Source organism: Elaeis guineensis, chromosome 5 (assembly GCF_000442705.2).
Source record: "Elaeis guineensis isolate ETL-2024a chromosome 5, EG11, whole genome shotgun sequence".
Taxonomy (NCBI): Eukaryota; Viridiplantae; Streptophyta; class Magnoliopsida; order Arecales; family Arecaceae; genus Elaeis; species Elaeis guineensis.
In genome coordinates, this window is record NC_025997.2 from 47,029,846 (window position 1) to 47,101,934 (window position 72,089).

Consider the following 72,089-nt stretch of genomic DNA (forward strand, 5'->3'; position numbering starts at 1 on the left):
AGTTATAGTATAGTCAAACTATAACACACTTAAGATAAACTGTCGATGTACCTCGGGTCAAAGAACTAGACACACAGCTGTAGCATCGAGCTAGTCATCGATGAGAAGGTAGACTTCCTTATGACTGCTCAAGGTGGTCATGCTCGATACTCTCATTCTCAATGAATACCTATACTCTTGCTCTAATATCTCCACACCATAGACTCAGGACTCATCTACCCTAAGAAAGTGATCGTACACCAATCTTCCGGATCGATGACCATCCTCATGATGATCCTATGGTCAGGAGTTGTTTATGAGTTAGTTATGTAAATTCATATCTTAAATTTTCAACTCTTGAAAATATGAATTAACATTCTTACTAACTCAAAGGATGTATCACAGACATAATGTACACAATGTGATAGTAGAATAATCTTTTTATTCATTTATAGTCAAAATTACAAATTTGCCCTTATATTTGTGCAGGAATGTGTCAGCCAATCTAGCATCTAGGGCACACATCTAACAATTAATACATACTTAGATTATTTTTTAGATTAGATCTAATTTATAATCTGATTGTTAAATCTAAAATTAAAATTTTTAGATCAATCACGAACTGTAGGTTGTCCTACTGTAAGATTTATCCCTTACAGTGCAAAGGTTGTCCTAGTTCGTGTAGATCTATCTTTAATCATAAATTTATTAGATGTAATCTAGATTAAATTTATAATTTATTAGATTTAAAAGATATTTAAATCTAAAATAAAATCTCTTTGTTAATCATTTTCGTGCAAAGAACCATCATATATTTGTCTGAAAAATTTATGCAGTTTAAAGTTGAAATTATTTCAATTACATAAACCTGTTTAGATTAGATCTAAAGTAGTTTCATGCTTTTCTTTTACTTGCATTTTGATTATGAATCAAACATACAACTTGGTTTGTAGAACTATGTTATAAAAATATTTTACAAATATGAAAATTATTTTCGAAAAGTCGAACCCTAACCCTTAGTCCAAAACTTAATTGAGAATTAAGAAGTTGTTTGATTAGGTTCTAAGATTTTGAATTGAAGAACCTAAGACACAGATCATAACACATTGGGTTAATGGGTTAGTGGAAATTAGGTCCATTAATTGGGTTAGACCTAAGGTTAGGTTAAAGATGGACTTAATTAGAGAATTGACTAAATCTAATCAATTATTGTCTTAGATTAGGTCAAAGATTCTCTAGATCAATTACAATAGTTGTAGTTGGTCAAGCCCATGTCTTTAACGAGAACCAAATGGACTTGATTCTTGGCTAAGCAGTCCAGCATGATCTGTTAGATTGATCTAATCAAAACTAATTAAACCAGTTGGTGTCTAAGATAAATCAGACCGATGGTTTTTAATTGGGAGCCCACTTACCTGGTCATTTCTGATGGTGTCTAAGGCAAGCTTTGGCGGACCCTCTCCCCAATCGAACTTACCTGGCCTCTTGGTGAAATTATATTTTGATCAGATTACTTGACTATTCGAGCTGACCCATGTCAGCTAGGTAAATTAGTGTGACTGATTTAGGTGCTCCTAAACCATCCCTTTTAAAGGACTCTCTTAAGCTGACTTGGTGAAGCCAGTGAGAGGATCATGATAAGCTGGTTCATCTGACCTCATCCTCTAAATTAATTAAATCTTTTAAAATTATTAGATCCTTAAAATAAAATAGTTATGATGATAACTAGATCATAGCCTCCCATTAAGTAGATGATAATGGGTCCATCAGTTGGATAATCATTGGAGGCCCAAAGGCCTGGTGCTTATCGACTGATGGAATTGTCATTCATAATATGATTTCTTGACTGCATCTTTCTAAATGGTGGTTAGGTTAGCCAACCAAAGTTGGACCCAATCATTCATTGGCTAGATGGGCCAAGTATGGTCATGTTAATGGTTGGACCTAACCAAACCTTTTCAGTGGAGGCCAAAGCCTACTGATTAGGGACTGAGGCAAAAATAAAATTACTAAAAATTGTTTAGAGAAATAATTGGTTATAAACCTATCTTTAGATGTACATGGATTGGCCAACCAAAGTTGGGCTTGTGTGCAGTCTAAGTGAATTCTAGTACCCACTAAAGAATTAGGATAATTCTTCAAATTGGAGGTAGAGGCTACCAATTCGAATAAAATAGTGGGAAAAACTTTTTGATTAAAGTCTAAATCTTTAGGTTTAATGAATCAATTACTAATTAGGTCATGATTTTTCTTTATGCAGATATGGCCACTTCCCTATCGCTTTGATCATTGTTGGACAATGACAATTTGGTGGGACCCAACTTCGGTAGCTGGTACCAAAAGTTGAAGATAGTCCTGAAGCATGAACAGATCCTATATGTGATAATGGATCCTGCACCTGAGGAGTCAGCTGTCAATGCACGTAGAACAGTCAGAGACACTTACCAGAAGTAACTCAGTGACTGGACCATGGTGTGCTGCATCATGCTCGCTGCCATGAGCGACGAGTTCAATTACAGATTTGAGATGACTCAGCCAAAGGACATACTTCAAATGTTGGAGGATACCTTTGGCACACCCGATGGCGTAGACAGGCACAAGACTAGTTGTGCCATCTTCAACGCCAAAATACGGGATGGTGCCTTTGTCACTAATCACGTATTGTACATGATCGAGCTGATGGAGCATTTGAGCAAGCTCGCTTTTCTCTTGCATGAGCAGCTGGGGAAAGATGCAATACTGAACTCACTGTCCAAGTCTTATCTCCCATTCCTCACTCATTATAGAATGATAGAGCCTGAAGTAAACTACCACGGGTTACTGGAGTTGCTTCAGAACTTTGAGAAGGATCACCAACTCCACAAGGAGTCGGTGAACTTAGTGGGAGGTTCCTCTTCTGATTCTCGACCCTTTAAGAAAGGGAAGAAAAACAAGAAGAAGAAAGTGAAGAAGGTGCAAGTTCAAATTGGGACATCTGTGCAGGGCCAGACCAGAAAGATCAAGCTCGATAAGAGTCTATTCTACTGGCAAGCACCCTAGATTAGATAGTGTATCTGATATATATTTATGGCACTGTAGACTAGGTCATATAAATAAGAACAGAATAAATAGGTTGACTCAAGAGAAAATCCTCAAAGTCAGTGATTGTGAATCACTTTCAACCTGTGAGTCCTGTCTTCTTGGTAAAATGATCAAGTCACCTTTTACTGAAAAATATGAGAGAGCTACTAAGCTCTTGGGCCTAGTACATACTGATGTATGCGGGCCCATGAGCATAAGTGCTAGAGGTGGATATTTCTACTTCATCACTTCACAGATGAGCTATCCAGATTTGGATATATCTATCTGATGAAACATAAGTCAGATTCATTTGAAATATTCAAATGATTCTGAAATGAAGTAGAAAAATAAACTAGGAAGAGTATTAAAATTCTTCGATTTGATCGAGGAGGAGAATACCTTTCTGGTGAGTTTTTGACATATTTAGGAGAGAATAGGATTCTCTCCCAATGGACTCCTCCAGGAACACCACAGCATAATGGTGTGTCTGAAAGAAAAAATCAGACTCTGTTAGACATTGTCCGATCCATGATGGGTTTTGCCAGCTTACCGATATCCTTCTAGGGATATGCACTGGAATCGACCTTGTTGGTGCAAAAATCCGCCTGCGCCGGAGAAGCTGGAGTTGAGGAGGCCGCGGTCACCGCCGGGACCTGCAAGGGAAGTCTAAACCGGAGGTGGGGTTGCTCCGGCAAGACCCTCCGACGCTCAAGTCAGTTCTCTGCCTCAACAAGAATGGAGTGCTCGAACGGAGAATTTAGCAGAGTTTTGAGATAAGAGAAATGAGCTTAAAAAATAACGTATCTGAGTCCCCCCTTTTATAGGCGGGGGAGGCAACGGACTGATGGCGACGTGCGTAACTGCCTGGTAGTGGGCCGCCCATGGTCAGGGGAATTGATTGCGAAAGATAGTGGAGCGGACACGCGGGTATCACCTCGACTTGCCACGTGGAATCTGTTATGAAGGGTGGAGCAGCGTCCGTCGTCAGGGGAACCGCATGGTATCCGTCGCAGGAGGTGGAGCAGGTTCGTGGCCTGCCAGGGGGATAATGGAGCTGTGCGGAGTCCGCCACAGGAGGTGGAGTAGGTTCGTGGCCGTTACTGCGGCCTGCCAGGGGGATAATGGAGCTGTACGGAGTCCGCTACAGGAGGTGGAGCAGGGTCGCGGCCGTTTTGAGGGCCTGTCAGGGGGCGTGGATCTGTCGACTGAAGCTCGACAACGGTCGGAGCCGTCGAGAGCAGAGCCCGGCTCCCGTAGGAGTCCGGGCGGAGCTGTTCTGATGTCGGCGGTGGAGCCCGGCTCCCATAGGAGTCCGGGCGGAGCAGCGCTTGCTGACGTCGTCGGAGCCCGGCTCTCGTAGGAGTCCGGGCGGAGCTGCACTTGCTGATGCCGTCGGTGGAGCCCGGCTCCCGTAGGAGTCCGGGCGGAGCTGCACTTGCCGATGTCGTCGGAGCCCGGCTCCCGTAGGAGTCCGGGCGGAGCTGCGCTGCAAACAAAGTCAAGGGTGAAGTCCGGCTCTCGTAAGAGTCCGGACTGAGCTTACCAGCAATTGATATTGAGAGCAGAGCCCGGCTCCCGTAGGAGTCCGGGCGGAGCTGTTTTGATGTCGGCGGTGGAGCCCGGCTCCCGTAGGAGTCCGGGCGGAGCAGCGTTTGCTGACGTCGGTGGAGCCCGGCTCCCGTAGGAGTCCGGGCGGAGCAGCGCTTGCTGATGGCGGTGGAGCCCGGCTCCCGTAGGAGTCTGGGCGGAGCTGCACTTGCTGATGTCGTCGAAGCCCGGCTCCCGTAGGAGTCCGGGCGGAGCTGCGCTGCAAACAAAGTCAAGGGTGAAGTCCGGCTCTCGTAAGAGTCCGGACTGAGCTTACCAGCAATTGATATTGAGAGCGGAGCCCGGCTCCCGTAGGAGTCCGGGCGGAGCTGTTTTGATGTCGGCGACGGAGCCCAGCTCCTGTAGGAGTCCGGGTGGAGCAGCGTTTGCTGACGTCGGTGGAGCCCGGCTCCCGTAGGAGTCCGGGCGGAGCAGCGCTTGCTGATGGCGGTGGAGCCCGGCTCCCGTAGGAGTCCGGGCGGAGCTGCACTTGCTGATGTCGTCGGAGCCCGGCTCCCGTAGGAGTCCGGGCGGAGCTGCGCTGCAAACAAAGTCAAGGGTGAAGTCCGGCTCTCGTAAGAGTCCGGACTGAGCTTACCAGCAATTGATATTGAGAGCGGAGCCCGGCTCCCGTAGGAGTCCGGGCGGAGCTGTTTTGATGTCGGCGGCGGAGCCCGGCTCCCGTAGGAGTCCGGGCGGAGCAGCGTTTGCTGACGTCGGTGGAGCCCGGCTCCCGTAGGAGTTCGGGCGGAGCAGCGCTTGCTGATGGCGGTGGAGCCCGGCTCCCGTAGAAGTCCGGGCGGAGCTGTACTTGCTGATGTCGTCGGAGCCCGGCTCCCGTAGGAGTCCGGGCGGAGCTGCGCTGCAAACAAAGTCTAGGGTGAAGTCCGGCTCTCGTAAGAGTCCGGACTGAGCTTACCAGCAATTGATATTGAGAGCGGAGCCCGACTCCCGTAGGAGTCCGGGCGGAGCTGTTTTGATGTCGGCGGTGGAGCCCGGCTCCAGTAGGAGTCCGGGCGGAGCAGCGCTTGCTGACGTCGTCGGAGCCCGGCTCCCGTAGGAGTCCGGGCGGAGCTGCACTTGCTGATGCCGTCGGTGGAGCCCGGCTCCCGTAGGAGTCCGGGCGGAGCTGCACTTGCTGATGCCGTCGGTGGAGCCCGACTCCCGTAGGAGTCCGGGCGGAGCTGCACTTGCTGATGCCGGTTCCGCCGTGGGTTCCGGCTGTGGGTATTTTATACCCAACACCAGTCCCCCTACATCCAAGTTTTGAATTTCAAACGAAGGAAGTATACAGAAGTACAGCCGGAACCATCCCTTCGAATCCCGCGCCCTGCCGCTCCCAGATATTTTGGCATTAAATGAGCGCGTGCCAGAGTCTTTTCGAATTGGGGTGGAACGAGGGGACGCTTCGAAGACCCCGCAAGTATGCTGGCCTAGGTACGGTGCAATCATGGCCCTACCAACCGCCAGCCGCCTTCAGCCGTCTGCCATGGGGAGTGGGACACGTGTCGAGCGCGGACTGGCCCGGGGGGATTCGAGATCATTATGGTGCCGGATCCCAGGGTCTATTTAAACCCGTCCTCCCCCCTTCAGGCGTCCTACTCCATTTTTGATTTTCGCTGGCGTCCGTCATCTCCCCGAGAGTCTGCTCTTGCGAACGTCCTTTCGAGCCGTAGGTGCCTTCTGTCTCTCGCCCCCCGGGTCCTCAGAGCAAGATAGGTTAGTGCCCACCTTCTTTTCACCGCCTAGGGCTCTTTCGTCTTTTCATTCTCTTCGTGTCTTCCTCCGGGTTGACCTTTGGCGCTTCGTTCCCCTCTCAATTTGCCTTTCTAGGGCCCTTTAGGTTCTTCCCCGAGAAAAAATGTCTTCTGAATCTTCTGTCCCCGTAAGTTCTGGGAGTTCTTCTGCTTCGAACCCCCAGGCCCCCGTTTCTGCGGATGAACCCGCGCTCGGGGCAGGGTCTCGCCCGGTTTTCGCGCCGGGCGCCACTTCGTGTTCGTCGACTCCGGACGAACTTCTCCTGATAAGGGCTCGATACGGGGTCCCTGTGGAGTACGACCTGGAGCTTCCTGGCCCCTCTGATAGGGCCAGCGCCCCCACCCCCAGCCGCTTTTGTCTGTATCAGGAGGCCTTTCGCGCCGGGCTTCGGCTTCCGCTCCCAAACTTCGTCGCCGCCTTCTTTCATTTTTTAGATATTTCACTTGCTTCTGTTGCCCCGAATTCCTTTAGGTTTTTAATAGGGTTTCTCTCTCTCTGCCACATAGCCGAGGTCCAGCCATCCCTCTCCTTATTCAGACATTTCTACACCTTCAAACGCCATCCTTCAGCGAAGGACTGGTGGTACTTCTCCCCTCAGTTCGGCAAGAAGGGGTTGCTGAAGGGTGCCCCTTCTTCGATTCACAACTGGAAGGGAAAATTCCTCTTTGTTTACTGCCCGACCCTGGAATTGGGCCTACCCCCTTGGGGGTCTCTGAGGGATTCCGTCCGCCGGGCTCCTGGCCTAGGAGAGGGCGACCTTCAGGCCGCCCAGAAGCTCCTGAGCTATCCCGCTCCTTCCCTTCCAAACCTGCTGAGGGAGCCGCTTCTCTTCAACATCGGCCTGAGCCCTCAAGATCCAGCAAGTATACATCTTTCCTTTTCTTGTCTTCTTCTTCCCTCTCTTCCTTTCTCTCTCCTTTTTCCTCTTTCTTCTTTTCTTTTCTCTTTTTTTCCTTTTTTTTTTTTTTTTTGGACTGACTGGTGCTGCTTTTTCCTTCTTCTTTTCTTCTTCTTTCTTTCTTTTTTTTTTTTTTTTTTTTTTTTTTTAAGCAATGGACGCCGAAGCCACACGGATGCTTGCCAAGGCCATGAGAGCCCAGAAAAGGAAGGGCGCGACGACTTTCGGCTCGGCGAAGAGGGCCAGGGTGGAGGAGACGAGCCTGGCCGCGCCCGTCCAGGCGACCCCGGCGATCGACATTCCTTCGGATGCCGAGCCAGCGGCCCCCCGGGCTCCCCCAGGGAGCCCACCGACTGGGGTCCCAATTCCGGAGGTTCGCCCTGCAGAGGCACCTGCCGCGGGGAGGAGGAGAAAATCGGTGGCCCGCAGGCCGAGCAGCCACCGAGCCGCTGCAGACGAGTCCGTCTGCTCCGAGGGGGGATCGGAGAATCCCTTCAATGACAAGGCTCTAATCCGTCGGCTGCTCGATGGTTGCATCCTGTCCGATGTCGTGGAGAGGATCGACCGCGCCGATCCCGAGCAGCGGGCTTGGGACACCTTGGGGTCCTTCCTTGAGGTAAGCGGATTTTTATTTGCACAGTTGCCTCGGTCTTTGTTGTAATTCTCTATCTGTCTTTGCAGATCGGGCACCAGCTCTTCGCCTATGTCGAGGCATCGGGCCGCATGAGAAGGGATCTCCTCCGGGCGGAGGAGCGCTGCCAAGACGAGGTCGTTCGTCTTCAAGCGAAGACGGCCGAGGTGGCCGCCCTCCGGGAGGCCCTGGAGAGAGAGAGACAGGACCGGGAAGAGGAAAGACAAGCCCGGGAGGAGGAGAGACAAGCCCGGGAGGCGGAGAGACGGAGCCTGGAGGAGTCGGTGAGGAAGGCGGAGGCCGAGGTCGCCCAGTTGGCCGAGCAAACCCCGGTTCTGGTCTCGGAGGCCAGGACCCTTACGGTGGAGGAGTTCAAGGCCTCCGCGGAGATGAGGGAGCTGAACGTCCAGTTCGGCCTGGAGGCATTTACCAAAGGGTTTGAGCTTTGCCGGGAGAAGGTGGCCAGCAGATATCCCGATCTTGGCCTCGAATTCTTGGAGGAGTCCGACAATGAGGCCGGCCCTTCGCCCGCCGCCACAGCGGTTGCACCCCCCGCGCCGAACTCTCCACCCCCCGCTCCCGAGGTCTGAGACCTCCGACCTTGTATCTTTCTTTTGTTATCATGCTTCCTTTTCATTTGTCTTCAAGATCAATCAATAAAGCCGAATTCCTTTTTGTGGATGATTTTTTCCTCCCTCTGCTCCTTCTTTCCGGCCTTTCTTCTTGTAACGAATCGGTCTTTGACGCTTGCCTCTTCCAATGGCAGCGCCCCGCCGAAGCACTCCCCCTGCCCCTGGGGGTCCCGCTGAAGTCGACTATCCAGCGGCTCAAAAAGGAGGTCCTCCACTTGACGAAGAAGTTGAAAAAGTCAGAGGGCGAGCTCCGCCAGGCGAAAAAATGCTACTCCGAGGCCGCTGCCGAGGCCGCCCACTTCAGGAGTATCCAAGTGAGGGCGATCATGGACTACAGTCGGCGGAAGGCGAGCTTCACAAAAGAGCTTGAGGAATGTAAGAAGAGCGCCAGTGACCGAACTTGGGCTCAAGAGGCCCGGATCAGCGCCCTTAAAGTGGAGCTGTCGGCTGCCAAGAGGAGGATCGGCCAGCTGGAAGGGAACTCACCCCGACTCACAGTGCGGGATGAGTAGATATGGTCACAAAAAGTTTCCGACCTCCAGAAGCAGCTTCAAGATGCTGAGATGAGCCACGATGTGCAGCGGGCCAGCTGGCGCCGACAGGTAGAGGAGTACAAGGGGAGATTCCATCGAGCGGCGGACGAGGTAGTCCATCTCCAGAGGCAGTTGGTTACTAGGGCGCAGCTTGCTAACGCCCAAGATAACGAAGAGCTCCAAGCCCTGAGAGGCTCTGTCGAAGGGATTTCTGTCTCCCTTGGGGAGAAGACAGCTGAGCTACAACAAGTAAAAATTCAACTGGGGCTTGAGCGGAAGGCCATCGCGGACGCAGAGGCGGAGTCTGAAGTGTTGCGGAAGTGGCATCGGGAAGCGGAGGCTGAGGTCCGGCGACTTCGTCAGGCGCTCCAGGACGTGCTGCGAAAGAAGGAAGAACTAGAAGAAACGGTGGAGAGCCTGAGGCCATCCTGGTTGAGGGATGCAGGTGGTGACTCAAGGTCGGAGGAGGCAGGGCCCCCTTAGAGCCCCTTTGTCTTTATGTAGCTATTTTCTTTTTGTCGTTTTGTTTTTCTTTTTCTGGCCGCTCTGGCTTTGTAGTGTATATATTGAAAATGAAAAAAGGAGTGCTTTGTGTTACCTTGTTCGCGTGTAGTACTGATAATGTCGATTGTTGGGCCTTTCTTGTCGTTTGGCTTGTTTGATGTAGATGTCGCCGTGGGGGGGGGGAGCTCCTTCCTTCCATCCGATATTGTTGCGCGGCCGAGTCTTGCTACCATCATTGACCCCTATTGTGGAAGTGGCAATGAGAGTCCGGCTCCCGTGGGAGTCCGGGCTAAGTCTTACCGGGCGACGGAACCCGGCTCCCGTAGGAGTCCGGGTGAAGTCTGGCTTGGCGGCGGAACCCGGCTCCCGTAGGAGTCCGGGTGAAGTCTTGCTTGGCGGTGGAACCCGGCTCCCGTAGGAGTCCGGGTGAAGTCTTGCTTGGCGGCGGAACCCGGCTCCCGTAGGAGTCCGGGTGGAGCCTACCTTTGCGGCGGAACCCGGCTCCCATAGGAGTCCGGGTCTTCCATTTTGCTTGGGCCGGTGGCGAGGTTCTCGTCATCAGCCTGGCTTGTGGGGGCGCGTTAGGGCGCTGTAAGGCCTCTCCCCCCTCCGGTCTAAAAGAACCGGGCCTTCGACACTGCTCAAGTTAGGGCGAGGTTTTCCTCCTGTCCCTAACAGGGCTGTGGGGGCACATTAGGGCGTTGTAAGGCCTCTCCCCCATCCGGTCTAAAAGAACCGGGCCTTCGACATTGCTCAAGTTAGGGCGAGGTTTTCCTCCTGTCCCTAACAGGGCTGTGGGGGCACATTAGGGCATTGTAAGGCCTCTCCCCCCATCCGGTCTAAAAGAATCGGGCCTTTGACTTTGCTCAAGTTAGGGCGAGGTTTTCCTCCTGTCCCTAACAGGGCTGTGGGGGCACATTAGGGCGTTGTAAGGCCTCTCCCCCCATCCGGTCTAAAAGAACCGGGCCTTTGACTTTGCTCATGTCAGGACGAGGTTCTCCTCCTGTTCCTGACATGGCCGTTGTTTTTTGGAGAGGTCACATCCAGTCATAATACATCCGCGTTAAGCAGGAGGGGTGCGTTAGCTAGAAAGAAAAGTAGATTCAAAACGAAACAGTAAGCAATACATTTACAGTTCTCCCGCTCCTCCTTGAGGCCCTCCGACGATGGAGTCGATGGTCCCGATAGGAGGCCGGTCTCCGGGCTGCTCCTCCCTCTTCTGTGGTTCGGGCGGTGGGAGGGCTCTTGGCCGGTCTCCTCTACCCTCGGGCCTGCGGCGGATGAATCTGTCGAGCCGACCTCGTCGGATGAGCTCCTCGATCTCGTCCTGGAGCTGGATGCACTCTTCGATGTCGTGGCCGTGGTCGCGGTGGTAGAGGCAGAACTTGTTGGGGTTGCGCTTCTCGAGGTACGTGCGCATCCTCTCCGGCCTAGGGATCAGCTCCCTGACCTCCATTAGTACCTGGGCCTTCGAGGCGTTGAGGGGGGCGTAGCTGCGGAACTTCCCTGGAGGGGAACCCCGCCGAAACCTGTTGTCCGGGCTTCTCTGCCTGCGTGCCCGGGGTGGAGTATGGGCGCGCTTGTGCCCAGGAGGGGATCGGGAGCGAGGCCGGGCTTCCCTTGGCCTCTTCTCAACTGCGGGCTTGCCAGAATCTCCCGCCTGGCGCTCCCTCGCAGTCTCTTCATCCTTCATTTTGAAGGCCTCTTCCGCTCGGGCGTATCCTTCAGCCCGAGCCAGCAGATCAGCAAAATCCCTGGGGTACTTCTTCTCCAGAGAGTACAAGAGGTCATTCTTCTGAAGGCCGCCTTTCAGGGCGGCCATGGCAACCGACTGGTCCAAGTTCCGGACCTCCAACGCCGCGATGTTGAAGCGGTTGATGTAGGCCCGTATGGACTCCCCTTCCCTCTGCTTGATGTTGATGAGGGACTCCGAACCTTTCTGGGGACGTCGGCTGCTGACAAAATGGGCCACGAATTGGTGGCTCATTTGGTCGAAGGAGAAGATGGTACCCGGCTTCAGTGCCGAGTATCAGTTTCTTGCCGCTCCCTTCAAAGTAGACGGGAAAGCCCGGCATAAGATGGCGTCGAGGGCACCATGAAGCAGCATCATTGTCCGGAAGGCCTCCAGGTGGTCCACCGGGTCCGACGTCCCGTCGTAGCTTTCAAACTGGGGGAGCTTGAAATTCGGCGGGACCGGTTCCTGCATAATCATTTGGGAGAAGGGAGGGTCAGTGCAGATATCCTCACCGTAAGCGGGAGGCGCATGGCGGAGTTCTTCGATCCGCCGGTTCATCTCCTGGAGCCTCCGGTCCAGAAAATCCTCTCGACTTCGAGTCTCGAGGGTCCTTTGGCAGAACGGGGGCAGGGATCTCCCAGGGGTGGAGTCGTGGTCCGACTGAGGGCTCTCCACCCTTGGATTCGCCTTCTCGGGGAGGACGGGGCGGCTAGCCCAGGTGGCCCGCCCCACCACCGGGTTCTGGCATTTCGGAGATGCCCCTTCCGGATGCGCCGACGCCTGCGGCGGCTGCTGCTGCATCGCCTGTATGGCCTCGACGAGGCCCTTGACCTGCTGTGCCAGCAAGTCAAACTGCTCCGCGCCGACCGCCGTCGCCGGAGGGGGAGGAGGAGCTGGCTGAGAAACGGGAGGGGAGGCCGGAGCCTGAGATCTTGCCGCGGAGGCCGTGGACCGCCGGGTGGATGCCCTGCACGGAGGCATCGGGTGCCGGTCTCGCGGGGGAGGATTAGGGGTAAATGATGGAGAGATGGCCGGAGGTGGCTCCGTTGAGCGCTCCTTCAAGAACAAGGGTGCTGCGAAGATACAATGCCCTTCCTCTAGCGCCAATCCTGTTGGTGCAAAAATCCGTCTGCGCCGGAGAAGCTGGAGCTGAGGAGGCCGCGGTCACCGTCGGGACCTGCAAGGGAAGTCTAAACCGGAGGTGGGGTTGCTCCGGCAAGACCCTCCGACGCTCAAGTCAGTTCTCTGCCTCAACAAGAATGGAGTGCTCGAATGAAGAATTTAGCAGAGTTTTGAGATAAGAGAAATGAGCTTAAAAAATAACGTATCTGAGTCCCCCCTTTTATAGGCGGGGGAGGCAACGGACTGATGGCGACGTGCGTAACTGCCTGGTAGTGGGCCGCCCATGGTCAGGGGAATTGATTGCGAAAGATAGTGGAGCGGACACGCGGGTATCACCTCGACTTGCCACGTGGAATCTGTTATGAAGGGTGGAGCAACATCCGTCGTCAGGGGAACCGCATGGTATCCGTCGCAGGAGGTGGAGCAGGTTCGTGGCCTGCCAGGGGGATAATGGAGCTGTGCGGAGTCTGCCACAGGAGGTGGAGCAGGTTCGTGGCCGTTACTGCGGCCTGCCAGGGGGATAATGGAGCTGTACGGAGTCCGCTACAGGAGGTGGAGCAGGGTCGCGGCCGTTTTGAGGGCCTGTCAGGGGGCGTGGATCTGTCGACTGAAGCTCGGCAACGGTCAGAGCCGTCGTGAGCGGAGCCCGGCTCCCGTAGGAGTCCGGGCGGAGCTGTTCTGATGTCGGCGGCGGAGCCCGGCTCCCATAGGAGTCCGGGCGGAGCAGCGCTTGCTGACGTCATCGGAGCCCAGCTCCCGTAAAAGTCCGGGCGGAGCTGCACTTGCTGATGCCGTCGGTGGAGCCCGGCTCCCGTAGGAGTCCGGGCGGAGCTGCACTTGCCGATGTCGTCGGAGCCCGGCTCCCGTAGGAGTCCGGGCGGAGCTGCGCTGCAAACAAAGTCAAGGGTGAAGTCCGGCTCTCGTAAGAGTCCGGACTGAGCTTACCAGCAATTGATATTGAGAGCAGAGCCCGGCTCCCGTAGGAGTCTGGGCGGAGCTGTTTTGATGTCGGCGGTGGAGCCCGGCTCCCGTAGGAGTCCGGGCGGAGCAGCGTTTGCTGACGTCGGTGGAGCTCGGCTCCCGTAGGAGTCCGGGCGGAGCAGCGCTTGCTGATGGCGGTGGAGCCCGGCTCCCGTAGGAGTCCGGGCGGAGCTGCACTTGCTGATGTCGTCGGAGCCCGGCTCCCGTAGGAGTCCGGGCGGAGCTGCGCTACAAACAAAGTCAAGGGTGAAGTCCGGCTCTCGTAAGAGTCCGGACTGAGCTTACCAGCAATTGATATTGAGAGCGGAGCCCGGCTCCCGTAGGAGTCCGGGCGGAGCTGTTTTGATGTCGGCGGCGGAGCCCGGCTCCCATAGGAGTCCGGGCGGAGCAGCGTTTGCTGACGTCGGTGGAGCCCGGCTCCCGTAGGAGTCCGGGCGGAGCAGCGCTTGCTGATGGCGGTGGAGCCCGGCTCCCGTAGGAGTCCGGGCGGAGCTGCACTTGCTGATGTCGTCGGAGCCCGGCTCCCGTAGGAGTCCGGGCAGAGCTGCGCTGCAAACAAAGTCAAGGGTGAAGTCCGGCTCTCGTAAGAGTCCGGACTGAGCTTACCAGCAATTGATATTGAGAGCGGAGCCCGGCTCCCGTAGGAGTCCGGGCGGAGCTGTTTTGATGTCGGCGGCGGAGCCCGGCTCCCGTAGGAGTCCGGGTGGAGCAGCGTTTGCTGACGTCGGTGGAGCCCGGCTCCCGTAGGAGTCCGGGCGGAGCAGCGCTTGCTGATGGCGATGGAGCCCGGCTCCCGTAGGAGTCCGGGCGGAGCTGCACTTGCTGATGTCGTCGGAGCCCGACTCCCGTAGGAGTCCGGGCGGAGCTGCGCTGCAAACAAAGTCAAGGGTGAAGTCTGGCTCTCGTAAGAGTCCGGACTGAGCTTACCAGCAATTGATATTGAGAGCGGAGCCCGGCTCCCATAGGAGTCCGGGCGGAGCTGTTTTGATGTCGGCGGCAGAGCCCGGCTCCCGTAGGAGTCCGGGCAGAGCAGCGTTTGCTGACGTCGGTGGAGCCCGGCTCCCGTAGGAGTCCGGGCGGAGCAGCGCTTGCTGATGGCGGTGGAGCCCGGCTCCCGTAGGAGTCCGGGCGGAGCTGTACTTGCTGATGTCGTCGGAGTCCGGCTCCCGTAGGAGTCCGGGCGGAGCTGCACTGCAAACAAAGTCAAGGGTGAAGTCCGGCTCTCGTAAGAGTCCGGACTGAGCTTACCAGCAATTGATATTGAGAGCGGAGCCCGGCTCCCGTAGGAGTCCGGGCGGAGCTGTTTTGATGTCGGCGGCGGAGCCCGGCTCCCGTAGGAGTCCGGGCGGAGCAGCGTTTGCTGACGTCGGTGGAGCCCGGCTCCCGTAGGAGTCCGGGCGGAGCTGCACTTGCTGATGCCGTCGGTGGAGCCCGGCTCCCGTAGGAGTCCGGGCGGAGCTGCACTTGCTGATGCCGTCGGTGGAGCCCGGCTCCCGTAGGAGTCCGGGCGGAGCTGCACTTGCTGATGCCGGTTCCGCCGTGGGTTTCGGCTGTGGGTATTTTATACCCAACAGACCTGTTATTTGTTAAATAGGATTTCAAGTAAGTCTGTAATTAAGACTCCATATGAGATATGGATAGGACGTAAGCTAGTACTTTCACACCTTAGGGTCTGGAGGTGCCCGACCAATGTCAAATGGTTAGTTACAGATAAACTTGGACCTAGGTCTGACAAATGCACATTCATAGGATACCCCAAAGAGATCAAAGGATATTTTTTCTATCATACTGATGAACAAAAGGTGTTCGTCAGCCTTAAAGCAACCTTTTTAGAAAAAGAGTTCCTTGGTGAAGGAACCATTGCCTTTAAGGTTGAACTTGATAAAGTTCAACAGATAAAAGGACCGACATCAATAGCTGAATCTGAGTCAGATTTGATTAGATCAAATCCGAATCCCAATGTACCTGCATCATTAAGGCGATCCGATAGAGTACTGTGTCAGTCGGATAGATACTACGGTTTCTTGATCCAGAATAGTGATTCCATCGAACTCGATGAGAATGATGAGGATCCGATCACCTATATGGATGCAATGTAGAGACCTAATTTTAAGAAATGACATGAAGCCATACAATCCAAAATAAAGTCCATGAAGGTCAACGATGTATGGATATTGGTTGACCCACCTGAAGGGGTTAAACCCATTAGGTGTAAATGGGTCTTCAAAAGAAAGAGGAGCGTAGACAGAAAGGTGGAGACCTACAAAATTCATCTGGTTGCCAAGGGATATCGTCAATGTTATTATATTGACTATGACAAGACATTCTCCTCTGTGGCAATACTCAAATCCATTCGAATAATGCTTGCAATATCTGCCCATCTGGATTATGAGATCTGGCAGATGGATGTCAAGACAGCTTTCCTGAATGGAGAGCTGACCGAAGAAGTATATATGATACAACCTGAGAGGTTTACATCCACAGATGAGTCCAAGGTGTGCAAACTTCAGAGATCCATTTATGGATTGAAGCAAGCTTCTTGGAGTTGGAACATACATTTTGATAAGGTAATCAAAATATATGGCTTCGTTAAGAATGGAGAAGAGCCCTGCATCTATAAATGGGCAAATGGTCCAGTTGTGGTATTCCTTGTCTTATACATGGATGACATTCTCTTAATCGGGAATGACATCCCCATACTACAGGAAATAAAAGTTTGGTTGTCATCGCAGTTCTCTATGAAGGACTTGGGTGAAGCATCCAACATCCTAGGGATGAAGATCTATAGGGACAGATCTAAAAGGATGCTTGGGTTATCCCAGTCCACGTACATAGATATTGTGCTGAAGAGGTTCAGCATGAAGAATTTCAAGAAGGGCTATCTACCGATAGGCCATGGAATTTTTCTCTCTAAGAAGGATTGTCCGACAACTCTAGAAGAGAGAGAGCGTATGAGTAAAGTCCCATATGCTTCGACCGTAGAATCTATTATATACGCCATGATATGTATAAGGCCAGATATGGCATACTCACTAGGAGTAGTGAGTAGATACCAATCTGATCCTGGAGAAAACCACTGGAAAGTGGTTAAAACCATCCTTAAGTATTTGAGAAATATTAAGGACCAATGGTTGGTTTATGACAAGTCAGATCTGAAACTTGTAGGGTTGACAAACTCCAGCTTTCAATCTAACCATGATGACAGCAGAAGCATGTCAGATTATATCTTCATTCTGAATGGTGGAGCCATCTGCTGGAAAAGTTTCAAGCAGCATACTGTGGCAGACTCTGTTTATGAGGTGGAGTACATCATAGCATCGGATGCTGTGAAGGAAGCTGTGGCTGAAGAAATTCATCACCGAGCTTGGAGTGTGATGGTCCGGTCCTGCTCTACTGTGACAGCACTGGTGCCATAGCTCAGGCGAAAGAACCCAAAGCACACCAATAGATGAAGCACATTTTGCACCGCTTCCACCTAGTCTAGGAGATCGTGGATCGAGGTGACGTCGACCTTCAGAAGATCGATGGAAAGAAGAACCTAGCTGACCCCTTCACTAAAGCCCTGATAATAAAGGAGTTCAACAACCACAAGTCGAAGATGGGTATTGGATACTGTGCCAAGTGGCTTTAGGATAAGTGAGAGTTGTTGAAAAATATGTCCCAAAAGTCAATCGTCAACCTGTTGATGGTTGAGCAACCTTATATTATAATTGATTTGTTAATAAATAAAATATATTTTTGATATTTTCATCATAAGTTTTTATCTTCTAATAAACTCCATTGTTGTGATGAAGTCCTTAGGACTATTTAGGTTCGATAAAGAGAGGATTTATCGATTAGTCCTTAAAACTGTTCACGACTAAATGATGGGCTATTAATAAGGATGATAGCTTCTATCGAACATAGGTCGCTGTAGGCCATATGGGTTGGTTGTCCTCTTAACCAAAGAGTGTGAAGACACTGGTATGGCATACAGATGAGATGTAAAGGTACATCATCATTGAATATGATCAACTCCAGAGTATTCTGCTGTCGAGAATGTCTCCGATGGGATATAGGTATAAGTGTCTCTTAGACCTGAAATCGCCTCAATGACTTGCAAGCAACTCACCGTGCTTTGGTACTGGACTAACTGAATTTCTAATTCAATGATGGAAGGCTTCTAGGCACAGTCAAGTACTTGCGAAGTCGGAGTGTGATCAAGATGGGATTGACCACTCCAAGAGTTGGAGAAGAATGAGTTGCTGTATTTTAATTTAGCAAAATCTTGACTAGGATAATCTATCAGATGGATTTGATATTTTGAAATACAATATGGACAACTTGATCAGAGTTGATAGTTGAACTCTGAGGTATTCTATGAGCATTTTGGTCAAGGAGATGAATTATATGAAAACTATATCCGCATGGATTCTAAAGATGTTGTTCTACACATTCGACCTATCCGGCTATCGGGTATCATTGCTAGATGGTCATTTTGATTGGTATAAAAATTTATTTCTATACTATCAACTTAAGTTTGAACCTATAAGGTGACACACATTATAGTTCACGATCCGATCGGATGGTTGATCAACGATTAAGAATCATTCTAGGGTTAAACGATCAATGCGATTGACATTTAACCTAGTGCAAATATTGCAGGAGAATCGATTAGCAATTTGATTGCTAATTGGCTTAATTTAATTAAGTTAAAGGGTTGAGATTAAGTCTAATTAAATATAATTTAATTAGATTTGGTTTGAACTTGATTGGATCAAGTCCAATTGGTTTATTGGATAAGCCAAGTGCAAGAAAATACTAGTCCTAGTTCAAATTGGACTTGGGTCAACCTAATTTCTAATTTGATTAAAAAATTAAATCAGATTTAAATATAATTTAATCTGATTAAATTAGGTTCTTAATTGGATTAAAATTTATTTTTATTAGGTTGATTTAGTTTTGGTTTGATTTGGTTTGAGAAACCAAATTTGAACAAGTCATAGATTGAATCCTAGTAAGATTAGGATTCCACCTTGCACCACCTTAGCCCCCCACGCCCACTCTCTCTTATCCCACGCCCACTCTCTCTTAGTTTGTGTGACAAAACCCTCTCTCCTAGGTCTTCATGCATGCCCAAAATTTTTCTCTCTTTCTCTCTTACATGGAATGTGGTTGTGGATCAAGTCAAAATAGGAATTAGTTTAGATTTCAAATTCTATGAGATAGAGTTTTAGAAAATCAAAACTCTTTCCTTATGGCACTAATTTTATATAGATTTATTTTAAAATTTTTGTGGCTTTATGGCACATAATATGCACCCTTTGCTGATGGTCCATGCACAAAAGGAAGGAGGGGCCGCCCAAGAGTTGGGCACCCCTTATCTTGCCCTGTTTGGATATACCTTGACTAGGTATTTGACTTAGACAAGGACTCTATCATATCTCTCTATTTAAAATTAATTTTTTTATGAAATTTTCATGGAACATAGAGCATTAAGAGATCTTTGGGACATCCAAAAATCAAGTAGAAAGAGTCTTAGGGCATGGAGATCTAATAGACACAAAACTAGGTGTCTGGGTTAGAGCAAAGAGAAGAAGAGGATCTTCTTCTAGAGTTGCTAGGTTCATCTCTTCTCTTCCTCCATCTGTAAGTTTTCTGAGAGTGTCTCATCTGAAACTCCTCTTACTTCTCATCTTTAAAAGAGTCTAAATCAAGAAGAAGGAGGTATCTGATCGACCATCGAAGAAGGATCAGCGCAGACTAGCATACTGTGCTGATTTCTTGGATCAAAATTTTTGATCGTGATTCGTGGGCTCGTGTGGATGACTCCTAGAGGTCGGATGCATGTGCGGCTCACAACATCATTCTCAAGTCTGGATCAGCAAAGTTAAAACATCTAACTTGTAAGGTAATAGATCTGATCTATTATATTTTACATACATTAGATGTAGTATAGAAACATGTTGATATGATCAACAAGTAGTTTTTGCTCTTTATATTTTAATTTTTGATTTAATACCATATAATAATCATGTAATAGAATCTTAGATCTAGGAATTCTCTGATTTTATAAGATAAATTTTGATTTATTTTAATCTTTCGCTGCCTGATCTTGAAAAAGTTTCAAGATCTAATCCTAAAACTCTAGATCTGGTTCCTTCAATAAGAAAAGAAGAGATTTCATACCTTGAGGGTCTCCTATGGGCCTTTATTTATAGATGAGGTTGAAGAGTTGTGAGAAGGAAGAAGAATCAGGTGATTAGCCTCGACTTATTGGATGAGATATGCCTATTATCTTCTGCTTTATTAGGAGAGATATATTTGTTATCTCTTACCTCGTTGGGAATGCTGGCTTAAATGGTTAGCTTTGACTTATCGAATGAGATATGCATGTTATCTTCTTCCCTATCTATTCTGTGATTAGCTGTCATATTGTGGTCATTTGAATTTGAAAAGAAAATTTTCAGATCAGGTCGGGTCTAGCAAGAGGACCTCGAATCGGCCAATGGCATGGTTGGTAGGGGTGCCTCTCTGGTGCTAGTAACTAGACTTGGCGGCCGAAGTCAGAATCGATAACTGAAGTCAAGAGATTTATAGTACCATGCAAGGTGGTTTGGTTAGAAGGTGGGATTAGCAAGATCTGAACTTGTTAGGATCTTCCACTTGCCTATGTCTTCGGTTAGTACGAAATCACCGCCAACATCAATAAATGTAAAAACTTGAAAAGTCTCTAAAAATGGTTCATCCACATCAGCACATTCACATGCAATGTTGTTCAAAAAATTTATTTGTTCAATAATGGGTTTTAAATCAACCATCTTAAAATCTATATACCTGTTAATAAGGAAAGAATGATTTCCAGCATCCTCATTGACATACCTTTGTTGGAGAGCATTCCACAACTCGAGAGCGGTACCATACTTGTGAAATATGTTGAATAAATCATTGATCATAGCATTGAGAAGAGTGTAGTGGCATATGTAGTTGTCTTCTAGCCACTTTCTTTGTTTCTCGATGCACTCTCCATTGCTTCTTTCTCGTTATGGATACAGCATGGTCAACACATAGGCAACTATAGTAATAGTGAGTTGAAAATAAATCTTCATCACCCATCTTTTATAGTTTAGCCCATCAAGCCTCTCTATCTCCGTAGTTTGGATCTTGACAGCTGTAGAATCCATTTGAAATATCACTATCTTTAAATTGTTGTGCTGGTTTGAAGATACAAAAAAAATATGATAGAAGAAAAGCACGTAATTGGGTAAGGCACTTCCAGGAAGCTTTCTTAAAGATAGTGATTTTTCCTTTGTTAGGTGCAAAAGGACTCTTGAAAATTCTATCCCCAGGATACAATACCTAATATAAAGATAATGTAAGATGGCACTTCTTAATCACTTTTAATCAAGAATCCACACCCAAAAAGATGAAGAGTAAAAAGAGGATTTTAAGAAAGTATAGATCTGAATAAGAAAGCAAGTTAATTCTCGATTTTAGGCATTCTGTAGATTTATAAGAATCCAAATATCGCATTACTTCAAAAGCATTGCAACCCTTCAGAATCTGAATGTTGCATAAGATTCCTTTTAGAAAAAATGTAACTCTATGGAACTTTTAAATCTTGTAAAGTTTCTCAATGAATAATAACTACCCAAGAGTTTTAAAAATTTAAAACTTTAGATAACATATATCTTATCAGAAATAGAACATTTAATAGAGTTTTATCTATTTAAAATTCTTATTATTAGAAAATATACTAATTGCACAACAAGATGGCATGCTGAAAGAAAGGCCCCAGATCTATATCTTGAAGGGGATATGGACATCAACCTTGCACCTAAATTAATAAGAAATTGAAGGATAAAATGTAGTTATTTGGCTTCAAAAATGTCGCATTAGGATGCTATGAGAAAACTTTTAGCAAGAGTTTTCACTTTATCAGTGACATATCAAATTTTGAAGTAAGCAATTTAGTTGATTAAACTTTTTCTGCAAAATTAGTTATTGTTTTGGATTTTTGGTTCTAAATTCATCAGTAGATGTAGCTAAAAGGAAATGATCTCACTGGCTATCTTGCTTTCAATGAAACTTGCATAATAATGAATGCCAAAAATTTTTTGTGATGCTATGCCCTCTTCATTACAAATTGCAAAATGAAATTTTTGATCCACAAAGATGAAGCAAAATGAGATTTTGAGTACATCCAAAACTAATTCATTTTTTTTTTCAAATTGATACTCGACTTATGTCTCTTTAAGTGAAATCGCTGAAATGCATAGGGAATTGTAAGCACAATAAATGCAAAGAAATGACTCAAGTCAAATTAGGACTTTACCTTTTAGCTGACCATGGAAGTGGGTCAAGTTGCTCAGCTCTCACTGTAGTAGGGAAGGAAGTCAAGCAATTGTTGCAGCAGTCCATTATACATATGCATTTGAACACAACACATTCAAAGAATGCATTTTTAGGAGTTCTTCTCCGATTTCTCAAGGTTAACCGGTAACCATATTTCAAACACTTGGAAGTAGTATTGACTCATGTCATTTCATCAATAGATGAGAAAAAAGCCTGTAAAAGAAACATAAATTTTTTTATGGACATTATTGAAGGAAAATGGATACTGATAGTGGATTGTAAGAGCAAGTAATCCCTCAAAGACCAGGTTGAATCGACACAAACCACGTACTTTCCTAACTTGTGGTCAAGGGTTGTTTTTCTTCTTTGCTTGCTTTTTCAATTCTTATGCTTTGTACCATGAGCTATAAGGATCAAAGCAAGGATTATGAGGTGGGCTAGGCGAGGAAGGCTAAGAGCACTATAGTACTCTGGACCATTGTTGATACATATATCAGCTATTTCCAGCATTTATAAGTATTGCAAAATAATCTATCGATGCTTTCAAAAGCACTAAAAAAAATATCATTAAGTAAAAAGTAAAAAATAATATTTTTGACGCTCTGATAAAGCGTCAGCATCTATCGATGCTTTTAAAAGCATCAGCAACTAACGATGCTTAGAAGCATTGATAAGTTTCTAAAATTGTTGATGCTTTATAAAAGTGTCAATAAGTTTAACCATTATTGACATTTTAAAGCATTGGTGATGTTTTATTATAGAAAAAAATAATCCAAAAATAATCTATACAAAAATACGTAAACCTATCCAAACTTTATTAAAACATTCAAATACCAACATAGACATAATAAACACTCTACATAACATCATAATCAATACATCAATCTATCCAAAATTTATAATAAAATTCAAACACCAACATAAAGTCATAATAAACTCTCCATACAATATAATAAAGTCATGATTACATTATCTATCAATGATTTATAGGATCATGATCATCATCGACTCCATGACTGTCGGAACTACCAGGAACCTACAATAAAGATATAAAAACCTTAGTAGTTGAGAATATAAAAATTATAATATAAATTAAATAATTAAGTATATGAAAAATATAAATATAGTAAAATATGTATCCTAGAAGAATCTATAAAAATCTATAATGTGGTTGTCAACTAGTCAATCTGAGTCTTCATGAAGGGTATCACTATATCATAGCTCTACCTCATTGCCTCCATCCATACCTCCATCTACACCTGCAACTGCTTCTCAATCCATGCCTTCATCCATGCCTCCAAGTGCTCCTCAATATGTGCCTCCATCCGTACCTCCATCCGAGTCTCAAGTATACAAATATCAACATTGCTAGAACTCTCTCTAGCATCTTGAGTGTATTGATGCATATTCTATAACTGAGCTGAGGTGACTTCAAGTCTATAACCCTTCAGTCGACCATAATGATTTGATCTCAGTAGCTCTATCATCATTTAGGTCTCAACATGACTAGCCTCCAAAGATTCTGAGGACTCACCGATATGCTCTATAATAAGAGATGAAGCTCTCTCCTATATTCAAAAAAATAATATATATTAATTTTATACTTAAAAATAAAATAATAAATTATTACACTAAATGATTATCATTACATACAAATATATCTCTCTATTCGTCACTAACAAAATGGCTATCTTGATGAATATGAGTCATCCTATAGAATTCTATTTAACAAGGCTCCCTCCCATGCTCACTATCTATAAAAAATATAAATTTCACAAAATATATGATCTATAAATTTTAATAGACAAATTCTAAGAGTTTCAATAAAATCTAAAAGTATCATAATACATTATATGCGATATATTATACACCGTATCACTAAGAAGCATGAGGATCGTATATACATGAAATTAGTTTAAAAAAATTATAATATGCTAAAAATTTTGAAAAAAGCATCCAATTTTTGTCTACATCATGTATAGCTCTAGACCCTGATGTATGAGGAATAGATAGAGCTGCTCATGTAGCTCTACGAATATCAGAATATGCCTCTAAAATAAAGTAAAAAGTATGATATATCTTGTATATATGATAAATCTACATTAATAATTAACATAACACAAGATATATAATGAGTGTATACAATTATATATCCCCTCTTGGAGAATCAATAATGAACAAGCTCACTTCATTGATGAGGATCTATATCAAGAGGATAAATACGAGCAACATCGTCCTCCACCAATCCCTCTCTCTTATAGTCCCTCTTCAATGTTGCCTTAAATTCCTTCTACTTTTGATTGAGGGACTTCAGCATCCACTCATGATTATCTGGAGAGAGTATAAATTTGCTTTAGATCAAAGCAAAAAAGATTAATTTTTAAACAATAAAATTAATTAACTATAATCAAATTAACATAAATTATTAAGTCCTTTTTTTATCTATACTACTCGTAGAATCTCTAGCTTGTATGCAGCAAGCATATCATTCCATTTCATATATTTCAAGGGACAAAGCTGACTCTTCTATGCAACAGTACCTAAAAAGCTCATAAACAATCTGATAGCCTTGTTGATGGGCTTCTCCATCTGATTGTACTAGATAACGACCCTCTCACTCTTAGCTAAATGCCAAATATCTCTGGACCTTGTGGGTCTACGTCTAATCCGTGCTCTCTCAGATATATCTATAATAAATATATAAAATAAAAAAATATATTATAAATCAATCAATAAAAATTAATGCTTAAATCTTAATAGTCATGAATATATATTATTTTTATTAAATTATCTTGGATGTGTATTTCATCCATAATAACATCCTCACCAATAGAAAGATCGTGCTATGGTTCAGACTACTGTATGGATAAAAAAAGATCAATCTCGGGCTACCATGCAGATGATAAAGGACCGACCTTGGATTGCTACAGCTATCTCGACTGTCGAGTTTGATCAGAACACATTCCACCCTATGAAATCTGCAACTCAATATTATTGAATCATCTACATCGAGGCATGATAACATCAAGGATTCACAAATAGAAATAAAAATGAGTTAACATTAATTATCAAATAATAAATATAAAATAGATTGAATTGCTAATAAGAAATAAGATCTACTAAATAAAAATAATAGTATAATACAATATTTCATATAGAATGTATACATCTTCTATATCTCTTACCAATTAAGAATCAGTTAATATTTTTTCCTTTAATATCCATCTTAACTATGCTCATAGCATTTAGATTATCAATCAAGGCAAGATTGTAAGGCATACACTATGTATAAGTCTCATCATCCTCTACTTCCAATCCTTTTTTCATATCATGCAAGTCCCTAAGTTTCATTCTCACAACAATAGCCCAATCCTTATCTTTTGAATCTTGTATAAAAAATACTTAACGAGCTTGAGATAAAAAAATGAATTGATCATCCTTTAATAACACACCAATATATATCAATCTTAACAAATTTATAAGTATAAACCCATTTGTATCTTTATTCAAGCCTCTTGATAAATTTATATCCATCCAATTACATCAAATAATATTACTTTAAATTTTTCATAATAATAAAACTCAAAAATATATGTAGGTACACCATAATAAATCTTTTCATTTGCTTCTACCATGACTACACTATTCTGGGTTTTTTTTTAATTTTTTATTTTTTTTTATATAAAATTTGAATCCATTAATGATGAAACTATTATATCTATTGACAAAATTATTAGGACCTTGAGCAATGGCAATTAGTTCATTTGAATAGTTATTCTTCATCATTATTGGTATCTAAAAATTATGATAAAATTATTAATATATCATTTGATGTTAATAAATATATTTCAAAATTAATCATTTCCCTCACACAGATGACTAACCTATTTAAAAAGTCATTCAGAGAATAACTTGATCAACCATCATTGCTCAATCTTTGGATTGGGTCAAATACTATGGTTTGCTCATCTCTGAGCAATCAAAAATTTACTACAAAAAAACTAATTGATTGATTAAGAACATTACATATGATGATAATAAAATCTTCTAAATTTTTAGTACCAAATCCCACAACATCTCTGAGCAAATCTCTCATATTATCTTCTCTTATAGGATTTCTTTATAGATTACTTATTTTAATATCAGATCTATGTTCTATACATGGAGGTTGATTATATAGAGATGGCAATATGGATTCTCCATAAAATACTCATTCAGTATATTCTCTTACAAAATCATTCCACATCAAATGTTCTTCAACAATTTATGGATTGAGTGAAGAATTATTTACATATTTTTATCATGGACAAAAAATCTTCCCATTTATTGATCATTTTTCAATAGCAAATTTAATAAAATTTTATACTCCTTCAAAATAATCTTTACTGGACCTTGACTTATTTAACTAACTTTTGTTCATTGTATGAGAACAATAACTATTATCCTCTTTACAACAACACACTATAGAATAAAGCACAAAAAAATTAAGCAAACATCAAAAAATAAATATAATTAATTCTAGTAAGTAAAAATGTATTATCATAAGTAGCTCCCTACCATCTACAAGAAAAGACACACAGTACAATTTTGACCATCACCACACTTAAAACTATTACATAGCCATAATATTCAAATATTTGTACCATTCACAGAATAGAAGTTGCCAACCATTTAAGCTTTAGAATCACAGTTTGCATCATGGTTTGTAGCAAATTTTCATCTATTGTAATGGTAAAGTATGCAAATTTTAGAATTTTTTAAAAAAATATATTACACACACACACGATCACAGTTATATTACACAATTTCTAAAGAGAGGACTTTGATGCTCAAAGATGCAAATGTAAACCATTGGACATAAACTGCGAGGCCTACAATGCCTATATACAAAAACTCAATGGGATGGAGCTTCTTGCCAATGCACCAAAACTTACTAAATATAGTTTTAGTGGTAGATACATTTTGTTAATTTTGGAGTGACTTGATGCATAAGAAAGAAGCTTCTATAATATGTGATTTTTTTTAAAAAAAAATACACTAGCATTTTAGGCTTTATATATCAAAATAATGGTTTAAATTTGCATCTTGCAACATCCAATATTAAAATTTTTTCATTGGATGTATTGTTCTCTCTTTACACCCTATGTATTACAACCACACCCTTCATACACAAAATTCACCTTTGAATGCATGAATAAGCAAATAAAACTTTTTTAAAGGTAATCAAGAAAAACTTTTAATATATACACAAGGAATGAACATTTTAATGTAGTAAAATAAAACCATAAAAGTCCATAGTCTTTAGTATCTTATTTTCTTTCCTCATATTCTTCAATGTATGACTCCTATGAAGAGCCATTCTAAGCCTTAAAATGGCATAAGAATTTTTTGGTGAATAGTCTCATTCTTTTTTTCCCTCCTAATGCCATTATAGGCATACATTCTGCCACAGGCCTATAGCCTATTACCAACCTGACACATTTTCATTTTCATACTTAGTACATACCCCTTCTTCACTTAATAAAAATCTCTGAGTAATGAATCTATAGGGTCCCACACAATCACAGAAAAAATGTTAGAAGCTTTCTAGCTAGGGATGATATATTTTCTCTTTCCTGATCCACAGTTTCTATATTTTGATTTGCCTTTTGTTTACTAGAAGACATATTCCTAGTGATTAAGGGGAATTCATTAGGACAAACAGAGCCAATGAACAAAATAAGTCATGTACTTAAGCATTAAGAGCATGAAGGCCAACAAATTCAAAAGAAGTCAAGGACCTAACAAAAAGGAACTCATGATTGATTACAATTTTGAAATTTGAAAGTTTTGAAATTTAGAAGATTAGACATATTGACTAAATATGGGTCTTAAATTCTAACCTTGCAACCAAGCAAATCAAAAGTAACAATCACGTTTCCTCTCTTAGCTTCAGCAGCTTCATCAATTTCCTTTTGTTTCTTCTTTAAAAGCTCCTTCTTCGGAAAGGCAAACAATTTCATGAAGATCAAATCATTTTGGAAGGATTAAGGCATCTTGTAAGAAAATAGTCACTGATGTCAAAAAGAATAAAACAATATGTGCTACTTCTGAATTTTCAGGAATCGACAGAAAAGATATAGTTTGTACTGCTTTTAAAATTTTGTGTGCTAATGGTTTACTAAAGACTATGGCACTTCCTTACAAGCAAGCAATGTGCACAGACATAAATAGATGAGATGAATTTCTATTTATATTAATTAGATGTACAATCATAATTTTAGCTACATCTCTTAAAATTAAAATCTACAAAGAAAAGCGTATCTCAAAACCCTAAGCCCAACCAAAGTAAAAAGATCTCAACCAAAAAAAAAAGTAGGCTCTATGTTACAGATGAAATCTCAAATAAACCTCCATTGGAAGAAAAGAAAATGAAGAAAAATGAGGAAAAATGGCAAATCTAGCACTAGAGAATAATTTTAGATCAAATCCAGAGAAAATATATGTGCCGATAAGGATGAGGCGCTTGTTGCGCTTGAAGTGGAAAATTAGAGGTCTATTCTAAGGTTTAGGGCAGTGGGGTGGAGGAGGATGAGGGCGATTTAAGGAGGTTAAGGTTTCGATTGGAAAAGTAAGAGGTAGTGATGGATGGCGCACAGATAGAGGATGAGGAGGCATACCTTTGGCGAGATTTAGGTCGACGGCGGTGGGGAAGAGGAATGATGAGAGGCGATGATGAGGGATGGTGACTGGGGCTTAGGAGGAGTAATGGATTGATGTCGGCGATGTTGAGATAGAAGGCAACTGAGATGCGAGGCTGGGGAGTCTGCTTGAGATCGACGGTGATGAGGTGGAGAGTCGGCTGAGGATATCCCAGAAGAGATCTAAGATTTTCAATCAGGGATGGAGGCACATGATATGGGAGGAGTTAAATTTTAATGATACTTTATGGCCTCCATCGATGATTCGTAATGTCGCAACTTAATGATGCTTTAAAGCATCATAAAATGCTGACATTTTTTAAAAGCATTGGCACATGCATGCGGTATTTCAAACTTGCCAATGCTTTCTGCTAGCATCGACAATATTGAGTCAGAAATTGTTATTTTTCTATAGTCAAGCCATTAGCTGCCTCTACCTTTAATGTTGTCCTCTTTGCAAAAACATAGAATGCTATATTTATTTTAAGTGCCTATGCTATTGAGCCACCAGTATAGATGAGGTTGCTTTGATTGGACTAACTCAAGGTGATGGGCATTGCCGCTTGATTTGTTATATTCCATCCTCTTAGTTTCTCTCTTTTCCTTAGTATTATTCTCTCTCTACTTGATTTATAAACTTAGTGAAAGGTATCAAGCCCTGCTGCTTTCATTCTAAGTTGATCCGAGTAGGGAGGCTTTGAACCACCTTATTGCTCGAGCAACATGTCTGCACCCTCCAAGCCTTTGCTAAGCAATTTGGGATCTAGTCTTTATTGATCTCTATTGAGTCTTTATATCTTAAGTGGCCTTAATTAGATGTAATTACTTGATTGAATTGATCCCTAATCATTAGATAGTGTACTAGTCCCCACTTTCCCCTTTATCAGATACCAATAGATTTGATCATCCTCACTCTATGGAGCCAGCTGTACCTAGTCTGAACTTGATCAGATGGAGTAATTATAACCAGACCAACCTAGATTATTAGATGTGACCACCCATCAATCCTGTCTTTTTATAATTTTTTGTACACATTGTAATTATTGGACTCATTCTGCATCAAGGTGTGATCGTTTGGGCAAGAAGATGTCTAATAATAGGATATTGCAATATAATCTATAATTGAAGATTTTGAAGAGAAAAAAATTTTGAAATTATTTGGATCTGTCAGTATAATTATGAGGTAAGTTATGCTTCCTTTTTTAGATTTATTGATAAATTATAAAATTAATATATTAATAAACTTTATATTCATAATGCATAAATTTGATGATCGGTGTTTTAATATTGAATATACTTTGTTTTGAAATATTATACGATCTGAGATCATATATATGTGGGGAAAATTCAGTGCAGGGGTAAAATAGTAATTTTAAAATTTTTCAAAATCACTATTTTACAACAAAAATTATTAATTAATCTAATTAATTAATAAAAATTTATCCTACACTAGGATCTAAATATGATATATAGCATGCATGCATTTAAATTTGAAATTTGAATTTGAATAGTAAACACTTTACTGTAATGTGTTCAGAACACAATACCTTTATGCGGGTAGTAGATCGCCGTAATCTGATCACCGTCGGGAGAGTCTGATTGTCATAATACAGCCCACAGCATATCTGGCCTCTGTAGATCGTCCACATGAAGCTTTCGGTCTGATCGACTCCTCACGAGTGCTAGCTCGTTGTAGAGTCCTTTCGACGACTGATGCTGATTGAACTCCTTCGATTGATGTCTGTCGATTCTTTAGATGCTCTAGATTATCAACAGACATGCTTAAGAGGATGTTGAAGATCTCTCTAAAATTTGGTGGGCTCACGACACTCGTAGCTCTCCTTCTCACTTTTCGAACTCCAGGCTGAAACCCTGAAGAACTCACTGAAACCCTGTGTACATTTTTCTTTCTTTTCTTTCTTTTTCTCTCAGAAGGATATAGACCTTCACCTTACACATAAGGATTCCTCACGCCTAGATTTTCTCTCCAAAATTTTTCTTGCATACGCCCCACTCTTCTCCTCCTTTTAAAACAATGTCAAACGTCTTATCCACGTGAGAGGATAAAGATGAGTAATTGCACATTTGAATTCAAATCAAATTTTGAATTCAAATGGAAATCAATTTATCCCTATCCACTAAGGGCGTGAGAAGATGAGGGTGTGGCTTAATTTGTGCATGAGTGATTTTATGAGAAACATTTTCTCGTGTAATAAATGGGGTGCTAAAAGAGGATAAGGTCAAGGTGCTAAGATTGGTTGCTCATTCAAATTCAAACTTTGTTTTGAATTTGAATGGCCAACAAATCATCCTTATCCACTCATTTGGTGCATTAAAGTAGGGCATGAGGAGGGATTTGCGTGATAAAAAATTCATGAGAACTTTCTTCTCGTGAATTCAAATGGGCACAGTGGAAGTGAGGTGGTGCAGGGAGAATGGGTCAAGGTGGTTTTATTATTTAAACCAACCTAATTGAACCAAATAAGTTAGGCCCAATTAGACTAATTTAAATCCAACTTAATTAAGCTTAATTAGGCTCAATAAAATCTTAATCAAATTAGGAATTGATTAAGCCCAACCCCTGATCAAATCAGGGACCAAACCATCTCGACGATTAGGTCAACTCTTAACCTAATCGAGTCAAACCCAACTGAATCCAATTCAATTGGACTTGATCCAAAAATAATTATACAATCAAATTGAGTTAATTAGTGATCAAATCACTAATTAAACCTCTCATAAATATTGAGTCCAAATCCGATGGGTAATCGGGCATCAGAATTCATCGATATGTAACCCTGATCGAAGAGTCCCAAACCAGTGGGACTCTTGACCCCGGTACCCAAAATGTGTGGGACTCGTGATTAGAGAATCCTGATTCTCGATCACAGAGTCCCAGACACGTAAGACTCATAGTCCATGAGCATTAGGACTCTTCATCAGCCATCAGATCAGATAGGAACCTCTAATGTGTGTGACCCCGCAAGTTCGAAACTAAGCCGGTAGCACAGGAACAATTCCTGTACTAATCAAAGTGACCATCTAGTGATGGTACCCGATGATCGGATAGGATGAATAGTCACAATCGCAACACTCAAAATCTACATGAATATGGTTACTGTATAATTCATCCTTTTTACCTCTGTGTTTAGGACGACTCAGGGTTAAACTGTCAACCTTGATTAGATCATCCGAATCATGCTCAACTCAAACAGTCTTGTGACTCCTCACAAAGACTATCCTAGCCAAGATTTTGCTAAATTGAAACATGACTATACACAGCTCCTAAACTGGAGTGGTCAATCTCATCTGGACACATGCACCGACAAGTCAAGTACTTGACTACACCCAACAGCCTTCCGTCACTGAATTAGAAATTCAGATAGTCCAGTGCCTAAGTGCAGTGAGTTGCTTGCAAGTCACCATGGTGGTCTCAGGTCGGAGGGACATTTATATCCATATTCCATCGGAGCAAATCTTGACAGCAGAAATAGCTCTGGAGTCGGTCACGTTCAGTACAGATGTACTCTTACATCTCACTTGTATGTCATACTAGTGTCTCCACACTCATTGGTTAAGAGGACAATCAACCTATATGGCACACAATGACCTATGCTTGATAAATATTGTCATCCTTGGTAACAACATATCATTTGATCATGAACAGATTTAAGGATCAAACGATAAATCTTCCTTTGTCGAGTCTAAATAGTCCTGTTGGTGCAAAAATCTGCCTGCGTCGGGGAAGCTGGAGTCGAGGGAGTCACGGTCGCCGTCGAGACCTGCAAAGAAAGTCTAAATCAGAGTTGGGGGTGCTCCGACAAGACCCTCTGATGCTCAAGTCAGTTCTCTGCCTCAACAAGAATGGAGTGCTCGAACAAAAATTTTAGCAGAATTTTGGGATAGAAAGTAGAGCTCAGAGAATAACGTATCTGGGGTCCCTCTTTTATAGGCGGAGGGTGCAACAGACTAATAGCGACGTTTGTAGCCATTTGACCGTGGGCCGTTCGGGACCAGAAGGAGCTTGTTATGAAGAGTAGTGGAGTGGAATCATGGCCATCACCGTGACCTGCCACGTGGAGTCTATTGTGGGGAGTGAAGCGGCATCCATTGTCGTGACTTGCCAGAGAGTGGAGGAGCTGTGCGGTATCCGTCGCAGGAAGTGGAGCAGAGTTGTGGCTATTATCGTGGTCTGCCAGGGAGTGATGGAGCCGCGCAGAATCCGTCACAGAAAATGGAGCAGAGTCGTGGCCGTTACTGCGGCCTGCCAGGGGGTGATGGAGCCGCGCGAAATCCATTGCAGGAAGTGGAGCAAAGTTCTGGCCGTTACTACGGCCTGCAGGGGGTGATGGAGCCACGTGAAATCCGTTGCAGGAAGTGGAGCAGAGTTGTGGCCGTTACTGCGGCCTGCTAGGGGTCCAGGCCTGTCGGCCGAAGTTCGGTTGGGGTGTCTGGCGGAGAGAGGTGGCTAGCTATCCATCTGAGAGGAGCTCAGATGCTGCAAATCCTGTTGGGTGCCTTGGGCGTTAAGGCGGCAGGCGAGGACCACTTGCCGTAGGAGCTCGGTCAGAGGCTTCCCACAGACGTAGCCCGGTTTCGCACAGACTTTGGCAGAGGGCCGACCGGTGGTGGATGTCGGATGGTGCTGGAGAGGTTCGTCCGTCGGAGGGGTCCAGCTACTGGATTCCATGAGCACGGCATTTTCCCGCTTATAGAAGTTCGATCGGAGTCCGGTCTCCATAGAAGCCCGGATGGGGATCATTTATCGAGGAGTCTCGGCCAAGGCTTGTCTGCAACAGAAATTTGTCCCTAATGGAAGCTCGGGTGAAGGCTTACGGTGGGAATCTGGCACGGACTGCTCGTGGTAGAAATTTGAAGTAGATCGTTTGCAGCGAAAACTCAGAGTGGGTCGCTTGCAGTAGGAGCTCGGAGTCTGGCTCCCGTAAGAGTCCGGACGAAGTCTTCCTACAGTCGAGATCGGGGATGAAGTCCGACTCCCGTAGGAGTTCGGGCGAAGTCTTCCTGCAGCCCGAGTCGGGGACGAAGTCCGGCTCCCATCGGAGTCCGGGCGAAGTCTTCCTGCAGCCGGAGTTGGGGACGAAGTCCGGCTCCCGTAGGAGTCCGAATGTAGTCTACCTGCAATTGAAGTCGGGGGCGAAGTCCGGCTCCTGTAGGAGTCCGGACGAAGTCTACCTGCAATTGAAGTTGGGGATGAAGTCCGGCTCCCGTAGGAGTTCGGACGGAGTCTACCGGCAATTGAAGTCGGGGGCGAAGTCCGGCTCCCGTAGGAGTCCGGACGAAGTCTACCTGCAATTGAAGTTGGGGGCGAAGTCCGGCTCTCGTAGGAGTCCGGACGAAGTCTACCTGCAATTGAAGTCAGGGATGAAGTTCGGCTCCCGTAGGAGTCCGGATGGAGTCTACCTGCAATTGAAGTCGAGGGCAAAGTCTGGCTTCCGTAGGAGTCCGGACGGAGTCTACCTGCAATTGAAGTCAGGGGTGAAGTCCGGCTCCCGTAGGAGTCCGGACGAAGTCTACCTGCAATTGAAGTCGGGGATGAAGTCCGGCTCCCGTAGGAGTCTGGACGAAGTCTACCTGCAATTGAAGTCGGGGGCGAAGTCCGGCTCCTATAGGAGTCCGGACGGAGTCTACCTGCAATTGAAGTCGGGGGCGAAGTCCGGCTCCCGTAGGAGTTCGGACGAAGTCTACCTGCAATTGAAGTCGGGGGTGAAGTCCAGCTCCCGTAGGAGTCCGGACGAAGTCTACCTGCAATTGAAGTCGGGGGCGAAGTCCAGCTCCCGTAGGAGTCCGGACGAAGTCTACCTGTAATTGAAGTCGGGGGCGAAGTCCGACTCCCGTAGGAGTCCGGATGAAGTCTACCTGCAATTGAAGTCGGGGGCGAAGTCCGGCTCCCGTAGGAGTCCGGACGAAATCTACCTGCAATTGAAGTTGGGGACGAAGTCCGGCTCCCGTAGGAGTCCGGACGGAGTCTACCTGCAATTGAAGTCGGGGGCGAAGTCCGGCTCCCGTAGGAGTCCGGACGAAGTCTACCTGCAATTGAAGTCGAGGGCGAAGTCAGGCTCCTGTAGGAGTCCGGATACAGTCTAGAAGGTGGTCGATCATCATGGAAACTTGGGTGGAGTCCGTCCGTCGTGAAGAATCCGGTCGACGCTGGTGGGGGCTTATCCGTCGGCAAAACTTGGGAGCGTTGCGGAGGCTCGACCGTCAGAGAGATTCGGAAAGATGTCGCCGAAGGTCGGAAGTCAGTAGAATCCCCAGAGGGTCACTCCTATCACGGACTTCGACTGGGGAGTATTTTTATACCCAACACCAGTCCCCCTACTTTCGAGTTCGAGTTTCGAATGAAGGAAGTACAGAAAAATTTTCACAGCCGAAGTTGTCCCCTTGAATCCTGTGCACGATCGCCCTCAGATATTCTGGCATTTAATGCGTGCATGCTGGAGTCTTTTCAAATCGGGGCGATCCGAAGGGGCCTTTCAAAATTTCTGCTGGAGCGTTGGCCCAGGTACGGTGCAGTAATGGCTCTATCAGTTGTCAGCCGCTTTTAGCCACCTGCGGTGGCGAGTGGGACACGTGGCGAGCGTAGGTCGGCCTGGGGAGATCCACGATCATTATAGCGTCGGATCCCAGGGTCTATTTAAACCTGCCTTTCTGCCTTCAAGAGTCTCATTCCGCCTGAGAGTTCTATCGGTGTCTGCCTTCTCTCTGAGAGCTCTGACCCTCTTTGGTGTCCACCTTGATCCTAAGCGTTCTTCGAGTCATCCCTGTCCTCGCCCCTCTGCATCCTTCGGAGTGACCTAGGTTAGTCCCGGAACTTTCGTTTCTCTTCTTTCCATCTAGGTGCCCTTTCTCCTCCATTTTTCTTCTGCCGCATTCCTCTGGTTTGGTCCCCTGCAAACCTTTCACCTCTTGTCCCGCCTGATTTCTCCAGGATTTTTAGGGTCTTTGTTTGAAATGTCTTCTGGCACCTCCGCCTCGAGTGGTTCCAGGAGTTCGTCCGCCTCAGCCCCCCAGAACCCCCACACTGTAGACGAACCCACATCTAGGGCTGGGCCTCGTTCGATTTTTGTGCTGGGTGCCATTTCCTGTTCTCTGACTCTGGATGAACTTCTACTGATAAGGGTTCAGTATGGAGTTCCTCCGGAGTATGATCTGGAGCTTCCTGGTCCCGCCGACAGGGCTAGCACCCCCCCACCTGGCCGTTTCTGCCTGTATCAGGAGGCCTTCCGTACCGGACTCCGGCTTCCGCTTCCGCCCTTCATCGTCGCCCTTTTCTATTTTTTAGATATTTCTTTAGTTTTAGTTGCGCTGAATTCCTTTAGGTTTTTGATAGGGTTCTTCTCCCTTTGCCACGTAGTCGAAGTCCAGCCATCTCTTTCTTTGTTTAGGTATTTTTAGACCTTCAAGCGCCACCCCTCGGTGAAGGACTGGTGGTATTTCTCCCCTCAGTTTGGCAAGAAGAGGTTGCTGAAAGGTGCTCCCTCTTCGATCCACAACTAGAAGGGGAAGTACCTCTTCGTCCAATGCCCGACCTTGAGGTTGGGATTGCCCCGTTGGGGCTCCCTAAGGGACTCTGTCCGCAGAGCTCCTAGCCTGGGGGAGGACGACCTTCAGGCCACCCGAAAACTTCTTAGTTACTCAACTCCTTCCCTTCCCAACCTTCTGAAGGAGCAGTTTTTGTTCAACATCGGCTTGAGCCCCCTGGACCCTGCGAGTATCCCATCTTTCCTTTCCTTTTCTTTTCTCCCGCCCTTCTTCTGCTCTCTCTTTTTTTTTTTTTTACGCGTCACTTCTTCCTTTTTCACTCCATTACTGATCTCTTTTCCTCTCTCTTCTCTTTTTTTTTTTTTAAGAATGGACGCCGAAGCAGCACGGATGCTCGCCAGGGGCCTCAAGGCTCACAAAAGAAAAGGCACCGCGGCCTCCGGATCGGCAAAGAAGGCCAGAACGGAGGAGACGAGCTCGGCCACGCCCGCCCAGGCGGCCCTCGCGGTCGACGTTCCTTCAGACGCCGAACCTCCGGCTCCCCGGGCCTCTTCAAGGAGTTCCCCCGCTGAGGCCCCCCTTCGGGGGTCCGCTTCAAGGAGGCACCAGGGGTTGAGAGGGGGAGGAGAAGGAAGTCGGTGGCCCGCAGGGTGAGTTGCCGCCGAGCCACCATCGAAGAGTCCCTCAGTTCCAAAGGAGAACCGAGGGAGAATCCCTTTAATGACAGGGACCTGATAAAGCGACTGATCGATGGCTGCATCCTGCCTGAAGTCATCCAGAGGATTGATCGTGCCGATCCCGAACAGCGGGTTTGGGACTCCCTAAGGTCCTTTCTCGAGGTAAACAGATTCACTTTCCTCCTTCCCTTCGCATCTTCATTTAATTGGCTTCTCAGCCTCTATTCTGTCCTCCTAACCGTCCTTGCAGATCGGGCACCAGCTCCTTGCCAATATCGAGGCGACGAATCGGGCGAGAAGGGATGCCATCCAGGTGGAGGAGAGTCATCGGACCGAAGTCGCCCGCTTCAAAGAAAAGGTTGCTGAGGTAGCCAACCTCCAAGAGGCCCTTAAGAAAGAAAAGCAGACCTCGGAGGAGACGGTGAGGAAGGCGGAGGCCGAGGTCGCAAATTTGATGGAGCAGATTTTGGTCCTGGTCTCGGAGGCCAAAGTTCTAGCGGTGGAGGAGTTCAAGGCCTCTGCGGAGATGAGGGACCTGAACGTCAAGTTCGGCCAAGAAGCATTCATCAAAGGATTCGAGCTCTGTCAAAAGAAGGTGGTCAAGAAATTTCCCGAGCTCGACCTCAGCTTCTTGGACGAGGCATCTGAAGATGAAACCGGTCCTTCTCCCACTGCCACTACCACCGCAGCACCCCTTCCAAGAACATCGAGCTCCCCAACTCCTACTTCAGAGGTCTGAGACCTCTGACTTTGTATTTTTCTTTTATTGTAATTTTTCTTTTCCCTCTTGTCTTCAAAAAATATTCAATCAATAAAATTGGGTTTTTCCTTTTGGAGGGTTTCTCCACTCTGCTCCCCTTTTTTTTTGTGTTTCGCTTTCTGCAATGAGACGCGCCTTGACGCTTTTGTCTCCCGATGGCAGTGTCCTGCCGAAGTGCTTCCCCTGCCACAGGGGATTCTACTGAAGTCCACGATCCAACGCTTAAAGAGAAAAGTTCATCATTTAACAAAAAAGTCGAAGGAGATAGATGGCGAGCTTCGCAGGTTGAGGGAGAGCCACTCTGAAGCTACCGTGGAGGCCACCCGCTTTTGGAACCTCCACGTAAAGGGGATCATGGAGTACAACCGGAGGAAAGTGAACTTCGAGAAGGAGCTCAAGGAACACAAGAAGCACGTCAACGACCGATCTTGGGCTCAAGCTGCCAAGATCAGTTCTCTCAGAGTGGAGCTATCGGCTGCACAGGAGAGGATTAGCCAGTTGGAAGGAAGCTCATCCCGACTTTCGACTCAAGCCAACCGCTACCGGGAATGGTCGAAGTTCTCCGACCTTCAGCAACAGCTCCAAGATGTCGAGGCGAGCTATGATGCGTACCATGCCGGCTGGTGCAAGCAGGTGGATGACTATAGGGGGAAGCTCAGGATGGCGACCGATGAGGTTACCCGCCTTCAAAGGCAGCTAGCTGAAGGAGCTCAGTTCGCTCCCGTTCGGGATCCCGACGAACTCCAATCCCTGAGAAGAATCATAGAAGAGCTATCTGTCACCCTTGGGGAGGGGAAGGCCGAACTGCAGTAATTGAAGATCCAGCTGGTATATGAGTAGCGGGCAGTCAAGGACGCAGAGGCAGAATCTGAGGTCCTGAGAAAGAGGCATCGAGAGGCGGAGAATGAAAGCCAGCGGCTTCATCGAAGATATATGTAAATGCTAATGAGAGAGAAGGAATTGAAAGAAGAAGTCGAGAGCTTAAGACACTCCCTGATGAGGGTCGAAGCTGAAAGTTCGAAGTCAGAGGAAGCCGGACCCCCTTAGGGCTCTTTTTGTCTTTCATCCCTCTAAGTGTCTTCTCTTACCGCTTGTCTGTTTATTGTCGTTGTTTTTATTTTTATTTTTTTTCTTCGGCTTCCCAGGCTCTGTAATGCACATCTTGCTAATGAAATGAAAAGGTCTTTGTTACCTTACCCGTACGTCGTGTTGAATTGTCGTGCGTCGGACTTCTTTCATTTTTGTCCCGTGCGATGTCGATGTTGTTCGAAGGTTCCTTGTTCATCTTTGTATTAGGTCATCATTATCGAGTTTCTTGTGCTTTTGATTGGTTCGGCGTCGACACCGCTTGGAGGTTTCTAGCCATCACCGTGTTGATTTGCCTTTTGTTCACGACCGTAGATCTTACTTTCTCTTTCTCCCTCTTCATAGAGATGAGGTCCTTTATGCTTTTAGTATAGTTTGGCCTCCATTTTTCATTGGGGTAGCCCATCGCTGTTCCTTCACATTTTCCTCCTTCTTTTAGGTAAGGGTTTTCCCTAGCCTTTTACAGAGTCGCGGCAGCCTAGAAGGGCCGTCGAGAAGGTTTTCTTCCTTCTTGTCAGGTCTCGAATGGCCGGACCTTAATTGGTGGCAGGACGAGGTTCTTCTGATGTGATCGATTTCAACTCAGGTTAGGACGAGGTTCTCTTTCTGTTCCTAACGGGGCCGTGGGGGCACATATGGGCGCTGTATGGCCTCTCCCCTTATCCGGTCTATAAACAATCGGGCCTTCGACCTTGCTCATGTTAGGACGAGGTTCTCCTCCTGTCCCTAACATGGCTGTAGGGGTGCATCTGGGCGCTGTATGGCCTCTCCCCCCATCCGATCTACAAATAATCGGGCCTTCGACCTTGCTCATGTTAGGACGAGGTTCTCCTCCTGTCCCTAACATGGCTGTGGGGGCGCATATGGGCGCTGTACGGCCTCTCCCCCCATCCAGTCTATAAATAATCGGGCCTTCGACCTTGCTCATGTTAGGACGAGGTTCTCCTCCTGTCCCTAACATGGCTGTGGGGGCGCATATGGGCACTGTACGGCCTCTCCCCCCATCCGGTCTACAAATAATCGGACCTTCGATCTTGCTCATGTTAGGGTGAGGTTCTCCTCCTGTCCCTAACATGGTTGGGGGGGTGCATATGGGTGCTGTACGACCTCTCCCCCCATCCGGTCTACAAATAATCGGGCCTTCGATCTTGCTCACATTAGGGTTTATTTTCGTTGTCCGAAGGGGTCGTCCCCTGTCGTTACAAGTCCATGCCAAAAAAGAAAAGATGTGCAGATCTGAAAGGAATCTTGATTTAAAGCGGGGTCATTCATAATACATTTACAAGTTTTCAAACCCTAGGGTTGTGGAAGGTCTGCTTCCTGTCAAGGTCCTCCAGAGATGGAGTTGATGATCCCAATTGGAGGTCGATCTTCGGGCTGCTCTTCCCTCCTTGGCGGCTCAGGCTGCGGTAGGGCCCTTGGCCGATCTTCTCTACCCTCAGGCCAGCACCGAATGAACCTATCAAGTCGACCTCATCGGATGAGCTCCTCGATCTCATCTCGGAGCTGGATGCATTCCTCCGTGTCGTGGCTGTGGTCACGATGGTAGAGGCAGAACTTGTTAGGATTGCACTTCCGGGGGTGCATGCGCATCCTCTCTGGCCTTGGGAGCTGTTCTCTGACCTCCATCAGCACCTGGGTTTTTGATGGAATCTTCCTGGGGGAGAGCCCTACCGAGCCCGACGCTTCGGGCTTCCCTGCCTGCATGCTCGGGGAGGAGTCTGGATGTGCTTGTGCCCGGAAGGAGTTCGAGAACGTGGCCGAGCTTCTCTTGATCCTTTTTTGACTGCGGGCTTACTCGAGTCTTCCGCCTGCCGCTCTCTCACAGTCTCCTCATCCTTCATTTTGAAGGCTTCTTTCGCTCGGGCGTACCCTTCGGCCTGAACCAACAGGTCAATAAAATCCCTGGGGTACTTCTTTTCCAGAGAGAATAAAAGGTCGTTCTTCTGAAGGCCGCCTTTCAGGGCGGCCATCGCTACCGATTGGTCTAAGTTTCGGACCTCCAACGCGGCGACATTGAAACGGTTGATGTAGGCCCGAATGGACTCCCCCTCCCTCTGCTTGATATTGATGAGGGACTCCGAACCCTTCCGAGGATGCCGGCTGCTAACAAAATGAGCCACAAATTGGTGGCTCATCTGATCAAAGGAAAAGATGGTACCTGACTTCAGCATCGAGTACCAGTTTCTCACCACTCCCTTCAAGGTGGATGGGAAGGCTCAGCTTAGGATGGCGTCGGGCATGCCATGAAGCAGCATCATTGTTCGGAAGGCCTCCAAGTGGTCAACTGGGTCCGAAGTCCCGTCGTAGCTTTCAAATTGAGGGAGTTTGAAGTTTGGCGGGATCGGTTCCTGCATGATCATTTGAGAAAAATGAGGGTCAGTACAAATATCCTCACCATAAGCGGGGGGAGCGTGGCGGAGTTCTTCGATCCGCCAGTTCATCTCCTGGAGCCTCCGATCTAGGAAATCCTCTTGACTATGGGTCTCAAGGGTCTTCTGGCAGAATGAAGGTAGAGATCTTCCAGGGGTGGAATCATGATCTGACTGAGGGCTCTCCACCCTCGGATTCATCTTTTCGAGAAAGACGGGGCGGCTGGCCCAAGTGGCCCATCCTACCGTCGGATTTTGGAGTTCTGGTGATGCTCTCTCCAGTCGCACTGATGCCTGCGGCTGCTGCTGCTGTTGTATGGCCTGCACAGCTTCAGTGAGGCCTCTGACCTGCTGCACCAGTAGGTCAAATTGTTCCGTGCCAACAGCCGCTACCGGAGGAGGAGGAGGAGGCTGGGAAACTGGGGGTGAGGCCGGAGCCTGAGATCTGGCCGCGGAGGCCGTGGATCACCGTGTGGATGCTTTGTGGGGAGGCATCGGACGAAGATCTAGCGGGGGAAGGAGGAGAGAACGTCGGAAAAGATGACCGGAGGTGGTCCCGTTGAGCGCTCCTTTAAGAACAAGGGTACTGCGAAGACACAGCCGCCCTTCTTCTAGCGCCAATCCTAATGGTGCAAAAATCTGCCTGCATCGGGGAAGCTGGAGTCGAGGGAGTCGCGGTCGCCGTCGGGACCTGCAAAGAAAGTCTAAATCAGAGTTGGGGGTGCTCCGGAAAGACCCTCCGACGCTCAAGTCAGTTCTCTGCCTCAACAAGAATGGAGTGCTCGAACGAAAATTTTAGCAGAGTTTTGGGATAGAAAGTAGAGCTCAGAGAATAACGTATCTGGGGTCCTCCTTTTATAGGCGGAGGGTGCAACGGACTGATAGCGACATTTGTAGCCGTCTGGCCGTGGGCCGTTCGGGGCCAAAAGGAGCTTGTTATGAAGAGTAGTGGAGTAGAATCGTGGCCATCACCATTTCCTGCCACGTGGAGTCTGTTGCGGGGAGTGAAGCGGCGTCCATTGTCGTGACTTGCCAGAGAGTGGAGGAGCTGCACGGTATCCATCGCAGGAAGTGGAGCAGAGTCGTGGCCATTATCATGGTCTGCCAGGGAGTGATGGAGCCGCACGGAATCCATCACAGAAAGTGGAGCAGAGTCATGGCCGTTACTGCGGCCTGCCAGGGGGTGATGGAGCCGCACAGAATCCGTTGCAGAAAGTGGAGCAGAGTTGTGGCCATTACTGCGGCCTGCCAGGGGGTGATGGAGCCGCGCAGAATCCGTTGCAGGAAGTGGAGCAGAGTTGTGGTCGTTACTGCGGCCTGCCAGGGGGTCCAGGCCTATCGGCCGAAGTTCGGTTGGGGTGTCTAGCGGAGAGAGGTGGCTAGCTATCCATCTGAGAGGAGCTCGGATGCTGCAAATCCTGTTGGGTGCCTTGGGCGTTAAGGCGGCAGGCGAGGACCACTTGCCGTAGGAGCTCGGTCAGAGGCTTCCCGCAGACGTAGCCCAGTTTCACGTAGACTTTGGCAGAGGGCCGACCGACTGTGGATGTCGGATGGTGCTGGAGAGGTTCGTCTGCCGGAGGGGTCCAGCTACTGGATTCCGTGAGCACGGCATTTGCCCGCTTATAGAAGTTCAGTCAGAGTTCGATCTCCATAGAAGTCCGGATGGGGATCATTTATCGAGGAGTCTTGGCCAAGGCCTGTCTGCAACAGAAATCTGAAAGGAATTCATCTATAATGGAAGCTCGGGTGAAGGCTTACAGTGGAAATCCGGTATGGACCACTCGTGGTAGAAATTTGAAGTAGATCGTTTGCAGTGGAAACTCGGAGTGGGTCGCTTGCAGTAGGAGCTCAGAGACCGGCTCCCGTAGGAGTCTGGATGAAGTCTTCTTGCAGTCGAGGTCGGAGACAAAGTCTGGCTCCCATAGGAGTCCGGGCGAAGTCTTCCTGCAGCCGGAGTCGGGGATGAAGTCCGGCTCCCGTAGGAGTTCGGGCGAAGTCTTCCTGCAGCTGGAGTCGGGGACGAAGTCCGGCTCCCGTAGGAGTCCGGACGGAGTCTACCTGCAATTGAAGTCGGGGGCGAAGTCCAGCTCCCGTAGGAGTCCGGATGAAGTCTACCTGTAATTGAAGTTGGGGATGAAGTCCGACTCCCGTAGGAGTCCGGATGGAGTCTACCTACAATTGAAGTCGGGGGCAAAGTCAGGCTCCCGTAGGAGTCCGGACGAAGTCTACCTGCAATTGAAGTCAGGGGCGAAGTCCGGCTCCCATACGAGTCTGGACGAAGTCTACCTGCAATTGAAGTCAGGGACGAAGTCCAGCTCCCGTAGGAGTCCGGACGGAGTCTACCTGCAATTGAAGTCGAGAGCGAAGTCCGGCTCCCGTAGGAGTCCGGACAAAGTCTACCTGCAATTGAAGTCGGGGGCGAAGTTTGGCTCCCGTAGGAGTCCGGATGAAGTCTACCTGCAATTGAAGTCGGGGACGAAGTCTGGCTCCCGTAGGAGTCCGGACGGAGTCTACCTGCAATTGAAGTCGTGGGCGAAGTCCGGCTCCCGTAGGAGTCCGGACGTAGTCTACCTGCAATTGAAGTCGGGGACGAAGTCCGACTCCCGTAGGAGTCTGGACGGAGTCTACCTGCAATTGAAGTCGGAGGTGAAGTCCGGCTCCCGTAGGAGTCCGGACGAAGTCTACCTGCAATTGAAGTCGGGGGTGAAGTCCGGCTCCCATAGGAGTCCGGACGAAGTCTATCCGCAATTGAAGTCGGGGGCGAAGTCCGGCTCCCGTAGGAGTCCGGACGAAGTCTACCTGCAATTGAAGTCAGGGGCGAAGTCTGGCTTCCGTAGGAGTCCGGACGAAGTCTACCTGCAATTGAAGTCGGGGGCGAAGTCTGGCTCCCGTAGGAGTCCGGATGAAGTCTACCTGCAATTGAAGTCAGAGATGAAGTCCGGCTCCCGTAGGAGTCCGGACGGAGTCTACTTGCAATTGAAGTCGGGGGCGAAGTTTGGCTCCCGTAGGAGTCCGGACGAAGTATACCTACAATTGAAGTCGGGGATGAAGTCCGGCTCCCGTAGGAGTCTGGATGCAGTCTAGAAGGTGGTCGATCATCGTGGAAACTTGGGTGGAGTCCGTCTGTCGTGAAGAATCCGGTCAACGCTGGTGGGGGCTTATCCGTCGGCAAAACTTGAGAGCATTGCGGAGGCTCAACCGCCAGAGAGGTTCGAAAAGATGTCACCGAAGGTCGGAAGTCGGTAGAATCTCCGACGGGTCACTCCTATCACGGAATTCGGCTGGGGGGTATTTTTATACCCAACAAGTCCTAAGGACTTTACCACAATATAGGAGTTCATTAGAAGATAAAATATTTTATGATGAAAAATATCAAAATAATTTTTATTAATTCATAATTCATGTACATATACAAAAATGAGCACAACCGTCAACAGGCTGACGATTGGCTTTGGGACACTATTCCCAACAATCTCCCATTTTGCCTAAAGCCAATCGGTGCAGTATCTAATACCCATCTTCGACTTGTAGTCATCGAACTCCTTCACCGCAATGGCTTTAGTGAATGGGTCGGCCAGGTTCTCCTTTCCGTCGATCTTCAGAAGGTCGACGTCACCTCGATCCATAATTTTTCGGATGAAATGGTAGCGATGCAGAATATGCTTCATCCGCTGGTGTGCCTTGGGTTCCTTCGCCTGAGCAATGGCTCCAAAGCTGTCACAATAGAGCAGAACTGGACCAACAAGGGAGGGTGCTACTCCGAGCTCGGTGATGAATTTTCTCAGCCACACCGCTTCTTTGACAGTATCTGATGCAGCGACATACTCTGCCTCGCAAACTGAATCAACCACTGTGTGTTGCTTGGAACTCTTCCAGCAGAAAGCCCCACCATTAAGAGTAAAAATAAATCCCGACACACTTTTGCTGTCTTCATGATTAGACTGAAAACTAGAGTCTGTAAATCCTATAAGTCTCAAGTTCGATTCACCATAACAAGCCACTGGTCCTTAGTATTTCTTAAATACTTCAGGATGGTTTTAACAACCTTCCAGTGATTCTCCCCTGGATCAGACTAGTATCTACTCACTACCCCTAGTGAGTATGCCATATCTGGTCGTGTACATGCCATGGCGTACATGATAGATCCCACTACCGAAGCATATGGAATCCTACCCATACGCTCTCTCTCTTGAGGTGTTGTCGGACAATCCCTCTTCGAGAGAGAAATTTCATGGCCTATCGGTAGATAGCCTTTCTTGGAATTCTCCATGCTGAACCTCTTCAGCATAGTATCTATGTACGTAGACTGAGATAAACCAAGCAACCTTTTAGATCTATCCCTATAGATCCTCATCCCTAGGATGTAGGAAGCTTCTCCCAAATCTTTCATGGAGAACTGTGACGACAGCCAAATCTTTATTCCCTGTAATGCAGGGACATCATTTCCAATTAAGAGAATATTATCCATATACAATACAAGAAATACCACTACTGGACCATTAGCCCACTTATAAATGCAGGGCTCTTCTCCGTTCTTAACGAAGCCATACGTCTTGATCATCCTATCAAAATGTATGTTCCAACTCCGGAATGCCTGCTTAAGTCCATAAATGGACTTCTGTAGTCTGCACACCTTAGACTCATCAGTGGATATGAATCCTTCAGGGTGTATCATTTACACCTCTTCATCCAGCTCTCCGTTTAGGAAAGCTATCTTCACATCCATCTGCCAGATTTCATAGTCCAGATGGGCAGCTATTGCAAGCATAATCCGAATGGATTTAAGCATTGCCACAGGAGAAAATATCTCGTCATAGTCTATACCATAATGTTGACGATATCCCTTGGCAACCAGACGGGCTTTATAGGTTTCCACCTTTCCGTCTGCACCCCTCTTCCTCTTGAAGACCCACTTACACCCTATGGGTTTTACTCCTTCGGATGGGTCAACCAATGTCCACACATCGTTGACCTTCATAGACTCCATTTCGGATTTCATGGCCTCTAGCCATTTCTCAGAGTCAGGTCTCTACATTGCATCCATGTAGGTGATCGGATCCTCATCGTTTTCATCAAGTTTGATAGGATCATCGTTTCGGACCAAAAAATTATAGTATCTGTCTGATTGATGTGGCACTCTATCAGATCGCCTTAAGGATGCTTGAACAATGGGCTCCGGATCTGATCTAATCAAATCCGATTTAGATTCAGCAACTTGTGTTGGTTTTTCCACCTGTCGAATTTCATCAAGTTCGACCTTAGAGGCAACAGTCCCTTCACTAAGGAACTCTTTTTTCAAAAAGATTGCCTTAAGACTGACAAATACCTTTTGCTCATCAGCCAGATAGAAATAATACCCTTTGGTCTTTTTTGGGTATCCTATAAAATTACACTTGTCAGACCTTGGTCCTAGCTTGTCCGTAATTAAACGTTTAACATAAGTCGGACACCCCCAAACCCTAAGGTGCGAGAGTACTGGCTTACGTCCTATCCATATCTCATATGGCATTTTGGTTACAGACTTACTCAGAACTCTATTTAGAAAATAACAAGTCGATTCGAGCGCATATCCCCAGAGGGAGATCGGCAGACCAGCAAACCCCATCATGGATCGAACCATCTCCAACAAGATCCGATTCCTCCTTTCAGATACACCATTATGCTGTGGTGTTTCAGGAGGAGTCCATTGAGAGAGAATCCCATTCTCTCCAAGATATGTCAGAAACTCATTGAAAAGGTATTCACATCCTCGATCAGATCGAAGAGTTTTAATACACTTTCCAGTTTATTTTTCTACCTCATTTCAGAATAGTTTGAACATTTCAAATGACTCCGACTTATGCTTCATTAAATAGACATATCCATACCTCGATAGGTCGTCTGTGAAGGTTATGAAGTAGAAATATCCACCTCTTACACTTGTGCTCATGGGTCCACATACATCAGAATGTACCAGACCCAAGAGTTCATTGGCTCGCTCAACTTTTTCAGTAAAAGGTGACTTGGTCATTTTACCAAGAAGATAGGACTCACAGGTTGGAAGTGATTCACAATCACCTACTTCAAGAATTTCTTCTTGAGCCAACCTGTTTATCCTGTTCTTATTGATATGACCTAGCCTACAGTGCCAAAGGTAGACTTCTGACACATTATCTATTCTAGGATGTTTACCGGAGGTTTGAACCACATTAACAGGTTGTGATAGAAAGTAAATTCCATTATAGAGTTGTCCAATAAACATTGTAACACCATTCAAAATGATATTGCAAACATTTTCTTTTATTAAAAATTGATAACCGTTCATAGCCAAAAGGCCTACAGAAATAATATTTAATAAAAAGCTTAGACAATAATGACATTCACTCAGAATTATATTTCGAGAATTGATTACAAGGTTCATGATTCCTAATGCTAGAACTGAAACTTTGCTTCCATCTCCAACGTTCAGAAACCTCTCACCTTTATCAAATCTCCTACTGACCTGCAGACCCTGCATCGAATTGCAAATATGATAAGGGCTTCCGGTATCCAATACCCAGGCAGTAGTATCACAAATGAAAAAGTTGCAAGGTGTTATCATATAAGTACCTTGCTTCTTCTTTGGCCTGTTCGGGTCCAGTGAGGCAATGTATAGAGGATAGTTCCTCTTCTAGTGCCCCTACTTCTTGCAAAAAAAGCACTCCACCTGGCTCTGATCGGGCTTGCACTTCTTGGTCTGACCCTGTGCAGACATCCTAGCATGCAGCTGCACCTTCTTATTCTTCTTCTTCTTATTCTTCTTTCCTTTCTTAAAGGGTCGACGATCAGAAGAAGACCCTCTCGCAACATTCACTAACTCCTTATGGAGCTGGTGATCTTTCTCAAAGTTCTGCAGTAATCCCAACAAGCCGTGGTAGTTCACTGCAGGCTTTGTCATTCGAAAATGAGTAAGGAAGGGAAGGAAGAACTTGGGCAGAGAATTAAGGATCGCATCCTTATCGAGCTGCTCGTGCAGGAAAAAACCCAATTTACTTAGGTGCTCAATCATTTCGATCATGTACAGTACATGATCAGTGACTGAGGCTCCATCTCTCATCCGAGCATTGAAAATGGCACAACTAGTTTTGTGCCTTTCAACGTCGTCGGACGTGCCAAAAGAGTCGTTCAACATTTGAAGCATCTCCTGTGGCTGGGTGTTCTCGAACCTGTGACTGAACTCATCATTCATTGTCGCCAGCATTATGCACTAGACGTTGGTGCGGTCATTGAGCCACTTCTGGTAAGTGTCTCGGACCATCCCTCTAGCGTTCAGGGCTGGCTCCTCAGGTGCCGGATCCGTTACCACATAAAAGATCCACTCATGCTCAAGAATGATTTTTAATTTTTGATACCAGCTATCGAAATTAGATCCCATGAGCTTGTCATTATCTAATAATGACCGGAGTAATAGGGTAGTGACCATAGCTGCATAAAGGAAAACCAGACCTATATTAGTACATAAATTATTAATACTAAAGACTTGAATTTTAGTCTAAAGTTTCTCTCAGTATTTTTACGAATTGGTAGCCTCAACCTTCAACTCGAGGAATTACTTTAATTCCTTAGTGGGTACTAGAATCTACACAGACTACACACGAGCCCATCTTTGGTTGGTCAACCCATGTGCATCTATGAGTAGGTTCATAACCAGTTGTTTCTCTAAACAACTTCTAGTAATTAATTTTGCCCCAGAACCTAATCAGTAGGCTTTGGCCTCCACTGAAAAAATCTGGTTAGGTCCAACCATTAACATGATTTGATTTGGTGAATCGGACCAATAAATGATCAAGCCCAACTTTGGTCGGCCAACCTAACCACCATTAGAAAGACTCAAACCAAATTATCATACTATGAATGATAATTCCATTAGTCAATAAGCATTAGGCCTTTGGTCCTCCAATGATTATTAAACTAATGGACTCATTATCACTCACTTAATGGGAGGCTATGACTTAGTTATCAATATAACTTAATCATTTTTAGGACCTAATAATTTTTTTTTTGAGGATTTTATTAAAGAATAGATGAGAAAAAAATATCCAGTCAATTTCAATCCTCCCACTGACTTCACCAAGTCAGATTAAAAAGGATTTACTTAAAGCTGGCATTAGGAGCACCTAAATCAGTCAAACTGATTTACCTAATGACGTGGGTGAGCCCTAATCACCAAGTGATCTAATCAAAACCTAATTCACCAGGTTGGCTAGGTAAGTGAGATCAGTGGTGGGGATAAGCCATTAACTCGTCCAAGATCGAATCACTGCGAGTAGCTCCCACTTAAAAACCACTGGTCAAACTGTCAAACTTACCTTAGACACCAACCGGTTCATTAGTTTTAATTTGATCAACTTAGTAAATAAGGTTCCACCGCATAGCCATGAATTAAGTCTATCTTGGTCTAGTTAAAGACATGGACCCATTCAACTACAACTATTGAAGTTGAGTCTAGAGTATCCTTGACCTAATCTAATTCAACTTTTGATTAGATTTGATCAATTAGTTTAATTTAGTCCATTTCTTTAAGGTAACCTTAGGTCTAACCCAATTATGGACCTAATCCATCTAACCCATTGACCCACAAGTTTATGTAATTGTCTTAGGTCTTAATTCATAATTCTAGATCTACTAGACAACACTTAATTCTTTTAATTAAGTATTTAGACTGATGGGTCAGGATTTGGCATTTTAAAAATAATTTTTAAATTTGAAAGGTTTTATTTTCTGTTCACCAAATATGTTGACTTATTACACAAATATATCAGCACATTTCATAAATAGCAATCCTATTGCTAATTACATAACAGAAAATAACTCAATCAAAATAAATCATGTATATTCCTTTCGCTGCTTCATCTGCATGGGATATAATCGCATCGGCACCCCTACCGCCATAGGAGACCCCATCGAATGGGAAGAGAGGGCCTTTAAACCCTACTTTTCTCCTATGATCAGACGGCCATGGCAACCAACCCAATTCGATTACTTGCTACTTGGATCAAGTATATCTAAATATACAAATTTTAAAATTTAAATTTTAAATTTCAAATTTTAAATTTTAAATTTTGAATTTCAAATTTCAAATAAATTTTAAATTTCAAATTTTTGAATTTTAAATTTCAAATTTTGAATTTTAAATTTTGAATTTTAAATTTAAAATTTCAACCAAATTTCAAATTTTAAATTTTGAATTTCAAATTTTCAAATTTTGAATTTCAAATTTCAAATTTCAAAATTCAAATTTCAATTTTTAAATTTCAAATTTTTGAATTTTAAATTTCGAACAACTTTCAAAATTTAAATTTTAAATTTTAAATTTCAAATTTCAAATTTAAACTTTTAGATTACAACTTAATCTACGCATGCAAATATATATATCATATCTAAGAACCCGCTCTGATACCATTTGTGAGAAAAATTCAGTGCATGGGTAAAATGATAATTTTAAATTTTTCTTAAAATCACTATTTTATAGTGAAAATTATTAATTAATCTAATTAATTAATAAAAATTTATCCTATACTAGGATCTAAATATGATATATAGTGTTGGGTATTGTTGGGTATAAAATACCCCCCAGCCGAAGTTCGTACCAGGAGTGACCCTCTTGAGACTCTGCCGACGTCCAACCTTGGGCGACATCTTTTCGAACCTCTCCGATGGTCGAGCTTCCGCAATATTCCCAAGTTCTACTGACGGATAAACTCCCACAGCTTCTTCCACAAGTTTCGACCGGGTTCCCCCGACGGACGAACTCCTGCCGCATCTCCCGGGCTTCTCCAGCAATAAGCTTCTTCGATTGTCCATCAGACTGCTCCAAGTGCTCTCTGGATTCTACTATCGGCCGATCTCCTACAAGGGTCAATCGTTCTCCAGACCCCTTCTAGATCTTTTCCGACAGGATTCGATCGACTCCAATCCAAATTTCTTCCAGAACTACGTCAGTTCGCTAGTGGCCGAACTTTCTCAACAGCAGATCTCCACGACGGACGGGCTCCATCCAAATTTCTACGACAGTCGACCGCCTTCTGAATTTTATCCGGGCTCCTACGGGAGTCGGACTTCAGCCTTGAGCTCCCATTGCAGGTAGACCTCATCCGAATTCTTATAAGGGCCGGACTCCAAGCCCCCACCACAAGCGATCTACATCGAGCTTCTGCTATAAGCGATCTACTCTGAGCTTCTGCTACAAGCGATCTACTCCGAGCTACTACTACAAGCGGTCTACTTCAAATTTCTACTATGAGCGGTCCACATCGGATTTCTACTGTAAGCCTCCACCCGAGCTTCCCTTGTGAACGAATTCCTTCTGAACTTCTATTGTAGGCAGGCTTCGACCGAGCTTCCTCAACAAATGATCCCCATCCGGACTTCTACGGGAACCAGACTCTGACCGAACTTCTGTAGCGGACAGACTCCGGATGAACTCCTACGACACACGGGCTCCAGCAGCCGAACCCCTCCAGCGAGTGAATCTCTCTAGCACCATCCGACATCCACTGCCGGTCGACCTTCTGTCAGATTCTGCATGAAACTAAACTTCATCCACAGAAAGCCCCTGACCGAGCTTCTACAGCAGATGACCTTCGCCTGCAGTACTAGCACCCAAGGCACCCAACGGTAGAAAGCTCGCCAGCAACATCCGAGCTCCTCTCAGATGGAGAGCTACCCCTCTCCACCAGACACCCCAATCGAGCTTCGATCGACAGGCCTGGACTCCCTGACAGGCCACAGTAGTGGCCGCGACTCTGCTCTACTTTTTATAACGGATCCCACGCGGCTCCATCATGCTCTGGCAAGTCACGACAACGGACATCACTCCACTCTCCACAACAGGCTCCACGTGGCAGGCCGCGGTGATGGCCACAACTCCACTTGACTACTCTCCATAACAAACTTCTCATGACCCCGAACGGCCCACTACCAAGCGATTACAGACGTCGCTGTCAATCTGTTACGCCCTCCGCTTATAAAAAGGAGACCCCCAGATATGTTATTCTCTAAGCTCTAATCTCTATCTAAAAACTCTACTAAAATTTTCATTCGAGCACTCCATTCTTGTTGAGGCAGAGAACTGACTTGAGCATTGGAGGGTCTTGCCGGAGCACCCTCAACTCTGGTTTAGACTTTCTTTGCAAGTCCCAGCGGCGACCGCAACTCCCTCGACTCCAGCTTCTCCGATGTCGGTGAATTTTTGCATCAACAGGATTGGCGCTGGAAGAAGGGGTGGCTGTGTCTTCGCAGTACCCTTGTTCTTAAAGGAGCGCTCAACGGGATCACCTCCGGTCATCTTCTCCGACATCTCCTCCTCTGGTTGCCTGCCTGATCTCCACCTGATGCCTCCCCGAAGGGCATCCACCAGGCGGTCAACGGCCTCCGTGGCCAGATCTCAGCGAGCTTCGCAAGCCCCGACCTCATCTCCAATTTCCCAGGCTCCTCCTCCTCCGACGATAGCAGTCAGCATGGAGCAGTTTGACCTACTAGTTCAACAGGTCAGAGGCCTCACTGAAGTAGTGCAAGCCATGCAACAGCAGCTGCAGCAGCCGCAGGCATCGGTGCGGCTGGAAAGAGCGTCGTTGGAGTTCCAGAATTCGACGACCGGGCGGGCCACATGGGCCAGCCACCCTGTCTTTCCCAGAAAAGAAAAACAGAAGGCGGAGAGTCCTCCGTCCGATCATGATTCAAACCCCAGAGAGTCCCTGCCTCCGCTCCACCAGAAGACCCTCGAGGCCCGCAATCGAGAGGACCTCCTGGATCAGAGATTCCAGGAGATGAACCGACGGATCGAAGAGCTCAGCCGCGCTCCCACTGCTTACGGTGAGGACATCTGCACTGACCCTCTTTTCTCTCAAATGATCATGCAGGAACCAATCCCGCTGAACTTCAAGCTCCCCCAATTCGAGAGCTACGACGGGACCTCGGATCCGGTCGACCACCTGGAGGCCTTCCAGACCATGATGCTGCTCCATGGCGCGCCAGACGCCATCTTGTGTCGAGCTTTCCCATCTACCTTGAAGGGAGCAGCAAGGAATTGGTACTCGACACTGAAGCCAGGTACAATCTTCTCCTTTGACCAGATGAGTCACCAGTTCATGGCTCATTTCGTCAGCAACCGACATCCCCGGCGAGGTTCGGAGTCCCTCATCAACATCAAGCAAAAGGAGGGAGAATCCATCCGAGCTTACGTCAACCGCTTCAATGCCGCCCTGGAGGTCCGGAACCTGGACCAATCGGTTGCAATGGCCACCTTAAAGAGTGGCCTTCAAAAGAATGACCTCCTCTTCTCCCTAGAAAAAAAGTATCCCAGAGACTTTGTTGATTTGCTGGCTCGGGCCGAAGGATATGCCCGAGCAGAGGAAGCCTTCAAGCTGAAGGATGAGGAAGCTGCGAAGGAGCGGCAGGCAGGCGACTCCAGCAAGCCCGCAGTTGAAAGAGTGCCGAGTGAAGCTCGGCCACATTCTCGGACTCCTCCCGGGCACAAGCGCACCCAGACTCCTCGAGCACGCAGGCAGAGAAGCCCAGACCGCAGGGTTCGATGGGGCTCTCCCCCAGGAAGATTCCACAGCTATGCCCCCCTCAACTCATCAAAAACTCAGGTGCTGATGGAGGTCAGGGAGCAGCTCCCAAGGCCAGAAAGGATGCGCACACACCTCGGGAAGCACAATCCTAACAAGTTCTTCCTCTACCATCGTGACCACGGTCACGACACAGAGGAATGCATTCAACTCTGAGACGAGATCGAGGAGCTCATCAGACGAGGTCGGCTCGATAGGTTCATTCGATGCCTGCCTGAGGGTAGAGAGGATCGGCCAAGGGCTCTGCCACAACCTGAGCCACCGATGAGGGAAGAGCAGCTCGAAGATCGGCTTCCAATTGAGATCATCAACTCCATCTCTGGAGGACCTCGACGGAGAGCAGACCTCCTACGACCATGGGATTTAAAAAATATGTAAATGTATTACTAACGACTTTGCTTTAAATCAAGATTCCTTTCAGATTTGCATATCTTTCCCTTTTGGCATGGACCCGTAACGATAGGGGATAACCCCTTCAGACAACGAAAACTAAGCCATGTTAGGAACAGGAGGAGAACCTTGTCCCAACATGGGCAAAGTCGAAAGTTTGATTATTTTAAGATCGGACGGGGGGAGAGGCCCATATAACGGCCCTTATGTGCCCCCACAGCCCTGTTAGGGACAGGAGGAGAACCTCACCCTAACATGAGCAAAGTCGAAAGTCCGATTATTTTAAGACCAGACGGGGGGAGAGGCTCATATAACGGCCTTTATGTGCCCCCACAGCCCTGTTAGGGACAGGAGGAGAACCTCGTCCTAACATGAGCAAAGTCGAAGGCCCAGTTACTTTTAGACTGGATGGGGGGAGAGGCCCTACAACGCCCTTATGTGCCCCCACAGCCCTGTTAGGGACAGGAGGAGAACCTCACCCTAACATAAGCATAGTCGAAGGTTCGGTTCTCCTTAGACCGGATGGGGGGAGAGGCCCTATAATGCCCTTATGTGCCCCCACAGTCCTGTTAGAGACAGGAGGAGAACCTCGCCCTAACATGAGCAAAGTCGAAGGCCCGATTCTCCTTAGACCGGATGGGGGGAGAGGCCCTGCAACACCCATATGTGCCCCCACAGTCCTGTTAGGGACAGGAGGAGAACCTCGCCCTAACATGAGCAAAGTCGAAGGCCCGGTTACTTTTAGACCGGATGGGAGGAGAGGCCCTGCAACACCCATATGTGCCCCCATAGCCCTGTTAGGAACAGGAGGAGAACCTCATCCTAACCTGAGCTGAAATCGACTACATCAGGGATAGGAGGAGAACCTCATCCTGATGCCAACTAAGATTCGAATTTTTAAGATCTGATAAGAAAAAGGAGAACCTTCTCGATGGCCCCTCTACGCTCCCACGACCTCATAAAAAGTTGGGGAGAACCCTTACTTAAAAAGAAGAAAGAGAAAGAGAAAGAGAGACCTACAGTCATGAACGAAAAGGCAAATCAACACGACAACGGTTAGGAACCTTTAAACGATGTCGACGTCGAACAAATCAAAAGACAAAAGAAATTCGATAACGATGACCTAATACAAAAATGAACAAAGAGCCTTCAGACAACATCGACATCGAAAGAGATAAAAAATGAAAGAAGTCCGACGGACAACAATTCAACACAATGCGTGAATAAGGTAACAAAAAATCTCCTTTTCCTTTCGTTAACAAGGTATACGTTACAGAGCACAGAAGGCCCAAAAAAAAAAAAGAGAAAAATGATAAGAATAGAAAAAGAGGACACATAGAAGGACGGAAGGCAAAAAGAGCCCTAAGGGAGCCCGGCTTCTTCCGACTTCAAACTTTTGGCTTCGACCCTCATCAGGGAGTGCCTTAAGCTTTCGACTTCTTCTTCCAATTCTTTCTCCCTTATTAGTATCTCCAGATACATCCGATGAGACCATTGGCTTTCGTTCTCCGTCTCTCGGAGCTTTTTTCTCAGGACCTCGGACTCTGCCTCTACATCCTTGACTGCCTGCTGCTCGTATACCAACTGGATCTTCAACTGCTGCAGTTCGATCCTCCCCTCCCCAAGGGCGACGGATAGCTCTTCTATGGTTCCTCTCAGGGATTGGAGTTCGTCGGGGTCCCAAACAGGGACGAACTGGGCTCCTTCAGATAACTGCCTTTGAGGGCGGGCAACCTCGTCGGTCGCCATCCTGAGCTTCCTCCTGTAGTCATCCACCTGCTTGTACCAACCGGCCCGGTATGCATTATAGTTCACCTCGGCGTCCTGGAGCTGTTGCTGAAGGTCGGAGAACTTCTTCGACCATTCTCGATCGTGGTCAGCCCGAGTCGAAAGCCAGGATGAGCTTCCTTCCAGCTGGCCGATCTTCTCCCGTGCAGCCGACAGCTCCGCTCCAAGAGAGCTGATCTTGGAAGCCTGAGCCCAAGATCGATCGTTGACGTGCTTCTTATGTTTCTCGAGCTCCTTCTCGAAGTTCGCCTTCCTCCGACTGTAATCCATGATCCCTTTCACGTGGAGATTTCGAAAGTAGGTGGCCTCCGCAGTGACCTCTGAGTGGCTCTCCCTCAGCCTGCGAAGTTCGTCCTCCATCTCCCTCAACTTTTTTGTTAAATGACGGACTTTTTTCCTCAGATGTCGGATCGTGGACCTCAGCGGAACTCCCTGTGGCAAGGGAAGTGCTTCGGCAGGACACTACTATCGGGAGATAAAAGCGTCAAGGCGCGGCTCATTGCAGAAAGAAAAAAGAAAAGAAAAGAGAAGTTCCCCATAAGGAGGAGCCCAATTTTATTGATTGAATGTCTCTTAAAGACAAAAGGAAAAAGAAAAATCACAGTGAAAGAAAAATACAAAGTCAGAGGTCTCAGACCTCCGAAGTAGGAGTTGGGGAGCCCGATGTTCCTGGAAGGGGGGCTGCGGTGGCAGCGGCAGTAGGAGAGGGCCCAGCTTCATCTTCAGATGCCTCATCCAAGAAGCTGAAGTCGAGCTCGGGAAATTTCTTGACCATCTTCTCTTGACAGAGCTCAAATCCTTTGATGAATGCATCTTGACGAAACTTGACGTCCAGGTCCCTCATTTCAGCGGAGGCCTTGAACTCCTCCACCGCTTGACCCCTGGCCTCTGAGATCAGAATCAGAATCTGCTCCATCAAATTTACGACCTCGGCCTCCGCCTTCCTCACCATCTCCTCTGAGGCCTGCTTTTCTTTCTCAAGTGCCTCTTAGAGGTTGGCTACCTCGGCAACCTTTTTCTTGAGGCAGACAGCCTCGGCCCGACGACCTTCCTCCACCTGGATAGCATCCCTCCTCCCCTTGTTCATCGCCTCGATGTTGGCGAGGAGCTGGTGCCCGATCTGCAAGGGCGGCCAGAAGGTCAGAATGAAAGCTGAGAAGTTAATTGAATGAAGGAGCGAGAGGAAGGAGGAAAGTGAATCTGCTTACCTCGAGAAAGGACCCCAGAGAGTCCCAAACCCACTGTTCAGGATCGGTGCAAATGATCCTCTGGATGACTTCGGGCAGGACGCACCCGTCGACCAGTCGCTTTATCAAGTCCCTGTCATTAAAGGGATTCTCCACCAGCTCTTCCTCGGAGCCGTGGGATTCTTTGATGGCAGCTCGACGGCCGTTGACCCTGCAGGCCACCGTCTTCTTTCTCCTCCCCCTCTCAACCCCTAGCACCTCCTCGGAGCAGGCCCCCGGAGCGGGAACCTCGACGGGAGAACTCCTCGAAGAGGCTCGGGGAACTGGGGGCTCAGCATCTGAAGGAACATCGACAGTGAGAGCCGCCTGGGCAGACGTGGCTGAGCTCGTCTCCCCCGTTCTGACCTTCTTTGCCGACCCAGAGGCCGCAACGTCTTTTCTTTTGTGAACCTTGAGGCCCCTGGCAAGTATCCGTGCTGCTTCGGTGTCCATTCCTATAAAAAAAAAGAGAAAGAAAAAAAGAGAGAAAAAAAGATCAGCAATGGAGTGAAAAAAGGAAGAGGTGACGCATGGTTAAAAAAAAAAAAAAAGAGAAAGAAGAAGGAGGAGAGAAGAAGAAAAGAAGAAGAAAAGGAAAGATGGAATACTCGCAGGATCCAGGGGACTCAAGCCGATGTTGAACAGAAATTGCTCCTTCAGAAGGTTGGGAAGGGAAGGAGTTGGATAACTAAGAAGTTTTCGGGCGGCTTGAAGGTTGTCCTCCCCAAGGCTGGGAGCCCAGCGGACGGAGTCTCTTAGGGAGCCCCAAGGGGGCAATCCCAGCTTTAAGGTCGGACAGTGGACGTAGAGGTACTTCCCCTTCCAGTTATAGATAGAAGAGGGAGCATCTTTCAGCAACCCCTTCTTGCTGAATTAGAGGGAGAAGTACCACCAGTCTTTTGCCGAGGGGTGGCGTTTGAAGGTGTAAAAATACCTAAACAAAGGAAGAGATGGCTGAACTTCGACTATGTGGCAAAGGGAGAGGAACCCTATCAAAAACTTAAAGGAGTTCGGCGCAACTGAAGCTAAAAAAATATCTAAAAAATGTAAAAGAGCGATGATGAAGGACAGAAGCGAGAGCCGGAGCCCAGCACGGAAGGCCTCCTGGTACAGACAGAAACGGCCAGGTGGGGGGGTGCTAGCCCGGTCGGTGGGACCAGGAAGTTCCAGATCGTACTCCAGAGGAACTCCATACTGAACCCTTATCAGTAGAAGTTCGTCCGGAGTCAGAGAACAGGTAATGGTGTCCAGTGCAAAAATTGGACGAGGCCCAGCCCTAGATATGGGTTCATCTACAGTATGAAGGTTCTGAGGGACTGAGACAGATGAGCTCCTGGAACCGCTAGAGGCAGAGGTGCTAGAAGACATTTCAAGCAAAAACCCTAAAAATCCTAGAAAAATCGGGAGAAATAAGAGATGAAAGGTCCGTGGGGAACCAGACAGGTGGAATGCGGCAGAAGAAAAATGAAGAAGAAGGAACACCTAAATGACGAGAGAAGGAATGAAAGTTCTGAAACTAACCTAAGCTGCTCCGAAGGATGCAGAGATGCAGGGACAGGGATGACTCGAAGAACACCTAGGGCCAAAACGGACACCGAGGAAGGTCAGAGCTCTCAGAAAGAAGACGGGCACCAACAGGACTTTCAGGCAGAATGAAACTCCCAGAGGAAGAAGGGCGGGTTTAAATAGACCCTGGGATCTGATGCTATAATGATCGTGGATCTCCCCAGGCTGACCCATGTTCGCCACGTGTCCCACTCGCCACAGCAGGTGGTTAAAAGTGGCTGACAGCTGGCAAGACCATTATTGCACCGTACCTAGAGCAACGCTCTAGCGGGAATTTCGAAAAGTCTCTTCGGATCGCCCCAATTTGAAAAGACTCTGGCATGCGTGCATTAAATGCCAGGATTTCTGAGGGCGGTCGTGCGCAGAATTCAAGAGGGCAACTTCGGCTGTAAAATTTTTTTCATACTTCCTTCATTCGAAACTCGAACTCGAAAGTAGGGGGACTGGTGTTGGATATTGTTGGGTATAAAATACCCCCCAGCCAAAGTTTGTACCAGGAGTGACCCTCCCGGGACTCTGCCGACGTCCAACTTTGGGCGACATCTTTTCGAACCTCTCCGGTGGTCGAGCTTCCGCAATATTCTCAAGTTCTACCAACGGATAAACTCCCACAGCTTCTTCCACAAGTATCGACCGGGTTCCCCCGACGGACGAACTCTTGCCGCATCTCCCGAGCTTTTCTAGCGATAAGCTTCTTCGGTTGTCCATCAGGCTGCTTCAAGTGCTCTCTGGATTCTACTATCGATCGATCTCCTACAAGGGTCAACCGTTCTCTGGACCCCTTCCAGATCTTTTCCGACAGGATTCGATCGACTCCAATCCGAATTTCTTCCAGAACTACGTCAGTTCGCCAGTGGCCGAACTTTCTCAACAGCAGATCTCCACGACGGACGGGCTCCATCCAAGTTTCTACGGCGGTCGACCGCCTTCTGAATTTCATCCGGGCTCTTACGGGAGCCAGACTTCAGCCCTGAGCTCCCATTGCAGGTAGACCTCATCCGAATTCTTACAAGGGCCAGACTCCAAGCCCCCACCACAAGCGATCTACACCGAGCTTCTGCTACAAGCGATCTACTTCGAGCTTCTGCTACAAGTGATCTACTCCGAGCTTCTGCTACAAGTGATCTACTCCGAGCTACTACTACAAGCGGTCTACTTCAAATTTCTACTACGAGCGGTCCGCATCGGATTTCTACTGTAAGCCTCCACCCGAGCTTCCCTTGTGAACGAATTCCTTCCGGACTTCTATTGCAGGCAAGCTTCGACCGAGCTTCCTCAACAAATGATCCCCATCCAGACTTCTACAGGAACCAGACTCCAACCGAACTTCTGTAGCGGACAGACTCCGAACAAACTCCTACGACACATGGGCTCCAGCAGCCGAACCCCTCCAGCGGATGAACCTCCCTAGCGCCATCCGACATCCACTGCCGGTCGACCTTCTGTCGGATTCTGCGTGAAACTGAACTTCATCCACAGAAAGCCCCTGACCGAGCTTCTACAGCAGATGACCTTCACCTGTAGTACTAGCGCCCAAGGCACCCAACGGTAGAAAGCTCGCCAGCAACATCCGAGCTCCTCTCAGACGGAGAGCTACCCCTCTCCACCAGACACCCCAATCGAGCTTCGGCTGACAGGCCTGGACTCCCTGGCAGGCCACAGTAACGGTCGCGACTCTGCTCTACTTCCTATAACGGATCCCACGTGGCTCCATCATGCTCTGGCAAGTCACGACAACGAACATCACTCCACACTCCACAACAGGCTCCACGTGGTAGGCCGCGGTGATGGCCACAACGTTAGGATTTGATGCCTCAAGATTCAGCCCATATTGAGTACACAGTGAGGTTTGCGGTAAAAAATAGAGTCCAACGAGACCAAGATCACCTGAAACGGAGCTCGGATGGAAGAGATATGAGCTTTTAAAGTCGACATGAGATTCGAGGCGGCGGAGGACCGCCGGCAACCGACGGCGGGCGGCAGCGGCGCGGCCGCAGGCGGCGGCGCGCGGGATGTGCGACCCAGGCCCGCGGCCCAGGCGAGCATGCGGCCCAGAAGGGCGTGCGGCCCAGGCCAGCGCACGGGAGCGGGCCGGCCCAAGCGCGGCCTGCTGGCCCTTTGCCCCGGTCCACCGTGGACCGGGCGGTCCACCATGGACCGGGCGATCCACAGCTGGGCCTGTGGACCGCGTGGGCGTTTCCCATGCATTTCTTACGGTCCATGACACTATTCTGTGGACCAGAGCACGATTTGAGGGTATGGATGGCTCCCAGTCTTGATCCGACGGTCCAGGGGTTATCTGACTTTGTTTAGGACTCCTAATCCTTCTCTAATTAGGTTTTAAACCCTGTTTAACCCTTTAAATAGGATTAATCGGTAACAAAGAGGGGAGTGGTTTGGGTTTCTCACCGTACAGAGCTGTACGAACCCGATTGAAGAGAGAGAGGCGGATGCGCTGCGAGAGAAGGAGCAGGAGGCTCCTGGACAGCGGTCGCCAGGCACTTCAGAGGTTCAGGGGGTCTTCCAAGAGAGAGAGAGCTTTTGTGAGGGGAACTTTAGGTGAGAGAGAATTGGGTGTACAAAGATTGAGGGTGAGGTCTCCTCTTGAAAAATTTTCTTTCTCATAGTGAAGTTTGCATGCCCCGTGGAGGCGAACCCTTTTGTGGCTGATCCACGTATTTTGATTGTTTTTCTTTTGTTTTGTTTCTTCTTTCTTCCTGCTGCATCGCGTGATACTGAAAAGATCTTGGGAGGTGGTGTCCTGGCCAGACATCCACCCAACAAGTGGTATCAGAGTAAGGCGGTACAAGGATGCAGATTGCAGTGGTGGTGAGCAAGACTGAAGATGGAGAAGACAGGAACAATCAAAATGGAGATCAATAAGTTCGATGGTAAGAGCAATTTCTCCTTGTGGCAGGCAAGGGTGAAGGACATGCTCATCCAACAGGAGTTGATCAATGCTCTCTTGTGCGATGAGAAGCCGACCACCATGGAGGTACGGGATTGAAAACGGCTACAGATGCAGACGGTGAGTACCATCCGCATGTATCTGGCAGATGAGGTGGTGATCCATGTACTGAGCGAGACTTCTCCGATGGTGCTGTGGTCGAAGCTCGAGGAGTTATATATGGCGAAGTCTCTCACCAACACTCTTTTCCTCTGGAGGCAGTTTTACCAACTGCGAATGACTGAGGGACAGAGCGTGCAGGAGCATCTAAGCCACTTCCAGAAGATCCTCACCGACCTCCTCAGCGTTGGCGAGAACGTTGAAGAGAAGACCAGGGCACTGGTTTTGCTGGCGTCGCTTCCCCCTTCGTACGAATCTTTGGTGACTGCTCTTCTAGTGGGGAAGAGCACTATCAAGATGGACGAGGTCACCGCGGCGATACTCCAGAATGAGGTTCTCAAGAGGGAGAACCCAGCTTTGAGCTCAGGTGGCGGTAGCTTAGCTTTGGTGGCTTCTGGAAGAGTAGGAGGCGGTAGACGGAGCGACAGGAGATCGTAATGAGGGCGGTCTAAGTCCAGGAGGGATTTGAGCAAAATCAGATGTTACTGGTGTGAGGAGTTGGGGCATCTAGCCAGAGATTGTCCTCAACTAAAAAATCGGACGGTGACTGTTGTAGCGACGGTCGGCAGCGATTTAGATGGAGATGTCCTGGAGATATCTGATGAGGTATCTACTTCTTCCCAGCAGTGGATATTAGATTCTGCATGCCCCTATCATGTGTGTTGCAGAGAGGAGCAGTTTGACTCCCTGAAGAACAGTGAGGGCACTGTATATCTGCCAGATGGATCGAGCTGTGCGATCAGAGGCATTGGGACGGTCAGCTGGAGGACACATGACGGTGCAGTGAGGAGATTGGGGGAGGTCCGATACATATCCGATTTCAGGCAGAATCTTATCTCACTTAGCATACTGGATTTGAGAGGCTACAGGATGGTAGCTGGTGGAGGAATCCTGAGGGTGCTATGCGGCGATAGGATTGTGCTGGAGGGGAAGAAGGGGAGCAGAGGACATTATTACCTGACAGAGAGCCCAGTGCGAGGTGGAGCTTCGGGAGCCAGGTGGAGCCCAGAGCGAGGTGGAGCTCCAGGAGGTGGATCAAGCACGAGACAGGAGACTCGGGAGGACGAGAGGCGACATCGCAAGGTGAGATTCCTATTGCCGCAGGATGATGCCCCGAGTAGATCTCCGGTCAGGAAGAGCACAGCATACGATGGAGATGGGATCGAGCAGCCTGGCTCGACTCCCATATTTGCCCATCCATGATCAGCAGGCGATTGCCCCAGGGCATGGGGGCGAGGAGATCCAGAAGCTCTCGAAGTTTGGAGGAGGCCGAATATCGAGTCGAGATAGAGATTCTTAGGATTTGACACCTCAAGATTCAGCCCATATTGAGCCCACAATAAGGTTCGCGATGAAAAATGGAGTCCAACGAGACCAAGATCACCTGAAATGGAGCTCGGATGGAGGAGATACGAGCTTTTGAAGTCGGCACGAGATTCGATGCGGCGGAGGACCGCCGGTGACCGGTGGCGGGCGGCAGCGGTGCGGCCGCAAGCGGCGGCGCGCGAGATTCGCGACCCAGGCCCGCACGGGACGTGCGACCCAGGCTCGCGGCCCAGGCGGGTGCGCGGCCCAGGCGCGCTTGTGGCCCAGCCGGGCGCGCGGCCCAGGCGCGCGCAGGCCTGCGCGCGGGAGCGGGCCAGCCCAGGCACGGCTTGCTGTCCCTTTGCCCCAGTCCACCGTGGACCGGGCGGACCACGGCTGGGCCTGTGGACCACGTGGGCGTTTCCCACGTATTTCTCACGGTCCATGGCACTATTCTGTGGATCGGAGCGCGATCTGAGGGCGTGGGTGGCTCTCGATCTTGATCTGACGGTCCAGGGATTATCTGACTTTGTTTATGACTCCTAATCCTTCTCTAATTAGGTTTTAAACCCTGTTTAACCCTTTAAATAAGGCTGATCGGTAACAGAGAGGGGAGTGGTTCGGGTTTCTCACCGTACAGAGCCGTACGAACCCGATTGAAGAGAGAGAGGCGGACGCGCTGAGAGAGAAGGAGCAGGAGGCTCCTGGACAGCGGTCGCCAGGCACTTCAGGGGTTCAGGGGTTCTTCCAAGAGAGAGAGAGCTTTTGTGAGGGAAACTTCAGGTGAGAGAGAATTGGGTGTACAAGGGTTGAGGGTGAGATCTCCTCTTGTAAAATTTTCTTTTTCATAGTGAAGTTTGCATGTCCCATGGAGGCGAGCCCTTTTGTGGCTGATCTACGTATTTTGATTGTTTTTCTTTTGTTTTGTTTCTTCTTTCTTCCTGCTGCATCACGTGGTACTGAAAAGATCTTGGGAGGTGGTGTCCTGGCCAGACATCTACCCAATACACAACTCCACTTTATTACTCTCCGTAACAAACTCCTCATGGCCCTGAACGGCCCACTACCAGGCGGTTACAGACGTCGCTGTCAATCTGTTACGCCCTCCGCCTATAAAAAGAGGACCCCAGATATGTTATTCTTTAAGCTCTAATCTCCATCTAAAAACTCTGCTAAAATTTCTGTTCAAGCACTCCATTCTTGTTGAGGCAGAGAACTGACTTGAGCGTCGGAGAGTCTTGCCGGAGCACCCCCAACTCCGGTTTAGACTTTCTTTGCAGGTCCCGGTGGCGACCGCGACTCCCTCGACTCCAGCTTCTCCGACGTCGGCAGATTTTTGCATCAACATATAGCATGCATGTATTTAAATTTAAAATTCGAATTTGAGCAGTAAATACTTTACTGTAATTGTTCAGAACATAATACCTTTGTATGGGTAGTAGATCGCCGCAATCTGATCACTATCGAAAGAATCTGATCATCGCGATGCAGCCACACAGTGTGTTTGGCCTCTGCGGATCATCCACACGAAGCTCCCAGACTGATCGACTCCTCACGAGTGCTAGCTCGTTGTAGAGCCCTTTCAACGGTCGATGCTGATCAAACTCCTTCGATCGATGTTTGCTGATTCTTTGGATGCTCTGGATCATCAGCAGACATACTTGAGAGGATGTTGAAGATCTCTCTGAAATTTGGTGGGCTCATGACACTCGTAGCTCACCTTCTCACTTCCCGAACTCCTGGCTGAAACCCTGAAGAACTCACTGAAACCCTGCGCATATTTTTTCTTTCTTTTCTTTCTTTTTCTCTTGGAAGGATATAGACCTTCACCTTGCACACAAGGATTCCTCACGCCCAGATTTTCTCTCCAAAATTTTTCTTGCACATGCCCCACTCTTCTCCTCCTTTTAAAATAATGTCAAACGTCTTATCCACGTGAGAGGATAAAGATGAGTAATTGCACATTTGAATTCAAATCAAATTTTGAATTCAAATGAAAACTAATTTATCCCTATCCACTAAGGGCGTGAGAAGAGGAGGGCGTGGCTTAATTTGTGCATGAGTGATTTCATGAGAAACATTTTCTCGTGTAATAAATGGGGCGCTAAAAGAGGATAAGGTCAAGGCGCTAAGATTGGTTGCTCATTCAAATTCAAACTTTGTTTTGAATTTGAATGGCCAACCAATCATCCTTATCCACTCATTTGGTGCATTAAAGTAGGGCATGAGGAGGGCTTTGCATGATAAAAAATTCATGAGAACTTCCTTCTCGTGAATTCAAATGGGCGCAGTGGAAGTGAGGTGGCGCAGGGAGAATGGGTCAAGGTGGTTTCATTATTTAAACCAACCTAATTGAACCAAATAAGTTAGGCCCAATTAGACTAATTTAAACCTAACTTAATTAAGTTTAATTAGGCTCAATAAAATTCTAATCAAATCAGAAATTGATTAAGCCCAACCCCTGATCAAATCAGGGACCAAACCATCTCGACGATTAGGTCAACTCTTAACCTAATCGGGTCAAACCCAACTGAATCCAATTCAATTGGACTTGATCCAAAAATAATTACTCAATCAAATTGAGTTAATTAGCGATCAAATCACTAATTAAACCTCTCATAAATATTGAGTCCAAATCCGATGGATAATCGGGCATCAGAATTCATCGATATGTAACCCTGATCGAAGAGTCCCAAACCAGTGGGACTCTTGACCTCGGTACCCAAAATGTGTGGGACTCGTGATCAGAGAATCTTGATTCTTGATCACAGTCCCAGACATGTAGAACTCATAGTCCACGAGCATTAGGACTCTTCATCAGCCATCAGATCAGATAGGAACCTCTAATGTGTGTGACCCCGCAGGTTCGAGCCTAAGTCGATAGCACAGGAATCAATTTCTGTACTAATCACAACACTCAGAACCTACGTGAATATGGTCACTGTATAATTCATCCTTTTTACCTCTGTGTTTAGGATGACTCAGGGTTAAACTGTCAACCCTGATTAGATCATCTGAATCGTGCTCAACTCAAACAGTCCCGTGACTCCTCACAAAGACTACCCTGGTTAAGATTTTACTAAATTGAAACACGACTGTATACAGCTTCTAAACTGGAGTGGTCAATCCCATCTTGACACACGCACTAACAAGTCAAGTACTTGACTACACCCAGCAGCCTTCCGTCACTGAATTAGAAATTCAGGTAGTCCAGTGCCTAAGTGTAGTGAGTTGCTTGCAAGTCACCGTGGCGGTCTCAGATCGGAGGGACATTTATACTCATATTCCATCGGAGCAAATCTTGACAGCAGAAATAGCTCCGGAGTTGGTCACGTTCAGTGCAGATGTACCCTTACATCTCACCTGTATGCCATACCAGTGTCTCCACACTCAATGGTATTGAACTACTAAATTTAAGTTATTTATTTTTTAATTAAATATTTAATCTAATATCTAGTTAATCAGATTAAAGTGTTCATTACTTACTGTGCCATCTAGCTTATTATTTCATATCTTACTATTTTTATAGATCTTGAGAATTAAGATAGCATGAGAATATATTTCGGGAGAGTAATTAGAAGTAGAACAATGATATCTTTATTTTAAATTAAAAATTATACTAAAATTTGATATAAGATCTCTTGAATGTCATTAGATTTTATGATATATTAAAGTTTAGATTTTAGTTAGTTAAATATTGAAATGGATTTATCGATTATTTAATTTCACTATTTGTTTCATATTATCATAATGAGATGCCTTGCATGCTCGTAGAGAGAATTTATTATAAGTATACAATGGTTGCGGCAACCCCGACTCACGCTCTTAGGTCAAGGGCATGACACACATGGCATTGAGAATAAACTCATCTTCTAAAACTTTTCCTTCCAAAAATTGTCATAATCTATCTTTGAGTCATAAGTCAGTAAAGAGCTTAGGATGACTACTCTTGATCTCTGATGGATGAATTGCTCATTGTATTATTGGTTACAGAAACGTCGTCCTTATTCAAGTTAAAACTAAAAAGTCCTATTCTGTGAAAACAAAGGAAACTAATTGCCAAGAATTGTTTATGAATGGCTTTTCTTCTTTTGTTACATAAAGGATCTGCACACCGATATTTCTATAGGTCAAGTGTTCCTTGATAGCCTACCTAAAATAAAACTACATGAGGATTCAAGCATGAAGAGACTCTTGTTGATCGTTTTGCAGGCTAAGCGGGCACAAAGGTGTGTTGAAACCTTTGATGTTCTTGAGATCTCACATGCCAAATTCAAGCCTGTAGTCGTTACAACAAAGTGGGAGACATTTGATCCCCCTCAACAGCAACGCAATGGGGATTTTATTACTAAGCATTCTCCCCAACTTTGTTCTGCTCTTTCATTCATTTAATGTATTTTATATCTCGTAGGCCATGAACAAGCAAAGTATATCCATACCTTCTGTCCACTGATCAGCTCAATAAAAGGTGCACCTTCTGCCATTCTTGGTTGATCACTTATATTTTCTAGCCACAGTATTTGTGTCAGCCATGTCAGAAATTATAAGTTGGGAAATAACATTGGCAAGCTTTTCTTGTGATCGTGACATAAGGATTAGTGTATTCACTATTTAGAAGCTTCCTTCCACACTCTAATTACACTAATTGTAGGCCCTACGACCAAAAGTAATGTGAAGTTTAATGTGACTTATCTACCAAATGCAGAGCAGAAAAATAATGAAGTGTGATCTCTGGTACCGTAACAGTTTCAGGCAAAATAGAACAGAGTCCTCGTCCTTCATTATATCAAAACAATGTTAACAAAAAAAATGACAAAGATAAAGAAAAATATAGCCCTCCCCAATTTTTTCTTCTGGGCTCTAAACAGCTCTAGCTATATCCTTAAGTACATCCTCTACAGTTGTCTAAAGATTATTTTCTTTATTATGAGTTCAGGTAGTGTCCTCGGACAAAATGTAGGATAGTTGTAGTACTGTGCCACTTGACCATCTGCTGGCTTCCTCATAACTCTGTTGTTGATAATTGTCACCCATGTGCTTGATTCACAACTCTGGCCATCAGTAAAGTCTTTAGAGTGACTGAATTTGTCAATTGGGATACCCTTGTGCATGACTTATATGATTGTTATGAAGTATCTTTGCGGTTTGAATGGTGGAGCCAGAAGGGTTGCTTGAAAGAGATTCATCATGTGTGACCCCCAAGTTGAAGTCAATTTGAAGTAATGGTATGAATGCCATCACCAAGACATGATGTCAGTCGATTTCAGCTGCTGACGAGATGGTTCATCTACCCAAGTCCTTTTTGATGACATGATTCTTGTTCATGAATACAGAAATGTGATTTGGATCTAGTTTGTATACTTGTTTCAACTTTTAGCTTTCCCTTCTATTTATTTTCATAATTTCATTCAAAGTTCTTGAAACCTCACAAACTCCTACCAATGTAAGGACTTCATACAATGATACAAATATTCATTTACTCACTAAGTTAATATTATCAGTGAATATAGATTCGCATTTTTTTTTTTTTTTGATACAAATATAGATTCATTTTCAGTTGCTCTTAATTCTCTTATATGGCATGAAGATTCAAGGTGTGTGGAAGCAAAAGTTTATTAGGAAGAGAGATGCAACACCTGTAATTGTTTTTCACTTTTTTCCTTAAATCCTCAAAGACCTAAATAGGATATTAATTCTGTTTAAAAATAAAAAAAAAAAATATGTTTGAAATGATTGCGAATTATCATATTGTTTTACAAAATACTATATGTAAATGCTTCAAAGATACAATGCTTGAAGACTAGATAGGATATTAGTTCTATTTTTAAAAAAAAAATCATTTAGATCAAGTAGTGAACAACAAAAATAAACAAACTGACTATTGAACAATAGCATACAACAATATGTTAAAAAATAAGTTACAAATTTTAGACATAACGTATCATTGCAAAAGAAAAATATATCATTTTATTTAACAAAAACAAGATAAATATAAATCATTAATGTAGGATATATTAATTAGAACTAGAACTAAGCATGCCCAACCAGCCGATTCTGTTAGATAGGATGGGACAACACTTTCGCACAAAAGAAGGATTTACCTCGCCCGCTTGGTGCGAATCCATCATTGGATCATCCACTGTGCAGATCTCAAATCGCTTCAGCCTCCAACATTCATCCATCCACATAGATTGCAAAGCGATCAGTGGATGATCTCAATGCACAACCCAATCCAAGGCAAACATGATGACGTGGAGTTCTCAAAATGACGCTCATCAGGGGAGAAAATAAATAAAAAGGGACTACCAACCCAACCCAAATTAGAAAAACAAATCAACTTTATACCTGCACTAGAACCACAGCGATTATGCAAGGAAAATGCATCTTGGGTCCCCACAATAAAAAACACTCGCGGAAAAAAAAAAACTAACCAAACAATATACATCATGGGATTTGAAAAAGTCTCTACCTTCAGGTAACCGCAGATTAATTTAGGGCTAGTAGCATGTAGACCATCCCGGTTTCCAAACCCCGAGAGGTTCAGGAACCAACTAATATATCCCACCCCACAGCCCAAAGACCAGCAGATGATAACTTTTCTACCTAGACTCCATCGGCTGTGCTCCGATCTTCTCCACCCCCTCCATCTCCTCTCCACTTCACACAACCCGTTTGGATGACTACTGTCATGGCCCGGCCCAAGTAACAAACCCCAGCCCAAACAAAAAAAAAATAGAGGAGAACACTCTCTTCGGGAGTCTTCTTCCTCCTTTCACCGTCTCCCAACCGGAGTTAGAAAGAGGCCCACTCCGACTCTATTTAAGAGGGAGAACCCTCCCCTCTCCCTCTCACCGGAGAACCCGAAGTCCATCAGCGGCAATCGTCAGAAAATCATCATGAAAGACTGACTCTGTGCCCATCTAATTTTCACGCCGAAAAGCTTCGCCGGCGTCGAAGGTGAGCCTCCTCCCCTTCCTCTCTTTTCCTCTTTTCTTCCCGTGCCCGTGTGCACGATCGCCGGTGACCGGAGTCGCCGGATTTTGTTGCGGAAGAAACCTCTATTTTTACCCTCTTTTCTTTGATTTTTCGAACGTCGGTGGTCGCCGTCGGCCACCAGTTTGGGTCCTTCCGAACCACCCGTCGTCATCCTTTTATCGCCGGCCAGTCTCGTACCAATCGACAGTCGGCCGGTCGACTAATCGAGGGGATTGTGAGGTCCCCTGTTTCGGCCCAAAAGAAGCCGTGGGAAGAAGAAGGGAGAAAAAGAAAAAGAAAAAAAAAATAAAAAAAGAAATAAAAAGAAATAAAAAATAAAAAAAATAAAAAAAATAAAAAATATATATATAGACTCTCTCCCCCCTCTTTTCTTCTCTTTCCTTTCTCTTTCTAGATTATTTCTCTCTCCTAAGATTTTTTAGAATTTTGAGAAGAATGATGATGAATTTAAATAATCCTAATGATGGATTTTTGATCTGCGATCGTCGGACGGTACACCAACACCCACTTTGATCAGATTAGGTATTTTTAAGATTCTATTTTTCATGATTTTATTGAATTATTCACATGATAATCTTAGCATGATTTGATCTGATCGATCGGATTTATTGAATCATATTGTCTGAGGAGTCCAAGATAAATTTTCTCTCTCTAAGCCATTTCTCTCTCGATCGATTTCTCTCTCTAAAAAAAAGATTAGTCAATCAAAAAAATTTTTTTAATATTTCTGATCTAATGAAGAATCCTGATCTATGATTGTCGGATAGCGTACTGGCACCCACCTTGATCCGATCAAATATCTTTAGATTTTATCACCCATGATTCTTTTGAATTATTCATGTGATAATTTCAGTATGATTTGATTAATTTATCTTGATCTGATCAATCGAATTTGTTAAACCGTATCGTCTGATTAGTACAGATTCATCTTCATGAATTTCTCTCTCTAAAATTGTATCTCTATAGAAGTTTATTTTTTTAAAATTTATCCAAAAAAAAAATTATTTTGATGAGTTTGAATGATTCTAGTGAAAGTATTCTGATCCATGGTTGTCAGGTAGTATGCCAGCACCTTGATCAGATCATGAATCCTTAGATTTGATCATCCATAATCCCGATCTAGCCATGACTTGATTTGATCATGTTGATTTCACCAATCGAGATATTGGACCAATTGTAATGTTGGATTGCGTCACCTGATCAATTTGAATTGTATCTCATAAGTTTTTTCTCCTCTGATTTTCTCTCTCTACTTAATTTTATGAAACCAATGAAGAAATCTTGATCCTATCACTTCGAATCCGATTTGATCTGATAGTCAAACTTTGGATCGTCTATGTCATAATTAGATTTTGATTAAATGAAATTAGATGATCGGACCCAATCTAAACCGTTGAAATATGGTATTCGTATTTGTTGGGTATAAAATACCCCCCAGCCGAAGTTCGTGTCAGGAGTGACCCTCCAGGGGTTCTACCGACGTCCGACCTTCGGTGACATCTTTTCGAATCTCTCCGACGGCCGAGCCTCCGCAACGTTCCCAAGTTCTGCCGATGGATAAACTCCTACCAGTGTAGGCCGGATTCTCCACGATGGGCGTGAAGGAACCAGATCTAGGATTTCAGGGTTAGATCTTGAAACTTTTTCAAGATCATACAGCGGAAGACTAAAATAAATCAAAATTTATTTTCTCAAACCAGAGAATCCCTAGATCTAAGATCCTATTACATGATTATTATATGAAATTAAATCAGAAATTAAAATATATAAATATAGCATGAACTACATGTTGATCATATCAACATGTTTTTATACCACATCTAATGTATGTATTAAACAATAGATCAGATCTATTACCTTGCAAGTTAGATGCTCTAACCTCGCTGATCCGGGCTTAAGGATGATGTTGCAAGCCGCACACGCGTCCGACCTCTAGGAGTCATCCACACGAGCCCACGAATCTCGATCAGAAGTCCTGCTTCAGGAAATCAGCACAGTATGCTAGTACTGCACTGATCCTTCTTTGATGGTTGATCAGGTGCCTCCTTCTTCTTGATTTGGACTCTTCCAAAGATGGAAAGTAGAAGGAGAAGTTTCAGATCTGAGACGCTCTCAGGAAACTCAAGATGGAAGGAGGAAAGATATGAAAATAAAAACCCTAGAAGAAGACCCTCTTCTTCTTCACGTTTTTCTCTCTAGATACCCAAACTTGCATCTTTTATATCTCCACAACCCAAAAGTATTTCTCTCTAATTTTCGGATGGCAGAAAGGTCTCTCAAATATCTATCTCCCTCTCAAATTTCACAAAGAAACTCATCTTATATAGAG